Source organism: Bidens hawaiensis, unplaced genomic scaffold, assembly GCF_021521415.1.
Source record: "Bidens hawaiensis isolate Kalapana, Puna unplaced genomic scaffold, B.hawaiensis_p1.1 tig00014658_1, whole genome shotgun sequence".
Taxonomy (NCBI): Eukaryota; Viridiplantae; Streptophyta; class Magnoliopsida; order Asterales; family Asteraceae; genus Bidens; species Bidens hawaiensis.
In genome coordinates this window covers 331855-403943 of record NW_027492282.1, presented here as the reverse complement: position 1 = coordinate 403943, position 72089 = coordinate 331855, and the positions used below count along the sequence as shown (strand labels likewise).

The following is a 72089-nucleotide window of genomic DNA, read 5'->3' as shown; positions in this document are numbered from 1 at the left end:
TGGGGTGGGTTCAATGGAATTTTTTTAATGATTTTTTTCGAGAGGGGATTGCCCCCCTCCCCCACCCCACCCCCCACCAAAAAAGAAAAATTCTAACTAATTTTTTTTATTTATAATTTTAAGTGAGAATTTGTTTTCCCTCAACGCCTATTCCTAAAAAAAAGTATTTTTTTATCTTCAAGCTTTTTGTTTGTGGGGGGGGGGGGGGGGGTAGGACGGGTCAGTCAGTTGAGAGGAGATGCGGAGAATTCAAATTTCATTAAACAACTTACTAAGTTAACATATATATATATATATATATACATATATATATATATATATATATATATTTCAAATATTCCATTCCCACTTCAATTCCAATTTCTTCAAACAAATTCTGCGAATTAAACGCCCCCTAATAATTTTTTTTGAGTCAAACTATTATTTTACAATATCGTATTAATCATACGAAGTTATGTCACAGCGAACATATTATATTTTATCATATCGTATGATATCATATCAAATGCTATCATATGGTATCGTATCAAATGATATCGCATCGTATCGTATCGTATCATATCATATGATGGTATCTTTTTAAAAGATGATTGAATATTAAATCATATCATATTATGCTAAATTATATAGTATCAAATCATTTTACATCTACCATATCATATATTAATGTTTTCCTAAAATTAACCCTTTAGTCCATACTTTTATGTATGGTGCCATCGTATGATATCAAATCAATCAATTTTACATTTGTTAATTCACGTCCCATTTATTTTACACAATAATTCGCACGTTAAATCCACTCTCTTGTTAAAATATCGTTTTCCTTTCTTAAAAGTTTATTTTACATAAATACAAAACTAAATTAAATGTATATTTTAAAAATATTCTAATATATATTTACAAAACTATAATTGTCGTCTTTACATTTTTACTTTTAAATATGTCCATTCAGAGCCATTAAACACTGGCATAAGTACATAACATTAAGTAGATTTTTATTTTTCAAAATTAAAATACACATTAATTGTAACAATATTGTTTTTTTGTTTATAACATAACTTATTAGAAAAGGACAAAAACGTGTGGGTGGTCAACTAGGCCGAGACGGATATTATTAATCATTCAATAATACATCAAAAACGAAACAACCAGAAATGAAACAATAAAAACAATTTTTTATTGATTGATCAAGAATATTCATCATGATAAATGTTTACAGACGGCACAATGTTTCTAATTTACTACATTTTACACACTAACTCTTATGCTACTAATTAACTACATAAAAAGAGTCTAAACCATTCTTCACACTAATTACACTTAGGTTTATATAGTCCTCCAATGAATGAACAATACACTTCTCTTGGATGGTTCGTGTGCTCTGCGTATCATCGATATAATTGGACAAGAGGACCACCTTCTTACCATGAAAAATCTTCCCTCCTTCCTTTGTCTCCTCAGGCCGATAATACCATCGGATTTCAACCATTTCCTCGTTTACCATTAGAGCATTCCGCAGAGCTGAAAAACTTGTCTAGTTGCTTTGCGCGTTTAATTGTCATATTCTTGCATCTTGGATGAAACCTACAAAATACGCGGATTCGTATCAATAACATGTACAGATCCATCAACAACCCCTAATTATAAAGTCATTATCAATGAAAATTCTTCTTTAATCACTAATTAAAGATGTCACTGAAAATGATCATGAATTTGTTCCTTTTTTGTCAGGTAATTAGTTGCAGAAGTATGCAAACGAAATTACATAGTGTGCAGTTATATTAATTTCTTACTGTAGCAATTAGAGGTGTGACCCATAACAGAATTGACCGATATAACCGAGTCGTATGAAAAACCGGTAGGTCGGTTTAATTACTTTTCGAAAACCGACAATAGTGGGTCGATTATACTTAACAAGGTTTTCATACCCGTCAAAGCAGAACTGATTAATTATATATATTTTTAATATCATAGATTATATGTATTTTTTTTAATGTATTGTAAGATACTAATATATATACAAAGTGCATAATAACAATTCATTTCATGGTAAAAAAAACTTAAAAGCCCAAATTTTCAGGCATTTATAATGCCCGACTATATTGTTTTGAGATTTTTAGTTAGGCCTAAATTCATGGTTAACCAATCCATAATGGACCCGCTATAAGCTTTAAAACCAATTAACCGATACCATCGTAACCTATCGGTTATGGTTATCTGTTAACCAACATCTCAATTATGACCGACCCATGCACACCCTAACAATTATATCAAAGTTACACACCTAGTCAGATAATTGTGTATCATCTCTAATAACTAGTTTTTGGTATCCTAAATAATAATAATAAAATATCTCTTTTGTAGCATGAATATTATGCATGTGATTGTAATATTCTTGATGGTATTTGAAGAAGACATACCATGACATGCATCCATCACATTGCACCATGAAATCATCCGGATTGTAGGGCATATTGCACTCGCAATACCTTCATGTATATCATATAAAAATCATCAAATACTAAAACAGTAGTGAATAAGATTATAACATCTAGTTGACCGAATCAAGATACTCACACTCGGACTTTAACCTCAACGACACGTTTTTTAGCAGCATCATATTTAAATCGGCAGAAGTAGTCATCAACACCGGCACGCTCTAGCTTTATATAGTCCTCGTAGGAATGAGCAACACACTTCCCTTGAAAGGTTCGTGTGCTCTGCTTATTACGGTTGCTAGACCTCAACAACACGCAATCATTGGCTACACACACAAACAAATCAAAAACACTTTTAAAATATTTTAGAAGTTATGATTACTATTTTAATAACAAAGTTGTTGTAATCTAGCTTGGACTGTTAAAAAGTTCACGACTCGATCGAACTCGAAGCTAAACAAGCCAACTCAGGTTGGCTTGGCTCGTTAGCTCATTTAGATTAAACCCTAAATTTAATATATAACAATAATAGCCTATCAAAATAAGAAAAACAAATAATAAATATATATATGTTACGCCATGAGCTTTGAAACATTATAAACAAAAATAAAAGATTTAACATTATAAATTTTCTAGTTATAAATTTTATATAAATTGTTCTTAAAAATTATATTTTTGTCGTTTATTGTAAAAGTTATGGTTATTATTTTGATTAATTGTAATCACATTTTACAGATAGCGCATATATACCTGACGGAAACCAATCCCACGTACATCGTGATCTCAACCTACATTCCATTAAAATAATTATAATATTATAATCCATCACCAACTCTTAAAAATACATTTAACAAGGATAATAATTATATCTTAATTTAATTACCAGTGAAGATTACTATAGCTATGAAGAATCAACATGTTATATATGATCTTATCCGATCCAATCGAGCCCTCAAAGACGGTCAACAGCCTTCAAAACACAAATTTATAATATGGTCAGAACCAGTTCAAATCACAAAAATCCTCAAAGCAACAATTAATTACACACAGTAAGATCAGATTGTAAATATACATAAAGATAAAACGAAAAATGCTTACATTGATCAGATATCTCATCAATCTATTCTGGGAGACGTATATAAATTAGAACGGCGATTAGGTCACAGCGGCGATGAAATGATTTATAGATCGATGAAGATAAGCATGTGTATGTACGTCTAATGTCTTCCCATATATAGTGCTGAACTAGGTTTTATCGTAAACCAAAATTTACATTATAACCCCCTGCAAATGTATGTGTTTACTATTATTATTGGATATATGACCATCTTACTTTTTTGAATAATAAAATTAAGAATAACACACAATTATTATTTAGAGATAACTCACTTTATATTAAGCTAAGGAAGATATCTCAAAAACTTAATGTAATACTCTCTCATACCAAGACCCTAAACTCATTATATATGATATATTTATAGTGTTAACCCACCTTGATGATTAACATGAAAACTAATTAACCTTAAAAGCCCCTAATTAATACTAACCGATCCTGGCCTACAACTGGCCTACAACTCGGTAATTAACCTTAAAAGCCCCTAATAATGTTAACCCACGATGTCTCTAGCCGGCTCAAATGGCCTACAACTCGGTAATTTGCCTTTTGGGTTAACCAAAAGCCAACATGGCAACTAAATAATACAATGCGCGCCTAACAACAAACTAATTCTAGTCATCCTATTGAAACATTCGGTAACCTCGAGTTTTAAGCAAGATTTAAAAACATATGCAATTAAAGATAATTTATTTTACTTCAAACTTGAAAAGACCGGTTAACATTGTATATTTTAAGTATTGATAAATCTAGTAAAATAGCGTACGTATTTAGGTTTATAGGTTTATATAGCAGACGCACGTACCAAGGAGAGAATATAAGATTATGGAAACAACAATTCTAAATGAATTAAAGGTAAACGTTCAATATATCCCAATGTGGCTTGTTAAGCTATATTTGCATGGCATATTCACGTTATACGATGACTAATTACCAGAAAATCAGAAATTCCACCTTTTGTTTAGTAAGTGACAATGCACGTAGAGAATATTTGAACGGGGTGGAACATTTCTTACTCGGGATTTATATTATGTGTTTGATTACCACTACTAGAAAATAAAGTATGATTTTGGAAATTATTATTGGATAAAAGTCTATTAATAACAACTGGCAAACTACTTGAGGCCTAGTGATAGAAGGCTTGGGTTCTCCAGGGGAGACCAAAGTTCGATTACCACTTGTATCACTTCAGGGTGGATATTGACTATAAATTATTTGAGTTATGCCTTATGCAAAGGTTATCAGATTGAACCGTGAGCCCACCCGAGTTTTCATCCCACCGTATGTTACGCAGAAAGTTTTGATCTTGTGGAGACACAATGACTGTAAATGGTAGCTGGTGGTATGGTTTCTCGAACGCCCAAACCAATCTCTGAAAGTCATCGTGGGTCGGGTATAATACAACATAGTCTAACTAGAGTGGAACAACGAAACTCTCTAAATTTTAAAAGTACGATGACCTAACAAACAAGAAAGCCGCTCTTTCCATAGAAAGAAAGCATAGATTAATAACACATGCACTAATACTTTAGATATGTTCTTATCATTATTGTGCTACTAATACACAAGAAAATAAAATTAACGTACGTACCCAAAACCCTGACTTAAATACATATCCACCCCCGAAAAGGGGGGGGGGGGGGGGATTATGTGTGCACACACAAATGTTATTTTATCTAAATTTTTTTGCATTATACCCCCGTGAAATTCTATGTCTTTACGATTATTACTGGATATATACCCATCTTAACTGTTTGAATAATTAAATTAAGAATAACACACAATTATTTAGAGATAACTCACTTTATATTAAGCTAAGGAAGATATCTCAAAACCTTAATGTGATACACTCTTATACGAAGACCCTAAACTCGGTTATATATGATATATTTATAGTGTTAACCCAACTTGATGATTAATATGAAACCTAATTAACCTTAAAATCCCCTAATAGTAACCGATCCTAGTCACGATGTCTCTAGCCGGCTCAAATGACCTACAACTCGGTAATTTGCCTTGGGGGTTAACCAAGTCAACATGGCAACTAAACAATACTATGCGCGCCTAACAACAAACTAATTCTAATCAACCTATTGAAACACTCAGTAACCTCGGTTTTTGAACAAGATTTAAAAACATATGCAATTAAAGATAATTTAGTTTACTTCAATTGAAAAGACCGGTTTACATTGTATATCTTAAGTATTGTTAAATCTAGTAAAATGGCGTACATATTTAGGTTTATATAGCAGATGTACGTATTTAGGAGAAAATCTAAGATTATGGAAACAACGATTCTAAATGAATTGAAGGTAAACGTTCAATATATCCCAATGTGGCTTGTTAAGCTATATTTGCTTGGCATAATCACGATATACGATGATTAATTACCAGAAATTCCACCTTTTGTTTACTAGCTAGTAAGCGACAATGCACATAGAGAATATTTGAACGCGGTGGAACATTTTTTATTCGGGATTTATATTATGTGTTTGATTACCATCTACTAGAAAATAAAGTATGATTGCGGAAATTATTGGATAAAGCTCTATTAATAACAATTGGCGAACTGCTTGTGGCCTAGTGATAGGAGGCTTGGGTTCTCTAGTTTAGACCAAAGTTCGATTACCAACTGAGTTTTCGTCCCATCGTGTGTTACGTAGAGAGTTCTGATCTTGTGGAGACACAAAGACTATAAGTGGCAGTTGGTAGTAGGGCTGTCAATTTATACACGAGATACGAATACACGACACGTACCTAAACACCTTTAAAAAGTAACATGTTTCGTGTACTAAACAGACAGACACGAAATTACCTATTAATTTTCGTCTCTAAACATGTTAAGTACATGTTAAGTATCTGATTAGATTTTTATAACTATATATATATATATATATATATATATATATAATTATAAGTTATCATAAACCCTAAATTCCTAAACATTCTCACTCTATGTTTCCCGGTCATCATCATTCACCACTCACGAACATTTCCTCTCCGGCTTTTGTTTCAATAAATCGGTTGTAAAATATGTGTTTCTAAACAGCTCTTATCGTGTATTATCGTGTTTTATCGTGCATACCATGTAGTAACAGGTTCGTGTTCGTGTTTGGGATCAAGGTACACGATAAGTTTTCGTGCCGTGTACATGTATACACATTTCGTGTTCGTGTCTTATCGTGTACGGGTCTATACATGATATGCCAACCCTAGTTGGTAGTATGGTTTCCCGGACGAACATCCAAGCCAAACTATGAAAGTCGGTGTGAGTCAGGTTAATACAACATAGTTAAACTAGAGTGGAACAATTGAACTGTTTAAATTTGAAGAGTGCGGTGAAACACATATTTTACAACAGGTTCGTGTTCGTGTTTGGGATCCAGGTACACGATAAGTTTTCGTGTCGTGTACAAGTATACACATTTCGTGTTCGTGTCTTATCGTGTTCGTGTCTTATCGTGTACGGTCTATACACACGATATGCCAGCCCTAGTTGGTAGTATGGTTTCCCAGACGAACACCCAAGCCAAACTATGAAAGTCAGTGTGGGTTAGGTTAATACAACATAGTTAAGCTAGAGTGGAACAACTGAACTGTTTAGATTTGAAGAGTGTGATGACCTAACACACAAGAAAGTCGTTATTTCAATAAAAAACTATATTAATAGCGCATGCACTAATAACTTTAGATCTAAGCAGTTAATATGGAAAAATATTGGATATCGGTTAAGGACTAATACATGAGATATCGGTTATTGCAGTGAGATATCGGTAATTGTAATATAATGTAAAATTCATATATATATAGAAATGTAACACTAATGTAAGGCCCCGTTCTCGGTAGCCCTACTTTAGCATCGGATTTACTCATAAACACAATTCTACAAATTAGAGTTTATTAAAACTTTCGCGGAAACGTTAACCTAAATCATTCGTTACAAAACATTAAATCTTTTCTTTGATACCATAACACAAAATATCATATTTAAAACATCGTTTCTTCCATCTTCATATGCTAGCCATTCAATCCATGCCATGTGCCATCTTCATGCTAGCTCCTCAGTCTACTTACCTGCGTGCATACTAAAAGTCAGCTACGCTGGGTGAGTTCTAGTTAATCAAGCAACTTATCATACAACCACTACATGCATCATATACGTATCCGAAGACACGTAGTCCACTATCTAACCTGCTCACCTTACCACTTAACCTCTTATTTACCCCTACCACTTTGCCACTTTGCCACTTTAATAACGTATAACGTTATGCCACTTTAATAACGAAGTCACGTATAGGCTTACCCTACCACGTACTATCATCATGCCACTAACACACTTACTAGACCCTTGCCACTTCTAACACGCTCTACCTTTACTTGTCTACAACGCACTTCATATCATTACACCATTTACATAATAAGCAAGTCACACCATAACATTTACACACTTATAACCGCTTAGAGATCGTTTCCCTTGCCGACACGTGCAATATCCGAAGATCGTTCACGTACCGACAAGCAATCATATAATAGCTACCTCGTATATCATCTATAGCATACACTTACCACTTATGGTAAGTGTATTCACACTTCACATCGAGTATGCACACAGCCCCGAAAACATAACACAGAAATGGGGCTAGAAACTCACCTGAACCCGGTTACTTCTTCCGTTAGTGGTTACTTCTTTCTTGAGTAGTGCACGACTAACTGTATAACAATTACACGTATCAATTAACTATCACTACCCATATCGTCTTTCTAGTTCAATTATTACCCACAACTAACGGGGTCCGGGGGCAACGCCCCTGGCAGCGGGGTTCTAGGGGCGGCAGCCCCTAGCGGGGTCCAAGGGGCAGAGCCCCTGGCCGGGTTAAGCTGCCAGGTCAGCTTGGAAAAATTTTATTTTCGTTAAATGTCTTCACACATTTTCTATATGGAATTTAATTTATTATTTTATTCACCTACTCATTCGTTAGCCCGATTCGTGGTCTAGAACTGGATTACTTTTACTTAGCATTTTAAGCGACCTTAACGTTCAGCGAACTTAACTTGGCGAACTTATCAGTAGGCGAACTTGTACACACACAGCTTAGTGTTCGGCGAACTTAGTGTTCAGCGAACTTAGTGTGGCGAACTTGCCTATCAGCGAACTTATACATTAAGCGAACATGTCAATGGGCGAACTTGGCTGGCGAACTTGCGTGCAAGCGAACTTGCGTGCTGGCGAAGTTGGCTTGCAGGCGAAGTTGTTCAGCAGCCGCCGCTGTTCGTCTTTAATCACCAAAATCATCTTCGTTTCATCAAGAAATTCCTAGATATGATGTTAACCGAACCCGTGATCATTCCCATGGTCTTTCTCGGGTAGAACTAGGCCCGGAAAAGTATAAAGTTTGGACCTTTAAGCTTAAAACGTTCAATAACATAACTACGGTTTATCTTAAATGAGCCGTGCATGGCCGTGGGTTTGTTAAGTTCGTTTTAACGTCATGTTTGCAACTTTACATTTCATTTACACCCAATCTAATCTCGTTCTACGTTTCAATACTAAACGTTAATAAAAACGTAAACTTTAAGATCAAAACATACCTTTTCGTGTTTGTTTGGCTTAGTTACGGACTTTAGATCTTGTATTTATCTTGTGTAATGAAGGATCTATCAAGAATCACGTTTTCTTGGCCTTGGATCTCACCCTCTCTCTCGGCCGTGTATAGTGTAGGTGTATGTGTGTGTCTTTGAGTGTGTAGAGAATATGATGGAAAGAAATGAGGGTTTAGGGTTTAAGGGTGGTTTAAGGGAGTATTTATACTCCTAAGGCCCATGGACCCTAAGCCCATCTTATCCATAATCCCATCTTGATTAATCTAAGCCCATGATCTTTTCTCTATTATTATTAACGCGAAAACACTAAACGTAACTTTCTTTATTAAATATGAAAATTTTAGGATGTTACAACTAATAATTCAGTATAGTCTCCTACCATTAACAAATTAACCTTTTGTAAATTGCAAAACACTAACAATCGTAACAAATAAGAATAATTAAAACTTAAAATACTAACATTGAACACTAAAAGTTGATAATTAAGACTTAAAACACTGATATTGGGAATACCGGTGACATATCGGTCATATATTAGTCCAATATCGGGAAAATATCGATCAATATCGTTGATATAATCGGTACCGATATTCTGAACCAATATTTTGACTTATATATCGCCAAGGGATCGAGAACCGATATATCACTTCGACTGCATAGCTTTACATAAGTTCTCATCATTAATGTGCTACTAACACACAAGAAAAAAATCATAACAAACATACATACCCAAAACCCTGACTTAAATATATATTCACCCTTAACTCTCTCCCCACCCACACACCCACCCACAAAAAAAATTACAAAAAATAAAAGGAATTTTTTTTACTTTAAACCAAAATACATATTTTTGTTTGAGGTGTGATACCCACCCACCGCCCTCCCTCCCCCCCACACACAAAGAATGTTATTTATTTATCTTTTTTTAAGAACTAAATTAACTCTTTCTTTGTTTGGGTGGGGTGGGTGGGTGTTGATTTTTTTATTTGTTTTTAAAAGAAAAAAATTGACTCCTTTGTTGGGGTGGGGATAGGTTCACCGGAAAAAAATTTCTTTAATTGTATTTTTTTAAATGACTTTTTTTCGAGAGGGGATGTCTCCCCAGTCCCCGCACGCCAAAAAAGAAAAATTCTAACTATTTTTTTATTTTTTATTTTTTATTTATACTTTTAAGTGCGAATTTGTTTTAACCCCCATTCCTAAAAAAATATCTTTTTATCTTTTAGCTTTTTGTTTGTAGGGTGTTAGGGCGGGTCGGTTAGTTGAGACGAGATGTGGAGAATTCTAATTAATTAAACAACTTACTAAGCGAACATATTTATAGATTTTTCAAATATTCCATTCCAACTTTAATTCCAATTTATTCAAAAAAATTATGCGAATTAAACGCCGCCTAATAATTTTTTTTAGTCAAACTATTATTTTACAATATCATATTAATCATACGAAGTTATGTCACATCATATTATATTGTGTCATATCATATCATATGATGGTATCTTTTTAAAAGATGACTGAATATTAAATCATATTATATTATGCTAAATTATATAGTATCAAATCATTAATACATTTACCATATCATATATTAATGTTTTCCTAAAATTAACCCTTAATCCCATACTTTTATGTATGGTGCCACCGTATAATATCAAATAACTCAATTTTACATTTGTTAACTCACGTCCCATTTATTTTACACAATAACTCGTACGTTAAATCCACTCTCTTGTTAAAATTTCTTTTACCTTTTTTAGAAGTTTATTTTACATAAATACAAAACTAAATTAAATGTATAGTCATTTTTACTTTTAAGCATGTCCATTTAGAGCCATTGAACACCAAAATAAGTATATAACAGTAAGTAGATTTTTATTTTTCAAATTTAAAATAAACATTAATTGTAACAATATTGTTTTTTGTTTATAACATAACTTATTAGAAAAAGACAAAAACGTGTGGGTGGACAACTACGCCGAGACGGAGATTATTAATCATTCAATAAAACATCAAGAACGAAACAAACTAGGAATGAAACAATAAAAACAATTTTTATTGATGGATCAAGAATATATTCATCATGATAAATGTTTACATACCGGCACAATATTTCTAATTTACAACAATTTACACTCTAACTCTTATGCTACTAAAGAGTCTAAATCATTCTTCACACTAATTACACTTAGGTTTATATAGTCCTCCCATGAATGAACGATATACTTCCCTTGGATGGTTCGTGTGCTCTGTGTATCGATATGATTGGACAAGAGGACTGTAAGGCCCCGAACCCGGTAGCCCTACTTTCGCGTCGGATTTACTCATAAACACAGTTCTTACAAATCAGAGTTCATTAAAACTTTCGTGGAATATAAAAACTTTCTTAAAACATCATTTTGCCTTTCAAAATAAACGAAACATTAAACTTAAACATCTTGAGTCTTCCGATGCCAGCCTCTTATTCCGTGCCACGTGTCTCCTCAAGCGAGCTGCCTCATCCTACTCACCTGCGTGCATACTAAAAGTCAGCTACGCTGAGTGAGTTCTAGTTAATCATACACTATACAATACACATAAACTTATATTCTTTCATTCATACTTTCATACTTTCATACTTTCTTTACATACATAATCATACATTTTAAAGAGCCTTTCGCCCTATAACCTCACATATATTATAAGGGTCTGGTCCCTAACATCACATATATTATAAGGGTCTGGTCCCTAACATCACAGATATTATAAGGGTCTGGTCCCTAACATCACAGATATTATAAGGTTCTGGTCCCTAACATCACAAATATTATAAGGGTCTGGTCCCTCTTTCCACGAATATTAGTAGGGTTCGGTTCCCTAGTTCTCGAATATTAGTAGGGTTCGATTCCCTCTTCGTTACCATACAACCATACATCATACCTCGAGTATTATTAGGGCCCGGTACCCTCTTTGTAACCATACAACCATCCTTTCCTTCTTTTATTAACTTTATCACATTCTTACACATAAGCGTACATATCATACTTACCTTATACTTAGCGTTACAACCTGACAGTACGTGCAATATCCGAAGATCGTTCACGTACCGTCAAGCCATCATTCATACATATCACATTATGCATATAAGGCATACACTTATCTCTTAGGATAAGCGTATTAACAAACATATCGAGTATGCACACAGCCCCGAAAACATAACACATAAATGGGGCAAGAAACTCACCTGAACACGGTTACGTTCACCGTTAATCGTAATCCCTTTCTTCAGTTGTGCACGGCTGACTGTATAACAAGTATATGTATCAATTAACTATCACTACTCATATCATCTTTCTAGCCTTAACTAGTACCCACAACGAACGGGGTCCGGGGGCAGTCATCAGGCGAACTTAGCTTTAGGCGAAGTTAAACCTTAGGCGAACTTAGCTTTGCAGGCGAAGTTGTCATCAGGCGAACTTAGCTTTAGGCAAAGTTAAACCTTAGGCGAACTTAGCTTTAGGCGAAGTTAAACCTTAGGCGAACTTAGCTTTGCAGGAGAAGTTGTCATCAGGCGAACTTAGCTTTAGGCGAAGTTAAACCTTAGGCGAACTTTGCTTTAGGCGAAGTTAAACCTTAGGCGAACTTAGCTTTAGGCGAAGTTGTCATCAGGCGAACTTAGCTTTGCAGGCGAAGTTCATCAGGCGAACTTAGCTTGCAGGCGAAGTTGTCGGCTGCAGCTACTGTTCGTCCTTAATCATCTTCGTTTCTTAACCAAATAACTCGATTTAGGTATCCACGGAATCGTCTGACCAGCGCCTACAAACCCCAACCATCAAATCGACCTAACATCGATGTTTAAGGGGTGCGATTTAGGCATATAGGTTACGTGTTCTTTTATCAATCGATTAACCCATCAAATCATATCCATTTTCAGTAAGTTTAGCTTTGTTGGATTCGTTTTTACCATACAAACACAGATCTATCATTTCTATACTAATCCAAACCTAAACGAACAAGTTATCGATATAAACGTACCGTAAATGAGTCGAACTACGAACACGAGCTGGTTTTGTTGCTTTGGTTCGTCACGACGATCTAGCACCAACGAGCTCGGGTCCTCGCATTTGGATCTTGGTTCGAGTTGTGTGTGTTTTGGAGTGTGTAGAGATTAGGATGGATAAATGGATGGAATAGGAAAGGATTGGGGTTTAAGGGGGTATTTATACTCCCTTAAGCCCATGGACCGAAGGCCCATATTTCCTTTTGGTCCATATCTAATCCCATCTAATTATCCTACTAAGTCTTCATATTTTGCTATTATGATTATCATTCCACTAACTCGTTTATTTCACCCGACAAAATAATATATTAAATATTACTTTAGAAATTTCGGGATGTTACAAGTCTTCCCTCCTTAAAGAGGTTTCGTCCCCGAAACCTAGCTTATTTCTTGCAAAAGGAATACCTTTTTCTTTTTAATCGCACACTTTATTGAATCACCTTTGCTTTCTGAGTTATCCTTCTTACTCCCGACTTTGCGGCCATCGAATGGTGGTCATGTGTTTTAGCTGTTTAAGGTAGCTTGTCCATGAGGCCCTCAATGTGCCAAGTCTCATCTCACCTTCCCGAGGAACCTTGTTTTATATAATAACGCTAACTACTAAGGCGACGCTTTACCCTCACACAACTATTTATCATAACCAACACGCATTCAAGATAAATTCATAGGTCGTTCATACAAAAGCACAAGAAGTCACAAGTATTTCATAACATAAAAGGAAATCATTCAAGCTTGCTAAACAAACATAGGTTCAACTGTAACATAAAACACTCTTTAACTACTAAACATAAAACAACTGTGACATGCCACTTATTCTCCTGCAACCTCCTCAGCAGTTAATAGACCATCCTTTCACGCGTTTCTTCTTCCTTCCCCCACTGCCACGGCTTCTCCACACTCCCTAGCTATGTGACCTGACTTACCACACTTGTAACACTTCTGGTCCTCGGTGCATTCACGGGAGATGTGCCCCTTCCTCCCACATCGGTAGCACTGATTTGGACCAGCCTTGCATTCCCCCAAGTGCATCTTCCCGCACACCTTACATGCTTCCTTTCCTGCCATCTTCTGTGTCTTTCTCCTTGCACGCTCCACGACATCCCCAGCTCTTTTAGTTCCTTTCCCTTTTTCCTCATCTTCCACTTCCACATCATCCGCCGCCAGATCAACATAGTCCATCTCCGCCAACTCGACCGCAGACTCAAAGGTAACATGTTTGTTGGCCCTGACTAACATGCGGACCTTCTGGGGAAGTCCTCTAACGTAGCACTTGATCCGTTTCGCCTCGGTGTTCACCATGTCAGGAACCAGCCTAGACATGCGGTTGAATTCAGTGGTGTACTCACGATGTGTCATCATACCGGCCTTTAAATTCAGGAACTTCATCTCCGTCCTTTCAACCTCGGCATCTGCACACAACTTCTTCATCACCAACTCTTTCAGATCGTCCCATCTCAACGCCTTGATCTCATCCCTAGTCTTTCTCTGCTCCACACTTTCCCACCAATACATAGCTTCTTCCTCAAATGACTGAGTAACATAACCCACAGCTTGGTCGGGACGGCATTCGCTAATGCGGATAATCTTGTCCATAGTGGTTATCCATTGGAGAGTAGCGATTGCGTCTCCCAAACCAGTCAGCTTTGGCGGGTCGCATCCTTTGAAGGACTTATAGTTGCACCCATCTTGGCCTCTTTTCCTGTCATCAACCTTCACAGACTTATCCTCACTCGAGGCCTCTCTTTCTCCTTCCCCATCCTTCCTACCATCACCACCCGCCCCTTCAGCAGTTTGTTCACGGCTTCCAGCAGATCTTTCGGGATTCAGGTTCTTCACAGCAACAACTACAGCTCAAACAATGGCTGCTTGAACTGCAGGGCAAAGTTGAACCTCTTCGTTGTTGTTCTGGTCTCCTCCAGCTGCGCTTCCTTCATCTTCGGTGTTAGAAGCTGTCTCAACCGAAAGTTGCTGGACGCGACGAGGCCTGCCGCGTCGTCCAGTGCGACCTCCAGCTCCAGCAATGTCTCCAGCTCCAGCCATCGTATTCTAAAAGGGAAAACACAAACATCATCACTCAAGGAACTATTTAGTACAAGGATAGCAAGCTAACAGGTAATAACAGTGGCCAGCTGTGACTAGCTGATCACGTTGCTTTCCGTGTCCTATACACTTCCCTTTATGAGTCTCTTTGTGCTGGTTCTACTTAAGCAGTTAGTCAAATCAAACAATCAATTATTCCTATCCCTATAGTTCACATATCTTTTCTTTCTCATTAACATATATCATTTAATCATACACTTTACCTTTACTGATCTTGCTTGAGCGACACATGGCATTCTTGAACTGACATCTTCTTTCCTTTCTTACTTAAATCCCATTCTCTATTCGAGTCTAAGCATGTAGGATGCTTAAATCTCTCGAACTTTGCTCTGATACCAACTTGTAAGGCCCCGAACCCGGTAGCCCTACTTTCGCGTCGGATTTACTCATAAACACAGTTCTTACAAATCAGAGTTCATTAAAACTTTCGCGGAATATAAAAACTTTCTTAAAACATCATTTTGCCTTTCAAAATAAACGAAACATTAAACTTAAACATCTTGAGTGTTCCGATGCCAGCCTCTTATTCCGTGCCACGTGTCTCCTCAAGCGAGCTGCCTCATCCTACTCACCTGCGTGCATACTAAAAGTCAGCTACGCTGAGTGAGTTCTAGTTAATCCTACACTATACAACACACATAAACTTATATTCTTTCATTCATACTTTCATACTTTCATACTTTCTTTACATACATAAACATACGTTTTAAAGAGCCTTTCGCCCTATAACCTCACAGATATTATAAGGGTCTGGTTCCTAACATCACAGATATTATAAGGGTCTGGTCCCTAACATCACTGATATTATAAGGGCCTGGTCCCTAACATCACAGATATTATAAGGGTCTGGTCCCTAACATCACAGATATTATAAGGGTCTGGTCCCTAACATCACAGATATTATAAGGGTCTGGTCCCTCTTTCCTCGAATATTAGTAGGGTTCGGTTCCTAGTTCTCGAATATTAGTAGGGTTCGATTCCCTCTTCGTTACCATACAACCATACATCATACCTCGAGTATTATTAGGGCCCGATACCCTCTTCGTAACCATACAACCATCATTTCCTTCTTTTATTAACTTTATCACATTCTTACACATAAGCATACATATCATACTTACCTTATACTTAGCGTTACAACCTGACAGTACGTTCAATATCCGAAGATCGTTCACGTACCGTCAAGCCATCATTCATACATATCACATTATGCACATAAGGCATACACTTATCTCTTAGGATAAGCGTATTAACAAACATATCGAGTATGCACACAGCCCCGAAAACATAACACATAAATGGGGCAAGAAACTCACCTGAACACGGTTACGTTCACCGTTAATCGTAATCCCTTTCTTCAGTTGTGCACGGCTGACTGTATAACAAGTATACGTATCAATTAACTATCACTACTCATATCATCTTTCTAGCCTTAACTAGTACCCACAACGAACGGGGTCCGGGGGCAGTCATCAGGCGAACTTAGCTTTAGGCGAATTTAAACCTTAGGCGAACTTAGCTTTGCAGGCGAAGTTGTCATCAGGCGAACTTAGCTTTAGGCGAAGTTAAACCTTAGGCGAACTTAGCTTTAGGCGAAGTTAAACCTTAGGCGAACTTAGCTTTGCAGGCGAAGTTGTCATCAGGCGAACTTAGCTTTAGGCGAAGTTAAACCTTAGGCGAACTTAACTTTAGGCGAAGTTAAACTTTAGGCGAACTTAGCTTTAGGCGAAGTTGTCATCAGGCGAACTTAGCTTTAGGCGAAGTTAAACCTTAGGCGAACTTAGCTTTAGGCGAAGTTGTCATCAGGCGAACTTAGCTTTGCAGGCGAAGTTCATCAGGCGAACTTAGCTTGCAGGCGAAGTTGTCGGCTGCAGCTACTGTTCGTCCTTAATCATCTTCGTTTCTTAACCAAATAACTCGATTTAGGTATCCACGGAATCGTCTGACCAGCGCCTACAAACCCCAACCATCAAATCGACCTAACATCGATGTTTAAGGGGTGCGATTTAGGCATATAGGTTACGTGTTCTTTTATCAATCGATTAACCCATCAAATCATATCCATTTTCAGTAAGTTTAGCTTTGTTGGATTCGTTTTTACCATACAAACACAGATATATCATTTCTATACTAATCCAAACCTAAACGAACAAGTTCTCGATATAAACGTACCGTAAATGAGTCGAACTACGAACACGAGCTGGTTTTGTTGCTTTGATTCGTCACGACGATCTAGCACCAACGAGCTCGGGTCCTCGCCTTTGGATCTTGGTTCGGGTTGTGTGTGTTTTGGAGTGTGTAGAGATTAGGATGGATAAATGGATGGAATAGGAAAGGATTGGGGTTTAAGGGGGTATTTATACTCCCTTAAGCCCATGGACCGAAGGCCCATATTTCCTTTTGGTCCATATCTAATCCCATCTAATTATCCTACTAAGTCTTCATATTTTGCTATTATGATTATCATTCCACTAACTCGTTTATTTCACCCGACAAAATAATATATTAAATATTACTTTAGAAATTTCGGGATGTTACAAGGACCTCCTTCTTACCATGAAAAATCTTCCTTCCTTCCTTTGTCTCCTCAGGCCGGTAATACCATCGGATTTCAACCATTTCCTCATTTACTTGAACCACGCGAGCAACCTAAGCATCCATATTAGGCTCTTCAGACCTCAACGACACGCAATTAATCACCGACTGCACACATAACAACCAAAAACACGATAATTAAATTTCTAAAAATTGACTTTTAAACAGAAAAAAATAAAGTTTTTCGATCCATGATGGAGTGAAGATTGGAAATTTAATACACAATGGTCAATGTGATTAAAGGCACATTAAATCTTCCAAAATGGTGATAAATGTAATAAAAAACATGTTAACCATTGAATAGCATGTAACACCTCGACCAAAGGCGGATTATACATCGGGGCGCCACGTATTGTTTCATTACTCGTGACACTATTGGGTGTCAATATTTAATAAATACATTCATTCGCGCATGCGCAAAGTAGACATAAGATAACATAAATCATCATAAATCAATATATTATAAATCATAATAATCGAACAGCAATAACTTGTCTTGATACATTTTAATCTAGGTCCAAAATAAAGAAAACTTCCTACGTGTCCACAAGCTCCAAAACAGCTACTGCAAACCTGAACATGTGTTAAAATAAACGTCAAACACTTGCGTGTTGGTGAGAAATCAAGTTTAATACAATACATAGGTAACAATAAATCTGCGCGCAACACGTGTATGTCTGGTGTTTAACAAGGGTGCAATCAGATTGTGATCAAGCCTAGATAGATCATAGCTCATAGTTCATAGTTCAATCCGTGCTCCCAATTGAGCACAAAAACGAGAAAACATCTGTGCAAGTGTAAACAAAGAAAACCGTAAACGATAGGTCTCCCGTGTTCATCTAATGGATCCATGAAAACTTCGGAATAGGCCGAACAAAGCGGTTAATGATACACACATACAAATAAACAGCCAAGTAAACGTCCTCAACACATGGGATACTGCGCGACTAAAGTTCATAAACAAGTTTAAGACTCAAGTTTGTACGAACACATGAACATCCCAAACATTAAAAATAAAAAGGGATTAGGTACGAGATTACTCACATGATAAACGATGCGGTGTAAGATAAAGCAAGAACCAACTTTAAACAAGCACAAGTTAACCTATAAACAAGATTATTGTTTTAATGATTTGTTTTAAGTCTTGATTATAAGTTAGCATAATTAATAAGTAACTTAAACAAATTATTATATATAATAGATTACCGGAAAACAGGGCAGAACAGGGAGGAAGACGGAGGCAGAGAGGGAGGCGACAGAGAGATCAAGGAGGAAGAGAGAATAGGAGAGATTAAGTGTTTGTGTGTGATGTGTTAGGAAAATAACATTATTATTTATAGAGAAACCCTAGGAGACACAATCCCTAGAAAAGGGGAAAAGATCTCCAAAAAGTAAAAGATTCCAAAAGCAAAAGATATCAAAAGATATGGCAGCAGGGAAAAAGAGAAAAAGGCTGACAGGGAACAGTAAAAAGCATGGGCGGATCAGAAAAAGGTACTGGTCAAGCATGGAAAAAGCAGATCTCAAAAGATAATGTCAGTCACTTTTTCTGCCAACCAATGGGGTTGGTGCGCATGCTGCGCCAAAAGTGGCTTTTCAGACATAAAGCAGATTAGGTCAACAGCACAAAAGATAAGACAACACAAAAGCAACGGCTAGATTAAACAGAAGAAAACTCAAAGGGTTTAGCGCGAGAAGGCTCGAGCGCGAAGGCAGACACAGAAGGTCAAGAGAGCGCGAGCGCGAAGGCAGACATAACCAACCTTAACGCGTCGCGGAAAGAACTACATTTCTAAGCGCGCCGCGGGAAGAATCACATTTCTTAGCGCGCCGCGGGAGGAACTAAAATTCCTAGCGCGCCGCGGGAAGAACTATAATTCTTCGCGCGTCGAGGGATGAACTACGATTCTTAGCGCGCTGCGAGAAGAACTACAAATCCTTAGCGCGTCGCGGGAAGAACTACCGTTCTTAGCGCGCTGCGAGAAGAATTACAATTCTTAGCGCGCTGCGAGAAGAGTTCGTCTCGCGTATCGCTGAAACAGGTGGTCTTCACGCAGGATTCCTTGTAAGGGGTCTGGCGCTTGGAGCTGCGCAGACAACCTTAGGCGGGAAGGAACAAAGGACAAGCAAAGAGTTAGAAGAAAAAGAGGGAAACAAGGCGTAAGGGCGGGACGGCGACAAGAGGGAAAAGAAGGCGGAAAGAGAGAAGGAGAGGGACGGGACGACGGAAAGAAAGAGAGAGAAAGAGGCGGGAAGGAAAATATATATTATTATTAAAAGTAAAATATAAGTATAAATAAATATTAAATCATAAAAGAAAGAGATCGGGTCAGAGAAACGGGTACCTGGGTCGGGTCGGATCGGGTCAGATGTCACATAGCAGAGTTGTGATAATTAATACATCACATCTAACATATTAACCATTAAAGAAAAAATATTCAAGATCGCGCAGAGAGTAAGTATAGCATACTTGATCTACGATTAGTAATCTCTGGCCAATCGATGGAAACCACCAACTACATTAATTTCATATAAAATATTAATTCATCATTAAATCTTAAAATTAATACATTTAACAAGAACAGATTGATTTTACAACAACCATACCTCGATCTGCAGCCACACTATAAACAATCAACATGTTATGATTCGATATAGTCCGAATAGACTATCAACACAAACAAGATGATGATCAGAACACAAAACCATCAAAGCAACAGTTACATGATAAATATGTATAGAACAAATTGAAAAGGGAAATAGCTTACATCAATCAGATTTATCATCGGTCGATCTTTGAGGGACATAAAGATATTAGAGTGGAGATTCGGGCACAATGTCAATGGAAGAAAGGATTAGAGATGGATGAAGATAAACATGCGTATGTTGCCTCATATATATAGTAGAGAAGCTAGGTTAAAACTTAATCCAAAATTTTTAATTTAACCCCTGGAATTGTATGTTTGATCATATAGAAAACTATTTTTGGATATATAGACATATTATATGTTTAAAAAATAAAACAAGACAAATATGAAACTGGATTATATCAATCTGGGTTTACCAAGTCATAATGTGTCAACTGTATAGTACCATGAGCGTCTAACTAAAGATAATTGATTTTACTTCGAACTTGAAAATTCGAGTTGGTTAACGTTTTATATTCTGACGTATTGAAAAATCTAGTAAAGAAAGTACGTATTTAGGTTTATATAATAGATACTCGTATTTAGAAGAGAATCTATGGAACAAAGATACTAAATAAAGGTAAACATCTAATTATCCAATGAGGGTTAGCTTGCCACACTAAATTTGCTTGGCATAATCCGATTATGGGATGTTTAACTATGAGTAACTCACCTATTTGTTTTATGCCTAGTAAGTGGCAACACATGTAGAGAAAATTCGAATGCTATGGAACATTGCTTAGTCAGGATTTATAATTTTATATTATGTGTTTTAATATCTACTGCCAAAGAATATAGTGTGATTCATGAGTTATTATTCGATAAATTAAGCTCTATTAAAAACCATCGAAGGATAACCGACATTACATGGATTAGTGTTAATGCAATCTCTCTATTTATGTCCATTGATGGGGCAGTTTTTCATTCTCAAGATTTTGTGGTTGCTTAGTAGAAAAAGTTTGTTTCCCACCTAACTTACAAGACATGAGACTTCTTAAATCAACTATAGATTCCTATTCAATCAACATATGAAGATTTACTCGAGTTTATGGAAGGCCGACGATCGGCAACTAGAGGTGGACCGGTGAAGACGAGTTCATCAAAAGCATCATTTGTGGTTGCATTCAAAGCTGGCTTCCATCACTACTACAAATAGCCTAATGTGACCACAAAAAAACAACCTAAAATAATGTGATGAATCTGATCGTAAATCAAGTTCAACAAAAACGTCGAATTAGATGATCTGATGCAACCTTTTGCTAAAAAGTTAACTGGGCCAAATTGGATATGTATTAAATTGGCCCATTCTCACTCGTTGATTTTACCCATAGCTGAATCAAACACCCGACCTGATCTCACATGTGCCTAAAGAACCCTTACCCAAATAAACCTGTTACCCGAAAACTAAATACGAACGCTTCTGGGTTAACCAAGTCAACATGGCAACTAAATAATATTACGCGCGCCAAACAACAAACTATTTCTATCCGTCCTATTGAAACATTCGGTAACCTCGATTTTTAACAAGATTAAAAAACATATGCAATTAAAGATAATTTATTTTACATCAAACTTGAAAAGACCGGTTAACATTGTATATATATATTAAGTATTGATTAATCTAGTAAAATAGTGTACATGTTTAGGTTTATATTGTGGATGCACGTATTTAGGAGAGAATCTAAAATTATGAAAACAACGAATCTAAATAAATTGAAGGTAAACATTCATTATATCCCAATGCGGCTTGTTAAGCTATATTTTCTTGGCATAATCATGTTATACACGATGATTAATTAACATGAATTCTACCTTTTGTTTACTAGCTCGTAAGTGACAATGCACGTAGAGAATATTTGAACGCGGTGAAACATTTCTTACCCGGGATTTATATTATGTGTTTGATTATCCACTACTAGAAAATAAAGTATGATTTTGGAAACTATTATTGATAAAACTCTATTAATAACAACTGGCGAACTACCTGTGACCTTGTGATAGAAGGCTTGTGTTATCCAGTGGAGACTAAAGTTCGATTACTATTTGTATCACTTTAGGTGGGTATTGGCAATGTAATATTTCAGTTAGGTCTTATGCAAAGATTGTCAGTTTGAACCGCGAGCTCACCCGAGTTTTTGTCACACTGTGTGTTTCGCAGAGAGTTCTGATCTTGTGAAGACAAAAAAAACTGTGGGTGAGTGGAACCCAAATTTTTTTCTTTATTTGTTTTTTTAAGAAACAAATTGATTCTTTTGTTGGGGTGAACGTGGGTTCACCAAATTTTTTTTCTTTAATTTGTTTTTTTTAAGAAAAACAAAAGACCTTTTTTTAAAGGGGTGGCCGCCTCCAATTATATTGTGTTTTGCTTTTAATTAAGCAAAGTAAAATATTAACTAGGTGTGTGGGTCCCACCATCAGTTCTTAAGACATAGCTTACTAAATTTTTATTTTTATTTTTTATACTTTTAAGCGAGAATTTATTTTTTTTCTTCCACCGTCTATCTCAGAAAAAAGTTATTGTTTTATCATTTTTTTGTGTGTGTTTGGGGGGGGGGGGGGGGGGGTTGTTAGGACGGGTCGGTGGGTTGAGAGGAGATATGGAGAATTCCAATTTCATTAAACAACTTACCAAGCCAACACATTTATAGATTTTTCAAATATTCCATTCCAGCTCTAATTCCAATTCATTTAAAAAATTATGCGCATCGCCCCCCCTAATAGTTTTTTTAGTCAAACTATTATTTTACAATATCATATTAATCATATGAAATTATGTTACATCATATTATATCTTATTGTATCGTATGATATCATATCAAATGATATCGTATCAAATGATATCGCATCATATCAAATGATATCACATCATATCATATCATATTGTATATATCATATCACAAGACGATATCTTTTTAAAAGATGATTGAATATTAAATCATATCATATTATGCTAAATTATATATAGTATTAAATCATTTTACATCTACCATATCATATATAAATGTTTTCCATTGCAAACGCGGTATGCGTAAATGTTACAGACGATTAATCAATTTCTTTTTTTAAAGCTGTGACTTTATCCTTGTTAGTGCTGTCTATAATGATATTTGAATCAAAAGCTTACAATTGGTATTTTTGTTATCAACCCTTTAGTCCCTACTTTTATGTATGGTGCCACCGCATATGATATCGAATCAATCAATTTTACATTTGTTAACTCACGTTTACACCCATTTATTTTACACAATCACTCGCACGTTAAATCCACTCTCTTGTTAATATTTATTTTTCGTTTTTTAGAGGTTTATTTTACATAAATACAAAACTAAATTAATTGTATAGTTTAAAAACATTTATTTATATATTTACAAAACTAAAATCTGGATGACTTTATACTATAATTGTCGTCTTTACATTTTTTTACTTTTAAACATGTCCATTAGAGCCATTGAACACCAAAATAAGTATTTAACAGTAAGTAGATTTTTATTTTTCAAATTTAAAATAAACATTAATTGTAACAATATTACTTTTTCTTTATAAACATAACTTATTAGAAAAAGACAAAAACGTGTAGGTGGTCAATTAGACCCGGCCGAGACGGAGATTATTAATATTAATCATTCAATAAAACATCAAGAACGAAACAAACCAGGAATGAAACAATAAAAACAATTTTTTTATGGATCAAGAAAATATTCATCATGATAAGTTTACAGACCGGCACAATGTTTCTAATTTACAACATGTTACAGACTAACTCTTATACTAATAACAAAATACATAAAAGAGTCTAAATCATTCTTCACACTAATTATACTTAGCTTTATATAGTCCTCCCACGAATGAACAATACACTTCCCTTGGATGGTTCGTGTGCTCTGCGTATCGATATGATTAGACAAGAGGACCTCCTTCTTACCATGAAAATTCTTTCTTCCTTCCTTTGTCTCCTCTGGCCGGTAATACCATCGGATATTAACCCTTTTCTGGTTTACATCAAGCACACGAGCAACATAAGGGTCCGCATTAGGCTCTTTAGGCCTCAACAACACGAATTAATCATCGACTGCACGCATAAACAGTCAAAAACACAATAAATCTTCTAAAACTGACTTTTTAACATAAAGAAATTAAGTTTTTCCGATCCTGGTGGAGTGAAGATTGGAAATTTAATACACAATGGTCAATGTGATTAAAGGCACATTAAATCTTCCAAAATGGTGATCAATGTAATCAAAAACATGTCAAATCTTAACCATTGAATATCAGAGTTGTGATAACACATCACATTTAAAATATTAACCATTGAAGAAAAAATATTCAAGACTGCGCAGAGAGTAAGGAGATCATACTTCATCCTGCCGTCCACAGGGATAATGGATTCTGGGCAGAAACCAATCCCACAGGTGGTAATCTCCGGCCAATCGATGGAAACCACCAACTACATTAATTTCATTGATAAATATATATTAATTCATCATTAAATCTTAAAACTAATTAATACATTTAACAAGAACAACTTGATTTTACAACAACAATTAATACCTCGATCTGCAGCCACTCTATAAACAATCAACATGTTATGATTCGATATGATCCGAATAGACTGTCAACGACTCAACACAAACAAGTTGATGATCAGAACACAAAACCATCAAAGCAACAGTTACATGATAAATATATATAGAACGAATTGAAACGGAAATAGCTTACATCATTCAGATTTATCATCGGTCGATCTTTGAGGGACATAAAGATATTAGAGCGGAGATTCGGGCACAATGGCAATGGAAGAAGGATTAGAGATGGATGAGATAAACATGCGTATGTGGCCTCATATATATAGTAGAGAAGCTGGGTTAAACCTAATTAATCCAACATTTTCGATTTAACCCCTGAAATTGCGTGTTTGTTCATATAGAAAACTATTTTGGATATATAGATGATATATTATATGTTTGAAAAATAAAACAAGACATATGAAACTGGGTTATATCAATTTGGGTTTATCAAGTCAACATCTGTCAACTGTATAGTACCACGAGCATCTAAATAAAATAACTTATTTTACTTAGAACTCGAAAATCCAAGTTGGTTAACGTTGTATATTCTGACGTATTGAAAAATATAGTAAAGCAAGTACGTATTTAGGCTGACATAATAGATACTCATGTTTAGAAGAGAATCTATGGAACAACAAATCTAAATGAAGGTAAATATTCAATATATCCATTAAGGGTTAACTTGCCACGCTAAATTTGTTTGGCATAATCCGATTATGGGATGATTAACTATGAGTAACTCCACCTATTTGTTTTATGCCTAGTAAGTGGCAACACATGTAGAAAAAATTCAAATGCTATGAAACATTTCTTAATCAGGATTTATAATTTTATATTATGTGTTTCATTATCTACCACCAAAGAATATGGTGTGATTCATAAGTTATTATTGGATAAATTAAGCTCTGTTAATAACCATCGAAGGATAACCGACAATACATTATTAGCAGTACACTGATGTTGTAGATATGTTCTCATTAATGTGCTACTAATACACACACAATAAAAATACACATACATGCATGCATACTCAAAACTCGGACTTAAATATAACATTTTGCTTCATGACTACTTGATTACCTGTTAATGCAATCTCTCTATTTATGTCTATCGGGGCAATTTTCATTTCTCAAGCTTTTGTGGTTGCTTAGTAGAAAAATTAAGTTTGTTGAGACGTGAGACTTCTTAAATCAACTAAAGATTCCTGTTCAATCAACATATGAAGATTTACTCGAGTTTATGGAAGGCCGACGATCGGCAACTAGAGGTGGACTGGTGAAGACTAGTTCATCAAAAGCACCATTTGTGGCTGCATTCAAAGGCTTTCATCACTTCTACAAATAGCCTAATGTGACCATAAAAGAAAAACCTAAAAGAATATGACGAATCTGATCGTAAATCAAGTTCAACATAAACGTTGAATTAGATGATGAGATGCAACCTTTTGCTAAAAGGTTGACCGGGCCAAAATGGATATGTTTTAAATTGACCCATTCTGAGTAATTGATTTTACCCATAGCTGAATAACACACCCGACCTGATCTCACATGTACCTAAATAACCCTTACCCAAATAAACATGTTACTTGAAAACTAAATAAACCAATTGTTATTTGATCCAATTTTTGTAGCATGTTCATACATCTAAATCCTGAATAACATGAACTCATTAATTCAAGATATCGAGCCCCATCAACATCACTAAGCTATGCACCATTTGTCCATAGTTCATTGCGCAAGTAACTACACGCAGAAAAGACATGGGAGCAAGGTTTTAAGTTGATTTATTTCTTTTACTCGTTAAGATTTTCATTTTTTATAACTAAATTATATTTTCTAAGGTAAAATATTTTGTGCCAATGCGAATGTGTAGGTTTAAGAACAAACACTTCTACTAATTTAAGAATAATAAAATAAGATAGAAGAGAATCAGTGGGTTTGAAAACTCTTAATCGTAAACTTAATATGATCAAAACAAGATAAACTTAATATGGGAATTTCAGAAAATAAAATTGTTAGATGATGTTTTCAATAGATTTATTTTAGAGTCTCAATGGGGTTGAAAACTCTCAATTATAAACTTTAAACGATAACTGTTCTAACAAAATATTTTATTGAGAGTATAAATTGAATTGAAAACTTAACTCGATAGAAATCCATGATTGTTCACAATAAACATAAGGTAACATTGACATATGCAACATATCTAATAGAAAAAATATATTAAACCTCGTAATAGTAAACTCTAGCATTACCTTGTGAAGTCAAATTGCAAGCTATTTATTCTAGAAACAATCAACATGTTACAAACGGTTTATAACTTTCCATCTTTTATTTCGAGCATGATGATGCCAATTATAAGAAAACACGCTATTGCGATAAGAAAATCAAAGAATAAAACCAAAACGGGAATAGGGTTGCCGGATGATATGTGGATGTGTATATCATAAATTGGTAGTAGATCGAAGATGAGTGATGATGGATCGACAATGGAGTAGTGTCTACAATATGTGATGATAATGCATTTGGCTACTATATTTGTAACATATCTATAATCTATAATATATATAAACGAAGACATAAAAATCCTATGTGTCACGATATGGTCGCTCCCCCTTTTTTTGGAGTCACCAGATTTGTTTGATTTTTAAATAAAGGCTTCTTATGCATTTGACCCGAATTCATGGGTATGAGTCTTACCAAACCCAGACATTCCTTAAACGGGTTATAACATCTCATTAAATTAAAAATTAGTCTCACCAAATTATTGATGTAAAAATCCTATAAATTAGGATATAATAAAAATTAATATCTTATTTATTTTAAAAAAGATACGTATATATATTATTTAAATTAAAAAAAACAATTTGATAGTAAAATAAATAAACGGGTCTTGGGTCTTATCAAACCATAAGTATATTATTAACTTTCATAAATATTATTTATAATTAAAAAAAACAATTTTATAGTAAAAAAAATAAACAGGTATCGGGTCTCATCAAAACCATATAGCTTTTAAATCGGGTTATAACATCTCATTTATTTATGAAACAATTTATCATCAAACCATAAGTATATATTATTATGTTTCATACAATAAAAAAATATAAATTCAAAAAATGAATAAATATTAGAACAAACAATATAAAACAACACCCGTAATACGGGGGATAAAAACTAGTGTTTAATAAAATGATAAGAGCGGGCATTAGACTCTACAAGTCCAAATACACATCTCATCCAAGTGTTACTTCCTATTGTAGTCAATAATCCTCTTATACCGATCTAACTTTTATATGTAATTATGCATAAATTATGTCTTCTTCCAAAAGAACGATATACGTACCTAGTTATTAAGATTTGATGCTAGTACATATATTACAGGTACAAGTTTGTTCATGTATATTACTCATACTGTAACATTGACATTTTGTGGATTCTTTTTAAAGAATCACCATAACTTGTAAGCCTAACACTATAATCAACCCTGTGAGCTTTGATTGGAGTAGGTTTTTCAAATACACAAAGAAATTTACGTCTATATAATTTTTTTTTATTTTGTTTTATAATTCACTTTATTATATATCTTCTAGCTTGTGGGATTTTGGGTTGCCCTTCACCTTCGAGAGGGTGTAATTACAGTGTGTATGAACCCAGTTATTCCGAATATCATATTTTCTTTAACGGTATTGTTTTGATTTTTCATGATTTATAATCCTACTATATAAACTTTTGCATGTATTGTTTTGAATTTTCATGGTATATAATCCTACTATATATATAAACTTTTGCATTACAAGAAGAATAACAACACTACATAGTCATGGCACATACTTTTCTTGGGTAAATTCTATGAAATTATAAATATCCTATGCAATTTTTGGTCTGAGGTAACAAAAATATGAATCGTAATAAACTTTCTTCTACGGGTGTGCGTGCTGCGGTTCGGTGCGGTTTTTAATTAAAACCGAACCAAAAACCAAACTTTCGGTTTTATGATTTTTTAAAACCGTTTGGTTTCCGTTTTTTCGGTTTTTGGGTTCGGTTCGGCTTTGGATGCGGTTTGTTCGGTTTTGCTAATCAAGCCAAAAGTTTGGGGGCAATAAAAAAAACTTGACCCAAGATATTGAAATTAGACGTGACATTTTTTTTCTTTAAGGTAATAATTAATAGAATATTGAATATTTGTACCTCAAATATTAAAATCAAATAAAAGATACATTTAAAATAAAAATTCAAAATCAAAACTGAAGGTACCAATATTCTTAGTTATTAAGTATATGTAGAAACAAAATATATTTGTTATAAACCATATGTTAAAACTAAACAAATAGTCATTGAAAGATTTTGTTTTAATGGTTACGGTTAAGATATTGTGATTATTTTGATTTTTGTATTTTGGTTCGGATCGGTTTTTTCGGTTCTTTGCAAATATAAAACCGAACCGAAACCAATATTTCGGTTTTTTCTAAAGTTCAAAACCGAATCACGGTTTCTAATTCAGTTTGGTTTTTTTGGTTCGATTTTTTGGTCTTTTCGGTTTCGACTCGGTCTTTTCAGTTTTGTGCACACCCTTTTTTTTCTAACTACCTAGTTAAATGTTGCATCACACTAGCACCCAAATAAAGTCTTAACCCTATTCCGTTGTGCTAAACAAAAAATTATCAAATTTTCATTTTAGAGAAGGACTTGATCGTTTTTATGTAAAAAAACAAAAAAAGAAAAACATGATGAGAAACAAACTAACATGTAAACGTGAAATTAGTTATTTGATTTTAGTCAAGTCAAAAAGATATTATATAATATTTTATCGTATCATATCAAATTATATTACATCATATAATATCATATTAAGTTATATTGTATCTTATATTAAGATATAATTATGTATATATCAAATTATATCATATTATTTATTATGTTAACTTATATAATATCAAATCATTATACATTTATCAGATATTAGTGATTTACTAACATTTATCATATGTTATTGATTTACTAAAATTAACACTTTAGATCTTACTTTTATGTGGTGTGCTACCACTTATGATATCAAGTCAATCAATTTTACATTCGTTAATTCATGTCACCCCGTTTTTTAACATACCAACTCTCTTGTTTAAAACGTATTTTTTCTTAGAAATTTATTTTACATAAATACAAAACAAAGTGTAGAGTTTAAAAAGTATTTTTAAATATAACTAATATAATGCATATAATCCTTAATTATAATTTTTTCATATGTTTTTTATGCTCAAGTGCTAAACTATTCTCCAAATTTATTGTTACGTTTTCTAAATTTTATATGTTGATTTTGAAATTTATCTTCCCAATTATAACAAGCTGTATTTTTATAATAATTTATTATAACACAACTATTTATTTTTGTATAATTTGGCATTTAATAACTTGTAGATGAGAAGATCATGTTATAATAATTAATAACTTTAAATAATATACTATTTTTGAAAATATGGTAAAGCTAAAAAATTAAATAAGTAAACAAAAACCAGAAAAAAATTAATTGATGTATAATGATGAGATTTCAAAAGGTTAAACCAACTTTGAATAATTCTAAGTGAAACGGTTACAATTAATAATAAGTTATATATTATCTCTTTTTTCTACAAACTTTATATTGTAATAATATATTTTTCAGTTATATTTTTTTAATTATCAGTAATTTAGATTACCAATGGGGTTGAGTCAATTGACAAAGACAAATTCTTTAAACTTAACACTTAGACTTAGTAGGTCTTGAATTCAAATCACACAAATGACAAGGATTAAAAAAATTGTTATTAAAAAATAACTATTACTAATTTTTATATAATTATTCACATGAACAAAGTAGATTGATCTCTTTCATATTTCATTTACTCTATTGTGTTAATGTTTTCAAATAACGAAACTTATGTGCTTAGAAAAATTTAATAAATGTATTATATATATATGTGTGTAGATACAATTTCACATCTAGAAGAATCTATATCATTAAATTGTGTAATAAAATATAATACTATATCATCAATGTTTATGACTCTAGCCTATATAAAGAGCTCTTTAGTTTGTATTCAAGCACAACAATCATCAAATACTCATCATATAAATTCTTCCCTTCTCTACTTACATAATCTTAAAGGTTAGTTTTCTTCAATTATTTGATTTTATATGCATATTAGCTTAATGAATTATAAATGTTTCATGTGCTAAACATCATCATGAGAATTAAGTTCTAAAACACGGTCGAGATAATGAGTAGTCATCAACAAGTGTATGCCAGGGAATGCTATCTGTCATTCTTAATTCCTTCCGGAATGTCTGGTGAATTAAACTTGTTTAATTGGTAATGAACCATTTAAAAAGAATTTTGGAAATACTACAAACTTTGAAATTGTAAACCTCTAATATATTGAACATCATCATTAGAATTGAGTTTTAAAACATGGTTGTGCTAACGAATTGCCATCAAAAAATGTATGCCAGGGAATGCTATCTGTCATTCTTAATTTCTTCCGGAATGTCTGGCGAATTAAACTTGTTTTATGGTAAACCAACCATTTGAAAAAAAAAGGAAATACTTGCTAGTTTTGAAAGTCTAAACCTCTTATGTGTTGAACATCATCATGAAAATTGAGTTTTGAAACATGGTAGTGATAACGAGTTTCCATCAACAAGCGTATGCCAGGGAATGCTATCTGCCATTCTTAATTCCTTCCGGAATGTCTAGTGAATTAAAACTTGTTTAATTGGTAATGAACCATTTAAAAAGAATTTTGGAAATACTACAAACTTTGAAAGTTTAAACCTCTTATATGTTGAACATCATCATTAGAATTGAGTTTTAAAACATGGTTGTGATAATGAGTTGCCATCAAAAAGTGTATGCCAGGGAATGCTATCTGTCATTCTTAATTCATTCCGGAATGTCTGGTGAATTAAACTTGTTTATATGGTAAACCAACCATTTGAAAAAAATTAGGAAATATTTGCTAGCTTTGAAAGTCTAAACCTCTTATGTGTTGAACATCATCATGAAAATTGAGTTTTGAAACATAGTTGTGATAACGAGTTTCCATCAACAAGCGTATGCCAGGGAATGCTATCTGCCATTCTTAATTCCTTCCGGAATGTCTGGTGAATTAAACTTGTTTAATTGGTAACGAACCATTTGAAATAAAAGTTTAGAAAATACTTGCTAGCTTTGAAAGTCTAAACCCCTTATGTGTTGAACATCATCATGAGAATTGAGTTTTGAAGCATGGTTGCGATAACGAATTGCCATCAACAAGCGTATGTCAGGGAATGCTATTTGTCTTTCTTAATTCCTTCCAGGATGTCTGGTGAATTAAACTTGTTTAATTGGTAACGAACCATTTTGAAAAATGTTTAGGAAATACTACCAACTTTGAAAGTCTAATCCTCTTTTGTGTTGATCATAATCATGAGAATTCAGTTTTAAAACACGGTTGTGATAACGAGTTGCCATCAACAAGCGCATGCCAGGGAATGTTATCTGTCATTCTTAATTCCTTCCGGGATGTCTGGTGAATTAAACTTGTTTAATTGGTAATCAACCATTTAAAAAAAAAGTTCAGTAAATACTACCAGCCTTGAAAGGCTAAACCTCTTATGTGTTGAACATCATCATTAGAATTGAGTTTCAAAACATGATTGTGATAACGAGTTTCCATAAACAAGTGTATGCTAGGGAATGCTATCTGTCATTCTTAATTTCTTCCGGAATGTCTGGTGAATTAAACTTGTTTAATTGGTAACCTACCATTTAAAAAAAATAAAAGTTTAGGAAATACTAGCAGTTTTGAACATCTAAACCTCTTATGTGTTGAACAGCATCATGAGAATTGAGTTTTGAAACATGCTTATGATAACGAGTTTCCATCAACAAGCATATGCCAGGGAATGCTATCTGTCATTCTTAATTCCTTTGGGGGTGTCTGGGGAATTAAACTTATTTAATTGGTAATGAACCACTTAAAAATAGTATACGAAATAAATCTAGTTTTGAAAGTCTAAACCTCTTATGTGTTGAATAGTATCACAAGAATTGTGTTTCAAAACATGGGTGTGATAACGATTTGCCATCATCAAGCGTATGCAAGGGAATACTATATGTTATTTTTAATTCCTGATGAATTAAACTTGTTTTATTCGAATGAACCATTTAAAAAAAAGTGTAGGAAGTACTACCCGATTTGAATGTCTAAAGGTGTTAATTATCATCATGAAATTTGAGTTTTAAAACATGGTTGTGATAACATGTTGCCATCAACTACGTATGACAGAAAATGCTATTTGTTATTCTTAATTTCTTTGGAATATTTGATGAATTAAACTTGTTTAATTGGAAATCAACCATTAAAAAAACCCTTATATTTCACGTTGGTTTCAAACTTGTTGGTAGGTTATAGATTTGAACATACTTGATTTTATTATAGTGGTCCACATAAACATTTTCATATTTATTTTTATAAAACATTTTATATAAAATGGTATTAAAGAATAAACAAAAATATATATCAATTAAAGTTTCCTTCATTGTCGATATAGTAAAAATGTTGGTGTGAATAAAATAACCTGATATGGAAAAACACCAGTGTTTTAAAAACCGGCCGGTTGAACCGGATTTCATACAACAAGCCGGTATTTTGAGCCCGGTATTTTTGACCGGTTTGCTAGAACGTCGTACCAGCGGTTTTTTTCTAAAATACCGGTTTTTACCGGCATACCGGTTTTAAGTCTGAGGAATTTTTGATATTTGCGGCTCATATTTTTTCAAAATTACTTTTAACCCAATTATTAACATTCAAATGTGTAAACTTTAGGATTATTAATTTAAAATTGAGTGCTTTTGTGTTATTTTTTTAATATTGATTAACGTTTGGTTTAATTTTTTTTTTTTTTTGTTATGGAGTCATTTACATTTGGGTTATTTTTGGAGCTGGAATTGCATTTATATGAGATTATAAGTTAAACTATTAAACTGGTTGAACCTCCTGGTATAACCCGGTTCAACCGATTATACCATTTTTTAACTCAATCCAGTAGGAGTAAAAAACCGGTTTTTAAAACATTGAAAAAGACTAAATTGAAGTTTCAAAATATTTGTATTCTCATCCCTAAAGAAACAACAATTCTTTACCTCTTCCTTGCTTTAATATATATTGTAGTTTGAAACATATGTGTAGTTTTCATTACTAGTTAAAAGGTTTGATACTGCCATATCATTATATCACACTGTCTAAGGTTCGGCATAAGTCTCTAGATAAGAATTATCTATCCTCTAGTAAGCTTCAGTTCAAGTGCGAAACTGCTAATCCATTTGTATATGTTAGTTTGTGTGTTTTAAGTCACAAAAGACAAAATAAAATAAGTTGAAAATGCACACAAGTATAGTTGAATGTATGGTAATGGTGCATGAAGTGCTTGTGTTAGTATATATATTTTATATATGTTTTGACACGCTTCTTGTTCTGAATTTATAAATAAAATTTATTTTTGTGTTACCCCTACTATACAAGAGTATCGGTAAACCTAAATATCAATCCAATGACACAATAGCTTTCAATACTAGATTCTTGTTGTTTAGTTAGAACAAAAGTTGAGAGTTTTTGTTATAAAGAGACAAGACATAAAAGTAAATGAACGTAAGAGAAATGGGAGAGAATCAATCTTAGATGGGTATTACTTTGTCTTTGAATCCCCTTTAACTGTTAAATGAAGTGGTTAACATGATTGTATTTTTTATTTTTGTAAAGTGTAAATACCGTCAATTATGAGCAGTGAGATTCGACAACTTCTCGGTGACCAACTAGTTGGAGTTAAGGCAATCTTAAAACATGATTATACTCAAGCGTAAATGTTAAGTATATTCCAAGATCCCAAAAGGATTGACATTTAAAACTTACAGTTAGGGTTGAAATATACGAACATTTATCAATCAAAGGTGAAAATGAATGACATTTCAAACTGACAGTCGACACTCAAAATTCAAAATAGCGTCATCTTAAACATCATAAAATTTGTAGACACATGCCTTTCGGTCATAAATTTTTAGACTCCACCTCTTAGTCATAATTAGTTACAAACTTTCTATTTACACACACATATTATATATATAAATATTAAACTAAAAAAGTTCGAGCAAAACAAACTGAACCGAACGCGATGCTTTTCTTATTCTTGGCTTGTTTTTAAATTGAACCAATCGATTGGCTCATTTTCAAACAGAGCCGAACTCAAACGAGCATTTTCAGAGAGATTTTCGAGGGAGCGGCGAGCAGTTTGGAGTTCTGACAACCTTAAGTTTAATGGGCATAGCTGGTTATTTTTTGGCCTACAACAGATTAACTACAGTGGCCCAAATTGGGCCGCCCAATGGTCTATGGAAATTGAATTTTATACTTTTAGTGTATTTATTAATTATGTTCTATCTATTCGTTGTTTTTAATCCAAACTAAAGCCAACATTAAAAGTTCACAAATTAGCAACAAGAAGCAGTTGTTCCTTCATATTGTCTACTAAGTAACATTATATTTGAAATAACACATCTATTTCGTCAAAAAGAGATTACCCCAATCAACACTAGGAACTTTGCTTCTTTGAATCTCGGCTAGACATACCAAAATCTAATTCACTTATTTTCGTTCTTTGAAAATCTCCAACAAAAGCATCAAGATCTTGATTAACCGATCCACTTTCACCAACGCTTTCTTGGCAAATTACTTGCAACTTCTTGGCCCTTGCCATCGTTTTGATCCTCACAACACTCTCTGAATCCATAAACTCTTTTACAATCTCCGTAATATTATCTCTTTTAAATTCTTTAACTTTTTCTCTCATATTCCATCCGATCTTCCAATCTTTAACTATCATCTTACTGTTAAGCGGTTGGTCAATCAGTATAGGAAAAGTCAACATAGGTACACCCGAAAACAAGCTCTCTTTCACCGAATTCCACCCACAATGCGTCAAAAAGCCACCTATAGAAGGGTGTGACAAAACCCTAAGTTGCTCACACCATTCCACCACCATCCCATTCTCCCCACATATTTCTTTTAAATGGGGCGTTTCTCCTCTAGCCACCCACAAAAAGTTGACACCACTTTGTGTTAACCCAAATGCGATTTCGACCATTTCAACACTCGAAACTGAGAGGTAACTACCCAAAGAAACATACAAGACGGTTCGTGGTTGTTTGGAGTCCAACCACTTTAGGTAAATTGGTTTGTTTGATGAGGGCTTAGCTTCGATTTCTATGTTTGCCCCACATATGTAAAGAGGCATTTTTATCCGGTCTCTAAGAGCGTCAATGGCTTTAGATTCTAACTCGTAAATAGTTGATATTAAGACATAATTTGCTTTTACGGTTATATCGAAAAGATTGGGTAGAATGTCTTTAAGCTTATCACCAATACCACTATGAAAGATCATCGGAATGTCTGCTATTGTTAATGAAGATAATCCAGGAATATAGTTGATGATATCCTCTCCTCTTTCTGTTCAAATAAAATAAAGTTATTGCTTTATGAAAAACTTATAGCTAAAAGGATAAATGGATAATGTCTACCATGATTATTTCAAGGAATCAAGCTATTATCATGAACGATACAAAAAATACACAATTTCAAATCTCATGTAATACATTGTCATGCTTTCAATAAACATAACTAGTTATTATCAAATCTTATCAATAATTAATAAAAAAAAGGACTTCATTTAACTTCAATTATCGTTATCAATAGATAATAATTTGGGTGTTACGTAAGTCAATAATCCACAACTCAACTAGTTGATGTGAGACAATCAAAGACTTTATTTTAAAAAAGTTAAAGGGTTTTTGGTGGGGCTATGTGTTTCTTTTGTTTATCACCGATAATGTGTTTCGTCATGAATGTGAAATGAAGGTGATAGGGTAGATCGATGACCCATCAACGATTCAAATGGTCGTTAAATAAAACAAAAAAAATCTAACATTCCAATTAGGATATCATATTTTCATACCATAAGATTTCAAGTTTTAACTTTTCAACGTGTGTAATACAGGACAATTTTAAGACCACTAAGATGTTGACCCAATATATAATATATATTAAAATATAAATAGTGAATAGAAGTTAAAATTGTGACTTGTGTGCCGTCCTTTGGATATTTTCTTTGTCTACCTCTCAAACTTTGATGCACCGGTTTTGTTTAGTTTCAAAGAAACCGAAATTGATATTGATAGGGAAAATTACAAGTATAATTAAGTTTGACCAAATTTATTTTTATTTTTTTAGTTGAAGACACTATAAAATTTAGCCTCCAACTCCAATATTTATTTAAGTCAATCATGATTTGTGACGTATCTAAGACGACTAAAAATATTAAAAGCAGCTAAGCCTTGGCCGTCACTTTTTGGGCTCTAAAAATCATGAAGAGTAACTTCGTACTAATCAGAACCTAGCTTTGGACACGTGACAGTTTCGGATTGGTTCAATGTCACTTTTCATGATTTTCAATGCTGAAAAAGTGTCGGCTAAGACTTAGTCACCTTCCATATATTTATCCATTTTGGGTTACATGGTGAATCCTAATTGGCTCAATTTGAATGAATATTGGAGTTGGAGGCTAAATTTTAGTGTCTATTTTTTAAGAAATAGTAAGTGTTTTTTAATTACAATTAATAAAAATATTTATACCTAGCTTCATTATTTTCGGCCTAAAATTTTCAAGCTCAAATATAAAAAACCTAAAAAATCGAAGGAACCGAAACCTAAATCGAAGGAACCGAACCCAAACATTATAAAAATTCAAAAACCGCAATGAGACGCACTTTTGTAATGAACAAAAAGAAAATCAGACCTGATACGTCAAGGTAAAGGTGATCATGCGATTGCAAGAGATCAACATGATGCATAACCGAAAACATGGAAGCACTCATGGGCGAATACGCCGCCACCGGAATACTCCTCCTGTTCGGCCAGAGCATATTTACATCAGCTATGCTATGATGAGCTTTACCGGACGATCAATTTCACTTTCAATCCGATCAAGCACCTCCACAAAAGGCCGTTCCATTTTAGTTTGAACCGCAGTAAGGAAACTTAACATGTCGGACCCACGGTTGAGCTCGGACGTTAGGGATGGTTGGAAAACCTGATGTTGTTATGATGCTCCTGAAATGGATCAATTAACCCGAGCCACTCCTCGGTTACAACGACGGTGAAGATGGTGAGTGTGTTGGTTTAATCGGGAAGAGAGGGAGTGGCAGAGGTTGAGTAGTGGGGTTATCACGACCATGTGGTTCATGGTTCCGGTTAATTATTATTATTATTATTATTATTATTATGATTATTATTATTATGGTGAGGTGAGAGGTTTTATAGGGAGTAAAAGTAGACTTTGGAAGTTGGTCATATACGAGTGTCTCTCCACTTGATTTGCTTTGTTGGGGGTAAGGGGTACACAGTACCGTAACGGTTTGTTTTCATTAAATTAATCATAACTTATGTCCCTTTTTCTTTTTTAAGTATATCTTGTAAATTTCATTTTTTATTTATAAAGTTAACAAGGCAAGTTAGTAGGGAGTTTTTCATATTTTTTTTATCCTAGTTAAATCTTTAGATATTAAGTGGTTAAAATAGGAGTAGATACACTTTTGATCCCTACGGTTTGTTAAGATACAATTAATGATATTCAACTATTAAAATATTTGTCTTTTATTAAAATGTTGAAGTGAAATTAAATAAGGTTGTTTAGTGCATTTCATTAGTAATCATATCTCCTAGTTTAATTTATATTTCTTAGTTAATACTCTCTCTGTCCTGTTGTAAGTGTTCGGGTTTGAAAAACATAAAATTTAAGATGGATTGAATGATTACTCTTTTTTCTTATCAAATAATAATAATGTCCTTGAAAAGTAGGTCAATCAATATTATTTATTAATATTAGTTTCAAATAATAATAATGTCCTTGAAAAGTAGGTCAATCAATATTATTTATTAATATTAGTTGTGTGTGTTTAAGAGTAAACTTGTAAATTGGCTAATAAATTTTAAAATTGGGCACCTATAATAGGACAAATAAAAAAGAAAATGTGGACACTTATAATTAGGGCTGTCACTTTTACCCGAAAAAACGAGTACCCGACCCGAAAAACCCAAACCCGAGAAAAGACTAACCCGAACCCGACTGAAGTAATTCGGGTTGGTTCTTAGGTTTGATTTATAAGTTTTTGGTCAACCCGAATAAATTAAGTTCTAGTTTTGAAATTAAATATATATTTAGGTGTAATAGGCTAAATCTTAACCACTAAAATTATTAGAATCTAGCTCTAGTCAATTGTTATCCTAACTATTATGGATCGATTATTTATTACTTCCTCTGTCCCATTATAAGTATCATAGTTTGACTTTTCAAGTCTTTCTTTTGCAACATTGACTGTAAATATTTTTGTCCGTGTCATATAATACTCGATGAAAATTATATCAATGTAAAATATATTTAAAACATAATCCATTCATATATTTTACATCAAGTAGTATATAACACAAACAAAAATATTGTTGGTCAAAGTTAAACAAGAAAGACTTGAAAAATCAAACTAGGACACTTATAATTGAACCGGGGGGGTATTAATCTATGTTTTCCATTTATTACTAATAGAAACCAAAATCGAAAAAACACGAACCCGAATTACTTGTACCCGAAAAACTCGTGAGAGATTTGGGTTGGGTTTAGGGTCAAGATTTAAAACTTTGAAACCCGAAGAACCCGATCTGAAAAACTCGAAAAACAAACCCAAAAAACACCCCTATATATAATGGAACGGTGGGGGAAAATTAGGTTGAGTGAAAACACTCCTGCCACTAGCCATCGGGTTTCTCCCAGTAGTTTTTCACCAGGTTTCATAGAGTATTCTCCTGTTTCCCGCGAAATGTATGTGAGGCAAATGTTGAACAAAACGAGGGAAGTTGGGATAAATTTGTTGACTTTTCATCTAGGAAAATGTGGGACCTCCCTTCCCCCGTCCTATGAAAAAGAAGAAAAACATACACCCATATTGAGAAAAAATGAAAGGAAATAGGTACTAAGACCACTCCGTGTGCTCTAGTGGCCCATGAACATGTTGGTTAGAGGTGATTATCGTTTCAGTTTCATATGGGTTCTCATGGTTTCAGTATGTTTTGTCGTTTCTCGGCTCTATATGTTGCTAATTGGGTTTAACTAGCCATTGGGAAGCTAAAACCGACACAAAACCGTTTAGATGTAAAACTCATAACCGAGAACCGAACCTTAAATATATAGCAAGTTCTTCAAAAACGAGCGTTGATAATAATAATAATGGATAGATTGATCATCCATGTGGCGTATGTGGTCAAGTTTAATTCTAATTTGAGGTGGTATGTAACAATGTAAACCACCGAGTTTATTCCATATATAGAAAACCACAGAATTTGAAAAACTAAAACGTACGTACAATATCAAAGTTGAGAGGACTATATATTGAAAGCATGGCAACCATAATTGCTTCACACAATTATTTCCGTCGACTTGTTCCTGGTCGACCAACTTTGTCCCCCAACCACCCTCCTCCACCGCCTACAGAAGGAGCGGAACAACATTCCTTCTAGGAGGCGGAGGGGTGATCTTAATTGGACTCAAATAATTCGAATCAACGGTCGATAATATATTATGGGGAAGAAAAGTGCGTCGTCCGCGAACACGTTGTTTCTTGCATTGCTCCGAAGGCAATCCATGAAGGTGAAGATCTTCTTAGGTTTGACCGCGATTGTTCTATCCCTTGCTGCTCTCAGAAGTTTCGTTACAAACTACAATAATTTCTTCGTTGCCTCCGAATCGGTACACGCTGTTGGGTTAATCGCGCTTATTTGGAAGCTCACTACCCTCAAAACATGTTCCGGTACGGTACATATCCACACCCAACAAAAGAACGTGAACAAAGCATGTTCGTGTCCGTTTGTTTAACTTTAGCCGAATAAAACTATAGAACACGAACATGGTTCCTTTTGTTCATGTTTGTTCATTAACAAAATATATGTGTCCCTCATTTAACAATTTAACCGAACAGTAAATAAATTTGTAAACAATATGTTAGGTCAAAAAAGTTATTACAATCAGAGTAATTGTAATTGACCTATTATAACATTTAAATGGATAAGATAACAAGCGTAAATGAATGAACTCAAACAAGCGTAAATTAACGCACATAAGTGAACGTAAACGAACACGCATAAAAGAATTTGAATGAATGAATTAAATGAACTTTCATGAACATAAATGAACGGACGAGACTTGAGTTCATGTTCACTCATTTAATAATGTCACAAATTTTTGTTCATGTTCGCTTGATTATTAAATAAATGGACATAACACGGTTTTGTTAATTGTAGGGCTATCGTTGCAATCCCAAGAGTTGACAGCATTAGTTTTAGCTGTTAGAATTATCTGTAGATTCGAAATTGGGCATAACATTCACACATTCCTTGACACTGCTTCTTTGTTGTCCACCGCTTGGGTGATCTACATGATGCGAACTAAGTTGTATGTAACATACAACGAGCATCTCGACAAAACGCCCAAAATCTGTTTGTTGATTCCTTGTGCTCTACTCGCCGTATTTGTTCATCCTAATACTCTCCTTCCTCTTTACACCAAGATCATGTGGGCATTTGGCGTGTATTTGGAAGCCGTTGTCGTTCTTCCTCAACTTCATATGATGCAAAGAACGCAAATGATCGAACCATTTACCGCACTTTATGTGTTTGCACTCGGTGTGTCAAGATTTTTCGGGGCTGCTTATTGGATTCTTCGGGTTAGTTATTTCCTGTCACGTTACATTAATATTTTTATAAGTATAACACTAACACATTTTATTATGTTTATAGATATATGAATCAACAGAAGCATACTTGTTTTTACTGGGACGTGGGTACTTGTGGGTTCCGATGGTATTGGTAGCGGAGACTATACAAACGTTCATCTTGTCGGACTTTTGTTATTATTATACTAAGAGGTAAACGAACTCACTTGCCTTGATCAGTCACTGACGGATCTAGAAGAAAAGTTGAGAGGTAGCCTAGCACGGGTTATCTCTTAACCTTTGCTAGATCCGCCTCTTTTGATCACTGGATTAAAACTAAAAGTATTATTTGTTATAATTTTGCAGTATTGTAAATGGAAATCTTCTAGTGAGAGTACCACGGGTTTGACACGTCATTTGCTATGAAGATCATGAGATGGAAATTCTTTAATTAATTTTTAATGTAAATAATTTGGGTACTTGTAAATTTCATTTTGGTATTTACTACGCCAGTCTCGATTATTTATTTTGGCTCATATGTTTTTTTGTAATTCATGTAATTGTTTGCAATTATAACATTAAACATTTTTGTCCCACTAATATCTTCATAATCAACATATATGTTTGCAACAGAAGTAGGATGTCTCTAGCAACATGTTCTAATTAATCTCATGACTAGTTGCGATATGACATTCGCACAGGTGCGAGCAAACACGCTTAAGGTTTGACGAAGGCTGACATGTATGCATGTGTTATATATGTTGTATGATTATTTGTTTGGAGCTAGTCGCCATTAGTCTTGTTTGGGTCATACGGCATATTAGCAAATCTAAGTGAGAAATTAAACATTAAGTCTCCAAGAATTAACCAAGTATAGCTTAGTACTCAAAATTTTATGGACAGTATCCATATTACATTTTATAGTGTTAATTTTGGTTTTAAAAAACAAGAATATAAGCCCCCTTATGTTTTTTTATTCGGCCCATATAACTTTCTTTGAAGTCCTAACCTAACCCAACAAAATGAAAACAAGCTCACTCCTACACTTCATATTTGTTAATGAGTATTAATAGAACTAATTATATGAACCTCTAAAATAATAAGATCCTGATTCTTAAACGAAACAGACGGTTCAAGCTTCAAGCGACCATCAAAGTTCCAATCAAATCAGGTTCGTATATATATTTTTACATAAATGAAAAAAAGGAAATCAAAACGTATTTATTATCTCAACTCGCAAGCCTTCTTGATTTCCTTATCTTATATCTTGATATATTATTGGTTTATTGATATTTTATTTCTTTGTTTTTGGTAATGTTTCGCATGTGTTTGGTGTTAGAACTTTGAAGTTCTAATTCATATTATTAACTTTATTTTTTGTTGCACACTTGTTTGAGTATTGTGAGACAAAGTTCTTTTACATTTTACATCAAATATTGTTTGATTTTTAACCTTTTAATTCTTGAATTTTGTCTTAAGTGTGTTATGGAAAGTCATTTTAAACCAATCCCAATCCCTAGACCTAGTTTATTTAGTTGATCTAGATAATCTTCCTTGGGATCCCGTCGATGGAAAAAGAATTTTGGATTATCACCCAGATCAAAAAGAGATGAGATATGGAGAAGTATAAATTGCTTTAATAACCAATTGCCATATGTATTTTGTTTTGTTATATTTAAAGACGTTTGTTTTTACATTTTTGTGTCGTGTATTTTTATTGATTGTATTTTCCGTCCACCGAGTTAAATGTCTGAATCCGTCACTGGCTTAATGTATACGACTAATTTCCCATAAACTAGCATCTTTGGAGCTCAATATATGGGTCACATTATCCTGATTACGTCCCGTAAATATGTTTTCTAAATATGTTATATTCCTATGTTCACCTATTCATGGTGGAACACATTTCTCGTAATGATCACAAGCTCTCGTGTTATTCAAAGTTTTCCTTTTTGGATAACATACATGGTGTTAGCCTTTAGTCTATATAATTGAGACTTCTAACACTTTTATGCACCAAATTCAACAGTCCACAATATGAACATTATTAACTCAAATCATAATAGAAATTAAATTCACTAAAAAGTAGAAACACATTTTGTAACATCTAGTTATGCCTAACATTTCACTATAAAAGTATGGGTGCAGTTACTGTACGCTAATGCTTAACGTACGGTAGGTACGCGAGACACTCAAAGGCAAAAACCTAAAACGCTCAGAAAACGTTCACAAAACCTTAAATGCTCATTAAACGCTCAAAAACCGTCTTTGTGAAAAAAAGTGAAAATTGATCGATTAAACATCCAAAACTGTTTTTTCGGTGAAGCAATGATTAATTGGATATGTATTGATGATTCCGAGATGTTTGGATGTGATTTCATAGATCGATTCGTGAAAAACGGAATTCGCGTACGTATTTGTACGATAGGGATTAGCGTATTCCATCGTTTCTCATAAAAGTATTATCATGATACCATCATAATCACAATTCTTTAAATATTTAAAACATCACCTATAAATAAATACAAAACTTATTCGTTACATTTACCAAGACGAAAGCTCTTTTAAGTTCTCGAGTACTCTTTCATGCATGTCTTCCAAATACTCAAATAGCATTGTAACCTAATGTAAAAGAAAGGAGCGTACTCCTAACTTAACGTTATGTGAGCGTTAACAACTATAACACATGCATAAACATATATTTATAGCAATACCACCTTAACATGTATAAACATTTTCAAACAAAAACACATAAATTTACATTATTAAGCAAAAATGCCTTGACGAAACCTCCGTACGTGTCGACAGTGACGTACCAGCCCCCATTTTAAGGTTAGAGTAGAATTAGCTCTATTGGTTGTGTGTGTGTGTAGTAGACTAGTAGTAGTAGATACGAAGCAACTAGTACAAGACTAAAAGTAAGATCGATAATAAGTGAATAAGTTCAAATAATAATAATAATAATAATTGGTATTGGGCATTGGCAAGAGATCCGAACCCGGATAACGGAGGGCAGTCGGGTCCTCCGTACGATATATAAATAAATAAATTTCTGCTTCTTCCTCCTTTATTATTTACCCTGTCTGTCTGTACGTACACACACACTCGGCTTCGAGGACCAAGATCCGTCCGTCACTCAGGTACAAACCAAACAAACCCTAAGTTTACAAACAAATAAATATCACAGTTTCAGATTCTATCTTTACTAATTAATTAACAAATCACAGATCCACGTATTATTATTATTATTATTATTAGATTCGTTATTTGATTTTTGGTCTCATTAAATGTTGTTTCCTATTTCGTTAGGGTTTCTATATATTCAACAATGGCGTCTCCGGCATCGCAGCAACCTGTCTCAGCTCAAGTTGTATGTATTCTATTATTATTATTATTATTTTTATTATTTTTATTGTGTATTTCACCTTTATAAAGTTTTCTCTTTTTGTTGTGTGATTGTTTCGGTTTTAGGAATATTCTGAATTGGTCATTAGTTTTGTTTCATTTCTGCCTTTTGTGATTTTTCAGCTTCTTACAAGTATGTAACACACTTATTAGTATCAAAATATGTTGGTTTAAGTTTGTTATAGCATTGCCAAATGCCAATATATGTTTTATTGCTTTATTTAAATACATACATCTAGGGGTGTGTGTGGGTCAGTTTCGGTTTTTTCTGTTTTGGTTTTGCTATTTGGGCTTGAAATTTTTGGGACCGAGAAGCGTTTTATGGCTGGCCCAAATAATGAATTGGATTAAATCATTTTGTTAGTTAATTGATTATTATTATTATTATACATCTGAGGTAAAAGATTTTCTATTAAATTCTTATAAATTTAACATAAAAAATGAGAATTTATTTATTTGGTTTGGTTCGGGTTTATTACGTGTAAAACCAAAAACAAACTGAAATTTTGGTTTTTAAGGAAACTGAAACCAAACCGTCAGTTCTTGTTTCGGTTTCACAACCCTAATGACACATCCACAGCTTGTGAGTTGCTCGCTTCGATGAGGTGGACGCCTTTTTAGCATGTCAACATTAACTTTTTGTGTTAAACCAATTAATTTAGTATTCTTATATTGTTTGCAGTTAGATGATAATATGTTATGTTTTGGTGATCCATAGGTTGGCAATGCTTTTGTTCAGCAATATTATCATATACTACACAAGTCTCCTGGTTTAGTTCACCGCTTTTATCAGGACATCAGCAAACTTGGACACCCTGAGCAGGATGGTTCTATGAGCATAACTACCACCATGGATGTATGACCCTTTTATATCTTTTGTCATTCATATTACTAATAATCATTATGTAAGATATTAAACGTTTGTGCTCTATTTGGCACATTACATTTGTTATCAGTTGATTTGGTTTTAAGTAAATTTGTAACCTTTTGGATGCGCAGGCTATTAATTCTAAAATAGTGTCTCTTAACTATGACGAGTTCAAAGCTGAGATTAAATCTGTAGATGCACAAGAATCATTGAACGGCGGAGTGAATGTTTTAGTCATTGGGTACCTAACTGGAAAGGACAATGTTGTTAGAAAATTTACTCAATCTTTCTTTCTTGCACCACAAGACAAAGGCTACTTTGTGTTGAATGATATGTTTTGTTACATGGAGGATGTTAATCCTAGTGAAGGAAACAATGCTCCCGTTGAGGATGTTGAGGATCACATTGTGTCTGAGAAAGGTAACTGAAAAACCAAACCCATTTAACCTCTTTTGGAATTTTTAAATCCGTTCATCAATCATTCTGTTTTCATATTGTTGATATATGAGTCGACATTAAAAAAAACCTATTATGTTTAATATGAAAATGAGTGTTTTCGAGAACAAAAGCATACATTATATTTATTGAACATGAAGTTGGCGAGTTGACATGGTGAACCCAAATACGAACCATATATTTATTCGTGTCAAAATCATCAACCCTAACCTAGACACATTTGAATTTTTGTAACCTGAACATGACAACTTTTCATCTTTTATGCATAAACAAATCTAATAAGTTATTTATTACCTTACACTCGTAATTTATAATTCACTGGAATAGACATAAAGTTTCATTTAGTTAAAATGAAACGAAAAATGTAGAAATGCTGTAATCCTAAGATATATATAAATATTTTTATATGTGCTCTGTGATTGTAGGGCTGTAAGGTAATAGACATAAAGTTTCATTTAGTTAAAATGAAACGAAAAATGTAGAAATGCTGATGTAAACGAACCAAACGTTCAGCAAACAGTTCGTGAACCGTTTGGCTGGAAGTTCGTTTATGTTCGTTTGTTTGATAAATGAATGAACATGAACAAGAAGTTTCATTCGATTAGTTAAACAAATGAACATGAACAGAGCTCCCGTTCGTTCAATAGTGTTCGTGAACGTTCGGTAACGTGTTCATGAACGTTCGTTCATGTTCGTGTGATAGGGTTTGATAGATTATAGATTTGAATTAAGATGTAGGGATAAAAAGGAAGAACGGTAATTTTATTATAAACGTAAAGAAAGATTACAAGATATTATTGAAGATACTGGATCAATAGATTATATTGTAGATGAATTTGATAATAAGAGAATCGTTATTGTATTCTTTGGTAACTGTCAAATGTATCCAGGGAGGGTTATATATAATCCCTTTGGAGAAGTTAGGGTTATCCGATTAACAATCATTTAATCGGTATAACCTAAGTACAAGAGTTACATAATTACATAAATAAACTATACAAATAATACTAATAATCTAGCTTATAATTATAATCTAATAGATATTCCCGGGCCTAGCCCTCTCTCACCGCATACACTGGAGCCATGGCAATGCCATCTTAAACCTAAAACATACTCTCATCTCCCTATTAGCTATCAATACCTATTTATAGAAATATAAGTTGTACTTAACCCCTCCAAAAATAGACAAATGATATTTAGACTAATACTAGATCATGATTCCTATCATCGTGTGTGTATGTTATGTTGTTCCTGAAGTTTTTTGTACATTTACGTATTTTATATAAACATTTTATATTCTTTAATTTATTACATCTAACATGAAGTAGGAAACCATATTCTCATGTTGTTTTTGCATTGTTCAATAAGCTGAAACATTTTTATCTGCAGTTATTGAAAGTGTTGATGTGGTGGAGGATAACATTCCTGATCAAGTGGCAGAGGAATCTCAAGTGGAAGAAGTTCTAAAAAAATCTCCAGAGAATGTGGCTGTGGAAGTTGAAGCAGTCACTGCTGTGGAAAAGGAAGAGGTGGTGCCTGAAGTAGTTGTTGAAGTGCCATCACCGCCACCGGTTGTTGAACCCAACACCAAAACCGAGGAAACCCCAAAAAAGTCATATGCTTCTATTGTACGCTGTTACTCTGATATAGTATCTTAATGTTATTTGTATAAGTAATTTGTTAAATGTTGTAATATTATTATTGAAGGTAATGGATATGAAGCAGAACGGTGTGCCATTTTCATCTCCCACACCCGCTCCAAGGAAACCTCAACCAAGGAACCAAGAACCGCAAGTGACCAATGCCCCACCAACTGGTGTAGTTCCTGAGCCAGTATCTTCTAATGTTGATGCTGTTGAGAACGGTATTCACGAGGAAGAAGGTATTTGTTTATCTTGATACCCTCAATGCTAGTTTTAGGTATTTCTTTTAAACATGTATTTTTTCTTTAGAAAGTTAATTTGATTCATATTTTTTAGTAGGCTCGTAAGTTGTAAACAAAATGAATGTTCAATGAGCAACTCATGAACCGTTTGGCAGGAAGTTCATTTATGCTCTTTTATTAAATAAACAAACAAACATGAAAAAAAAGTTTTGTTCATTTACCTAAACGGATGAAACTTGAAACATGTCTTGTTCGTTCCTTTATGTTCGTGAACGTCCGTTTGCGTTCATTTATTGAAATTCGTTTATGTTTGTTCTTTTACGCTCATTTATGTTTGTTAGTTTATGTTCGTTAGTATATTGATTTAAAGTTTTTAGGCCCAATACAGCCTAGTCTTGTTTTATAAACTTTTAGGCCCAACACATTGTTCTTCACATTACTTTTAAGTTTTAACTAGTTTTAGCTCTGTTGTGCTCGTTTGTTTATGTTAGTGAACTGTTCATTTATACCATTAACAAATGAACATAAACGAGCACAAACATGTTCATTTTATTAACGAACTAACACGAACAAGAAAATCTCATTCGTTTAATTGTTTGTGTTCGGTCGTTTGTCTTGTTAAAGTTAAACGAACCATCGAACATGTTCGTGCGGTTCGTTTACAAGCCTATCTTTGAGGTAAATTGTTAATTGCTTGTTTTTTTTTGTAGCTGATGGTTATTCAATTTATATTAAGGGTCTTCCAATGAATGCTATACCTGCATTGTTGGAGGAAGAGTTCAAGAAATTTGGGCCTATTAAGTCTAATGGCATTCAAGTTCGAAGCAACAGGGTACATATCCACTTTTTTGAAGCACCTTTTTACACTTTTTATTTATTTATTTTTAAAACTTTAGTGAAACTCTTATAACAGGTTCAAGGGTTTTGTTTTGGGTTTGTTGAATTTGAGGCACCGGATGCAGTTCAAAAGGCGATTGCGGTATGTACCCATTTTTATTAGAAGATTGCATAAATGGTCCCTGTGTTTTGATCATATTGCTACTTTGGCACTCGGATTTTAAAAGTTGCAAACTTAGTCCAAAGTTTGTGAGCTGCACATTTTGTCCTCATTAAACTCCAGAACTGGGATTAACGGTCGGGGACTAAATATGCAAACCCTCTCACAAGTGTTTGTGGACTAAGTTTGCAATTTTTAACATTGGGAACTAAACTTGCAATATCGTCAAACCACAGGTACCATTTCTGCAGTTTTCTCTTCTGTTTACATGTTAAAGAGAATATATTTATTGAATATTTTGATGTAAATATGTGAAGTGTACCTTATGATGTTTTAGGCTTCACCGGTTGCAATCAATGGACGCCTTGCTGCTATTGAGGAGAAACGCTCAACAAACTCCAAAAGTAAGTTTCTGTAAAACATATAGCGAATGGATGAAATTGGATCTTTAAACTTACAAAACACTAAAGAACAGATGCATTATTTATTTATTTATTTAAAACAGGCACACGTGGAAGATTTCCGATAGGAAGGGGCGGGGGATTCAGAAATGAAGGAATGAGGGGGCGTGGAAACTTCAGTGGTGGACGAGGATATAATTGGGAATTCAGCAGCGGTGGTCGTGGCAATGGACGTGGTGGGGATGGATATCAGAGGAACAGGGGGATGGGTGTTACTAAGAATATGGCACCACGAGTTCCGGCCAGCGCTTAATATGAAGGCTTGGATTTGAGTTGATTTAATTGGACTGGGATTGGGGTTTAGTTAGGAAATTTTGGGTTATGTTATGTTGTGTTGTGTAGTATAGCTAAAGCTATTTTGGGATTTTGGTAGAGATGTTGGAAAACCACAAATTTCAAATTTTTGAGCTACTTGTTTTTTTCATGTCTCATCTATTTTGTTGCAAACTCAAATTTTGTTGTCATTCATAACACATATTCCTAAGGTTAACTGGTATTGAATTTATTATCAAATATAATTGCATATACCAACTTCATTTTTGTTTTAAAAATTTTATCAGTTAGTTACAGTCAGTCATATTCAGTTAGATTACCTTAGCTTAGCATCCTAATTGGTCAATCACTTCCCCCAAGGCTCATTTGTTGAGTCGCCATCCCCATCGTCTGTTCAGGTGGACGCGGTTGTCTGAAAATGCAAACACGACCGGATCATAGTGTGGTCTTAGACTCCTAGGGCCCGGTTACTTAATTTTTTTAAACGGAAAATTTCAAGTTTTTGTTGTGTGTGACGACAGTGACGTGAAACTTCAACTCAATGTCTTCCAAATCTTCCCAAGGTGTTTAAAGGATACACGCTTTGTTTTTATTAATGTGCTACCAACCTCATTGGCTGTTGTTTTGCTATAATATATAGGAAAATTGTATTTTAATAATCCAAACTATTAACCATTGATCAACAATAATCCCAACTAACAATCTGACCGTTGGCAATCTCAACTTTCAGTTTTATTACCAATAGCAATCTCATTAACAAACTATTAACTCCGTTAGTTATCGCCATTAAGTTCCCAAGATCACGGTTTTGATCGCTAAGAACGAACACGACTTTGATCGATAATGGGTTTTGTTTTCGACCTTCCCTTCCCTGCCCTGAATTCTTGATTGTTGATTCCTTTCTTGAACTCGGTTTCTCCAAAAATCTATCCCTCCTTATCAATCATAACCCTTGATCGATGGCATTAGTCTCCTTCTTATCGATCAGACTTTGATCGATATACACCAAGAGCTTAACCTAGCTTTGACACCCGTTCAAGAACGAATTGACATAATTTACCAAAATGAAACACATACTCAAAACGCTCACTGAATGACTCCTAATATAATAATTATCTTAAATGAAATATTACTCAAAAGGCTCGATGAAACGTAGCGCGCATATCTCTTGTGATGCTCATATGAAACCTTAACTCGGTTAATTATAATATCTGACCATAACTTGGTTTATATACAACTACCTTAACTTGCTAGCCAAGAGTGACAATTTAGAATGCAGTTAGAAAACTTAACTAACATTGACCGAGTTGTCAACTTTGATCCTCACATATTCATCGACTTATGAATACAGTGTGTAATTACCAACATGAACATAATAAATGAATATTAATAGCCATAAATAAACAGACAAAAACAAACATTCATAAAAATAACATTTGTCCATTTCATTCGCTTAATTAAATATAAAATATATACTTTTATGTTAACTCATTTATTAAAGTAATACTGTTCGTTAAAAGGTTCGGAATAGGGATGAGTTTTTTTTACCGAATACCAAAACCATACCGCTACCGTACCGGTACTGTACCAATACCGTACTGGCCGATCGTAAGCGGTACCGGTATCGGCATTCCTTTTTCTTAAATTCGGTATCGGTATCGGTACTTTGCGGTAAAAATCGGTATTGGTACCGAATTTATATAAAGATAAATCTAGATATATTTTAGGGGATCATTTTTCAACTTTTGAAAATATCACTGATTATGCTTACCTATTTTATGCGAATTTTAAGCAATCTATATTCCATCCACCAAAGAACAATATGAATTTAGTGGTATGAAACTATGAATTACTTAACACCATTTTTTATTTACTTTTTAATGTGTCATTCAAACTGAATATTGCGTCTTCATAACCAATGTTACAAAATATTTCTTTCATGCAGACCAAGAAACAAGCTTATGGTTTTGTAAGTATTTTATAAAAAAAACTTGTCACTTTTTTATTTCCATTTTATCACAAGTTTAAAAAAGTTGAATTTATTTCCAACATAGATTCAACTAAAAACCTTTTTTTTTTGCGTAGATAAAAAAAATAAAAAACTACTTTGGACTAGTTAAATGCTTAAAAAAAGTACAAAAATGATAAAGCGGTATCTAAGCGGTAAATTACCGAAATACCAATAGCGTACCGGTACCGAACCGATGTATGCGGTACGGTATTCGGTTCCTATTTTTTTCAAATGCGGTGTCTGTATTTTTGATATCGGTACAGTACCAATCTTAGTTTAGAACCACTTTAATGAGAGTTCATAGTTTCATATATGGCGGATATTACAATTTTCTATTTAAACCCTACACAATTGACCTCGTCACATGAAAACAAAACATGAAAATTAGAAACATGTACGTGTGCAATAAAATGACATTTTTGTAGGGTTTCAAGGTTAAATAAAGCAAAATATAAAGGGCAGTTGTGACCAAATAGACACAAAATTCAAAAAAAAAATGAGCACCACCACCATCAAGGGTAAGTTGGTAAGTTATCAAAGAAAAAGAAGACCCACAACACACAAAGCTCTCTTTACAGCTTAAAACTTGCTGCAATACACATATATATTTGAGTTGGAATTTAATCACCTTTTATTTATATATTACTTCTATTAAAGGCTTAAATAACTTAGTATTGGAGCCCACGTTTGCGACGGGGTTGTCGATGGGTGTTTACGAGAATGTATTTGTTACCAGGTAATTCAATGAGTTAATATGGATCATCTAGGCTTTAACCTAAATGACAGTGAAATTAAACAAGCCACAATGCCACATGATTAACAAAACATGTCAAGTGTCTAGAACTAAAACTTAGCTTTAGTTATAAAGGAAAAATTAAAATACAAAGGGAGACAAAAATGATAACTATGAGAATGATTTGTGGCAGAAAAAGAACCATAAACAATTCAAAGAAAACAAAAAAAAATCATAAATCAAAATATAAATAAAAAACGAAAAAATAAAAAAAAACTAAAATGTTTTTCCGTATTTCCCATTCCCAAAAAAACGGCGAAAAAATACAATAACGAAACAATAAACACAATGATAAATAAAAAAAGACACAATAGATCGCAAAATATAAGATAATTTTGAGAAATATAACACAACATTAAGAAAAAAAAAGACACAATGTTAAAGAAAAAAACATAATGATAAATTAAAAGACACAATGTTAAAGAAAAAATCATTCTCATCATTTTCATTTTTGTCGTCTTTTATAGTATAACCTGACTCTTAATTTTAAAAGTTAGATAACAACTAACAATAACAAAAAAAGATAAACAAATGTATAAAAAAAACAACATTCCATAGAATGCATACATTAAAAAAATTAAAAATTGATGTAATTTTCATTTTGATGAGATGGAAAGTTGTTAGGACGTGAAATAAAATGTTATGGTTAATCAGTGTAGAATTCAACATTTAGTTGTTAAAAAAATAAAAATTTAGGAAAAGAAAAAAAAATCAATCATGTTCTCTTACTAGAAAACACACACTCTAGAAAACATTGCAATTAAAACATGACCCTCAAACATAAAAACAAAAGGTGGTAGATGCATGAGCAACTACACCCCTTTTCTCTCTCTCTCTGTAAATTAACTCTTTTCTCTGTCTACAATAAAACATTATATCATCACCTCATCTTTCTCTCTCCAACCTCACCACCTTGCCTTTGTAATCCTCCTATTCACTACCATCCAGATCAAATTTCACCACCTTTTCTTTCAGGTATAATAATTATTAATTCACACCAACTGCCTTTTGTTCATCAACAGTTATTAATTTCTAATTAATCTTAATTTGTGGCCTTTTTTTTAATGGTTGATTGCAAGTATAAAAGGTGGTGGTAGGTTGGTGGGTTGACTTGGTTTTTATGAACCCAAATGGGGGTTTCTTCCTTACTTTAACAACTTGACTGAGATGCTGTGTTTGCTTTTTCCTAGGATGTTTGTTCAATTTAGGTTAATATTTGTTGTTGGGTTCTGTGTTTCTGGGCTTGATTTTGCAATTTCTACAATATTAATGGTTTTCCCCATTTGGGTCTTCATAATTACTGGCTTAATTTTGTCACCTTTTGCAACATGTTTAATTTTGTGGTAAGATTGTTAACCAAGTGGCGTTGACTTGATATTATTAGTCTTGTTTTTTGTAACATTTTTTTTAAGTGTTGGATTAAATGCTTCATTCTATTTTTTTAACAACCTGTTTTGGGCCTTTACTTGGCACTGCATCACTAGTTACAATAGTACTTATTCTTGTGACATGATTTAGTGTCTATTGTTAGCATACAAGATTGATTAATGATTAATGTGAAAAGTTGTTGTTGTGACTTTATATTGGATGGTTTAGGTTTGTGGGAGGAGAGTATGGTGAGCATTCGTCGACAACGATTGATCAAGCTTTATGGTATTTATTTTGTTCTCTTGTTATTTGTTAACCTGCATATATAATTTGTTTTTCAACATTTGTATATATCCGTGTAATATTAGGGCGAAGTCCTCCTTTAGATTTTATATCATCAATTGAGAATGGCCAGTCTTCTAGTGGGATCCATAACACCCGACACGCCACCGTGCTTCCAACACCTTCACTTGCCATTCACCTGTCTGCAGAGGTAATAATAGTTTTTATATTCTTGTTAAGTTTAGGCATATGTGAATAGATGACTCATGTGTATGTTCAAACTTTATTAAATTGTCGTTAAGAAGTGATTATGTACTTGTATACCCAACTGCAGTTGTAATTTATTGGTCATATTGAAAGTTTATTGATTTTATTATTATATAATAGTTCACTTTGTGAAGTTGGTTTTTCATATTAAGTTTAAATGTGTACCGTGTAGTCGAATATGAAAATTAACAAAGTTTGTTCTATTACACTTTGAGTATCTTGAATCTCTGATCCACTTTAGTTTTTGATTTTACAATAAACCGTTAAACATATCTATAAACTTCTAGGAAGAACATTTTCTCATACATTATTCTTGTTTTTAGCAGGACAAAGCAAAATCCGAAGAACCTGAATCGTCAAATATCAATGAATCAAGCTCATCTAATAAGCAGCCCATTCAGCATCCAGGTGTGTCCACTCAAATTTTATTCTACATGTCATAAATTGACTATAATCATCTCAATATAATTACAGGCTTCTCATATAACTGACATTTTTAATGCCTGGACCATTTTCATCTGAAATTAATCTAGTGTTCAAAAGGCGTAAACGACACAGAAGAAAACATTTTGAGAATCAAGAACCGTGCATAATGAGAGGGGTATACTACAAAAACATGAAATGGCAAGCTGCCATTAAAGTGGACAAAAAACAAATCCATTTAGGCACTGTCGGCTCCCAAGAAGAAGCTGCTCGTTTGTATGACAGGTAATTTAATCCACGTACTTTTGTAGTAGGCGTGACAAGTTCAAAATATGCACTTATATACGAGTCAGTTTGTATATATATTTTTTCTCTTTTTAATCTTTGGCGGATCAAATGAGTTAAGAGTCGAATGATTTTAACTAAAAGAGGAAACGGGTCAACTGGATCAAGCGGTATTATAAAATGTTCCATTTTTTTGTAATAATATAGTTTTTATTATCTTAAAAATGTGCATTTTAATTATAAAATGTTCTGTTTTGATATAGGGCGGCTTTCATGTGTGGTAGAGAACCAAACTTTGAGCTAACAGAGGAGCAGAAGGAGGAACTCAGTAAACTGAGTTGGGATGATTTCTTAACCATGACTCGGTCAGCAATCAACAGCAAAAGTATCCTCTCACTCTTAATTACTATCTTTTTCCAGTGGCTGACTATTTGACCATCATTCTTGAAAGAATTTTTACTAAGTCAAACATGATGAGTCAAGAAGTCAACTGTTGACTCTTTATTTACCGAATGAATACGTTTTAAAAATGAAAAATGATATTTTGTTAGAACATCAAAGAAGGATTAGTTCCCGGATGAAGTTTGAGCATCCGCCACAGGACAATAGTGACGTAAAAGCCGAGCTGGATTTGGATCAAGGAGGAAATAGCTTATCAGGATCTGAGACGTCGGGCTCTTGATTGTTAAAATCTTTATTATAAGTTTATAATCTTTAGCAAGTCTTAGGTTACAGTGCACGCATACCCCATCAATATTACTCGTTGGGGGACTATTTGTGTACAAGAATGTTGGTTCTTACATTAATTTTTATAAAGATTATTGTCGCTGGCGTTGCTTCTTGGCGTTAGAAATGTTTGAATGTGTTTTGTATCTTGCATTATGATAGTAGTTACTTAATTTGTAATGTTTGGTAAAAGATTTTGCTTAAGGAGTTGTAAATTTGTAATTGCCTCATAGCTTCATATTAGGCACAATAGCCACCAAGTTACTATTTTGGGCTTAAGCCCATTATGTGCATAACCCAATATGACTTAAGTTTTATTTTAGTGGCTTAGCAACCTTGTCCATAAATTAACATACCTCCTAAGATTTGATTTCCAAATCTTGATTCAATAAAGTTTCTAATTACTTGTGTGTGGCTAAGTTAGCTTAACTAATTAAAACTCTAGGATTTGAGTTGCATTAGCTCTTATAGTGATTAGCTTAGAAAATTAAAGTTCATCCCTTGAATCCTTGATAGTATATAAAGAATGAAATGGCTTGGGAGGCAATACAACCCACCTTTGAATTGTGATTGCCACTATGTCCCTCTGCCCTTGTCGACCGTCTCACAAGAATAAACCAAGAGCTATTGTTCTCGGCTTTTGGGGGATCGAGTAACAAACTGAGCCGAAGGTGTTCCGTGATGGTGATTCGCGAGCAATTGGCTAGCACCTCTTTGACCACATTGTATCATATGAACCATCAATCAGGTTTCATTCTGTGATGGCATCTGATTTCTCTACCAAAAGTCTTATGTTTGAATTCAGCTTCGACTCGTCTCTGCCTTGTCCTACGTAAGACACATGTCCCACAAAAACTGCTATTTATCTGGGGGGTAACAAGTTCTCACTGTTACCGAAACAATAATTTGGGCGTATAAGTTGATATCAGGCCAGGAAAGCTTAACCTAATGGTAACTGTCTTAACTGATCATTATACGCATGAAACAAATAATATGAAATTAGGCAGCTTAGGAATGCGAAAGATTCAATGGAAGTTGGCGTTGATTTTGAGCTGACTTGATCAACGGATGTGATCAGGTCAACAATCTCTTTGGGATATGGTCAAATCACAGAAACAGAAAGTGAACGGCTTATAAATCATCAGCATATTGCCACAGTTTAACATAATAAATAAAGAACTGTAATATAATCAAAGTCGAAACAGCCTACGACAGGTAGGTTAGTTTAGAGATAGAATTTATATAGTAAATACAGCAATCTCATTATCATTACACTTCTAATCCTATCACTCTCATTGAGAAAAAAAATTAACCCACTAAATAGACTTGTACCAGTTCAAAACACAAGTTCATGCTTTTGATTCCAATGCCAGAAGAATCTTCTTTCTTGGACCCTACATAATAAGATCCATCGAGTAGCTAGAAAAAATTAGTCGGCATATACATTCAATAGTAGAATACCTAGCATCATATGTATTTAATTTAATATATAAAATCCATGGTTTATAAAAAAACTAAAAAATATATACTGATCTAAACAGACAAGATGGAAACTTACCATTGGAATTCCTATAGCTTTAAGGTCTTCCTCAGTCATGTGTAGAAGTGCAGTCATATCAACCTGCAAAGCAGAAGATGTATAAAACCTCAGTGCAAGTTCGATTATAACTAATAGTAGAAAAGAAAGTAGAATTCATACTTCCTCTGCTTGAAATGTAATTGAATACTTTTCAAGACCTAGTGACTGTAAGAATGTGTCCACTGTTTCAACCTGCACGAGAGACATAATGTTAACAAAAGAATCATGATTATAGTAAATTAAATACAGTTGATAAAGATCCAGTTGATAACATATATAGATCGTCTAGATTGGAGACTTAATTCAGTTGCAAAGAGTTACCAATTTTGACGCATTTACTTATGAAAAGGTCAATTCGGTTTATCTTTTTTAATTCTAATTGTTCATTCCACTAAACTTAGAAAAATTAGTTGAAAAAACGAGTAAGATAGATTGAAATGCACCCATGGTTTATTTTTATTGCATGAAACCTTCTAAACCATTTTATTTTGAAAAAAGGTATTGGATTAAAATAACTTAAACCCACAGTCATATTTAACTCATATACGACCACAAAATATTAAAATACATAAAGAAAATGCTTTGCTTATTTAGTATAACCATAAAGGGGAAACCTTTCTAAATATAAATATATAAAGTAGAGGCGGCACATACAACCATTGATAAATCGTCATAGGTAATGTTTAATCTCTATGAAGTCAAACGAGCGTAAATAAAATAATAGCTTACGAGAAAACTGGTCATATATAAGTTTAAAGTCACAGTATTAGTTCTTTTATTCAATACATTAGATTACTACTGAGATAAAATAACATCTGCAACCATATTTAACACATCATCAAATGAATGGTAGCAAACAACATACCTTTTTTTTCTTAGAAACAGTGCTAGCAACTTTTTTAGTCTCTTTTACAGGGGCTTCAGCTACAATGCTTTTCCTAACAGGTTTACTGCTTTCTGGCACTGCTTTTGGCTTTGCTGGAGCCGATACTGCTGACTGTGCATAGGTTAAACCAGATAGCTTTTCACGCAGATCTCTTACCCCTACATTATTCTTTTTCTGAAGCTTCAAACGAAGGTCATTGGCACCTACTCTGCGATCTGCAAGCCAATAATAATATCATTGTAACAACAACTAGTAGATGTTTAACAAGTATTCATATTCATACTCGATGCTTGTGGATCAGATTGTTCAAAAAGATCATGCTCCCATTTATCATCAGCTGGCCTCTGCCTGAACAAGATACACACTGGTTTTCATCAGAAAAATAACATGGTACATACATGAGTCACTGGAACCCTAATATGTTTTTGCACAAATTTTCAATTAATATCAAACTAAATGCCTCAAAAGTCAAAAGCAAGTGGTAAGTCGTTTATTAATCAATAATACGATACATTGACAGTATTATTTTTCTAAATTACTAGTTTTGTTGTTATGTTGATACAATTCGCTAAGAAAGACTAAGAAAAACTCCCTACAGGCTACAGCATACTTGATATTACTGATGCATTTAAAAGCCACAAGGCTTTTAAAATTTGTAGTTTCCGCTTTCAAATAATCTACTTCATTATACAACTCCCACTACAAACATAAATCGACCATCACAAACCATTCACATTAACTGATCTTTTTTTTGTGATTTGCTGCCCCTAACAATGCCGAACTAACTTTTTAGTTATTTCATATTTAACCCTCAACAAAGTGTTCAGAACATCCTTCTAAAAATCTATGCAGTAGATATCAATATATCAGTGATATATCGGTTATCAGTCCCTTGGTAAAATATGGTTCAAAATATCGGTACCGATAATATCGATGATATTGACAAATATTGGACCAATATATCATCGATATTCCTGATACCATTGTTTTAAGTGTTAATTATCAATTTTTATTATTCAATGTTAGTGTTTAAAGTCTTAATCAGTTCCTACTTGTTACGACTGTTAGTATTTTGCAAGTTGCAAAAGGCTAATTTGTTAATAGTAGGAGAGTATACTGAATTATTAGTGCTAAGTTGTTATATATATAATTATTACACGATACTCAAATTACCGATATCTCACCGCGATAACCGATATCTCAAATATCAGTCTTTGGCCGACGTCCGATGCTTAGCTAAAATTATCTTACAATAAAACAACATTACTTTAAAACCTAAATCTACTCACTTTCACTAGCCAACACAACATACCAGCATGCAGCTTAATAAAAGCAAACACAAATTACAAATCTCTATACTAGCCAAAATGCAAGTTTTACCTTTGTACTAGTTTCAAAAGCAGTGTAAGCCAACTCAAATCAGCTTAAAACATACTCAACTATAACTAAAAACACAATATATCAATATCACAATGAAGCTACTTCCAATTTTCAAATTAAGAATCAAATTAATCAAGCAAACATGTAGGACTTATGCATCCATTCCATACAAAGCGATAATTAAATTTAAATAGAGAGAAGAGAACCTCTTGCCGGTAAGCTGTCTACGGCGGCCGGAATTATTATCTAGGGTTCCGCCGTTAAGACGGTCTTTAACAGAGGTCTTCGGTGCAGCATCGACCCGATCAGCATACATTCTCGATACGATTCACCCTCTATATAATAAGAATAATAAGTTCGCGATAATAAAACCCTAACCCTAAAGCCTCTCTCTGTAAATAAAATTGAATACAAATCCAGAGAGATCGAAAACTGGGGGAGAAAGAGGGACATGAATCGAATACAAAACTTATTATATTCTAATATTTTTATATATATGTTTCGATTCACTTTTTTTAAATTATTATATACTAGTTTTTATCTCCGGTTGTTTCTTTTTCGTATTTAATATTTATATTTTTTTTATTTTTAATTTTATTTATTGTAAAAAAGTAGAATTTGATGATTAAAGAGTTTCATAAATAAATGAAATGTTATAATTCGTTTAAAAGCTATGGATTTGATGAGACTTATGACTCGCTTATTTTATTTACAATAAAATTGTTTCATAAACATAAATAATATCTTTTAAAAAAATGGATATTATTTTTTAGTATATTCATATTTTATAGAATTTTCATATCAAATATTTGATGAGATTAATTTTTAATACAATGAAACATTATAACCCGTTTAAAGGCTATCTGGGTTTGGTGAAACGTATATCTATGAATTTGGGTAAAAAACACAAGAAGTATTCATTTAAAAATAAAGCAATCTTGTGGCTTGAGAAAATTTAAGGAGCTTTCGTTTATATATATTTAAGATATTTTAATTAATATTTTAAAGTATGTTAAAAAAATATCAAAATTAAAAAAACATTAGATATGAACATAACTAAACTAGAATCTCTTTAGTTATAGCTTGGGATTATCTTTGTCTTTCTTAACAATGTAATTATTATATCACACTTGCGTCGGTTATATCATTTCTTTGTGTCGGTTATATCAATTATTTGCTACTATTTTTATCACTTATTGTTAAATTCTACGACATTGCTTTTAGAATTGTTTTAACTTTGTATTGAATTTATCATTTCTTATACTTGTGTTGGTCACGTCCTTTCTTCAATACTACTATATTCCAATTATTGTTAAATTTCTAGACATTGCTTCTAGTACTGCTTAATTCCAATTATTTAATTCCTCAATATTGCTTTTAGAATTGTTTAAACACTTTGTATTGAATTTGAGTATAAAAATAGGTCAATTTTGTAACACCCCAACTCGGAACGGGCTGGCGTGTTACTATTATAGATATCAAATCAATGTCACAATCCAAAATACATCAAAAATCAATGCAACCTATGTCATATTATTAAACAAAAATGAATTAACTTTTAAAAAGCTTGAACTTCATTATTCTCTCTCATCACTGATCTCCCCGATTTCCCAAACTACCTGTTAGCAAATAAGACAGACACAAACAAGAAAATACGGCTGAGCCAAAAATTGCCCAGTAACGGAGAGAACAATAGTACAGGTAAAGGCATACATAAGACAAAACACATACTGAAATAAAACTGAAACTATTGCGGATATAAAACCACGTTTTAGACTGAACTAGAATTAGATGCGAAACATAATCCGATACACGATCGGGACGTAATCTGAATATACTCAAATTTAACCAAATGCGTATACACATATCAAAACGGACCAGAATATAGCGAAACAAAATATAATTACTAAAATACACGACGATGACGTTAAAATAAATAGGTCGTGTAATACGGAAGCACCCAGAGCCTAAACAGAGGGGTACACAGCTAGCTAGTCCATGCACCAAGGAGACGGTGTGGGTGGCGTGCACACATTGTTCCATCTCAACAGAAGTCAGGAGTCAGGAGTCGGAGCTAAGATCGATCTATACGCCTCTAAGTGGCCAAGGTACTACATGAGTACTTTCAGAGATGCCGTGAACTTTGATTACGCACCGTCACGATAAGAGTCATGTCGTTGACGCCCCAACGACAAGTCAGAAATGCTCGGGTAACAGAGTACTGAACTAAAGTCGTATAACTAAAAGATATTTAAACAGGAACATGCAATAATGAATTCAAAATATATATAACCTATTGCATGCTATAAAATTAATATAACCATATCATACGAATAAACCGAACTAGATAACAAAAATCCGCACTACGAAGTGACGGACATCGAATATAAAATGGACTAGAACTAATACTATGAGTGAAGAAAAACAGAATCCGTACCTTAGTAGTCAATAAGTAAGCACGCAAAGTCGAGCCACGTTAAGTTGTACTAACACCTACATTTTTATAGTTTGAATTAAATTTACAAAACTTAATTTAATTTTGCTGGTATCTTTTGCTCTGGCGACATATGCGTTTAAAATCTTTACTTTGTCATGATGGTCGAAAGTTTCAAAATTTATTTCATCTTTACATTAAGTACCACTGATAAAGTATGTTGAGTTTATTTTATCAACTAATGTGAATATGATTTTATAATTTGATATCATATGGTTGGAAACCCAAAATACACAAGTGACACAACTCCATGTCTCCATCCACACACACAACCCAACACTTTTAAACACAATTCAATCACACACCATGCACACACAGTATATATGCACTCATGCAAACACACACGTCAGTCATCAGCATTCTCAATTCTAAAGCAAATGTCATACAACGCTTTGTTATCAAGAACCATACACTCACGCCATACACACACAATAAACAAATATGACATACACATGCTTCACACACCGCACCCATCTACAACACACATATTCTTCGCGGAACCAAAAATAAACGAACCGCGGTCGCCGGAACAAATCGAAACGATACCAAAATTTATATCTTTAAATTCAAATGAGACTAAGGTTTTGATTCGGTACCTCAATATATAGCCGAACACAAACTGAACGTATCAAAGAGCGAGAGCGGTGGAAGTACACGAGCGTGTGATGGTTATGAATCCGGTTATAACATAATGTTAGTTGCGCGGCGTCGGCGACGACTCTCTTCGTCACTTAATTACAACAGAAGGTGATGGTGGAGAATGCGGTAGAGATAAACAGAGGTTTGGGATGGGTGGCCAGAAAACACATAACCGAGATGAAGCTTTGGCGGCAACGCAACGGAACCGGAGAAGGATGGCGAGCAGTGACGTCGCATGGAAGCCCTAGAATGGTTATGTTTTAAGAGTTGAGGATTTGAGAGAATTTAAATTGACAAAAGGAAACTTGATCAACAAGAGATTCATTCCAAAGAATTTGCAGGTTGTTAGTTGTAGCTTACGTAAATAAGTTGGAAGGGATAAGGGTCATTCAAAATATATACATCTAGCAAAAATAGGATTAAGCTTGGTTCCAAAGATTTGGATAATTATTCATACATATTTTTTTTTTATTCATAAATCAAATATCACATTACGTTCAAATACTAGCTATTGACAATATGCACAAATTAAAATTTATTATTACTACTATTATATGAAAAATATATGTTCAGATTAACAAATTTTCAGTTACTCATCATTTATTAAGTTTTTTTTTTTTTTTCTATTTGATCACTCCAAAATTCCGTATATTACAAATTTGATGATGAAAAATAAATGTAAAAATTGGTGATAATGTTGAAATGTAAGAATTTATAGAAAAGTCGATTTAAGATAGAGAGAAACTTGACGTTTTGGATGTATTAGTGGATTTAAAAGAATGTTTGTAGTGATGATTCTCTTCACGAGACTTCCAAAATTTGGTATTTACTTTCAATTAAAGATAATGAGTCAATTTGTGTAGCCACAGACTCATTTTTGTCTAGCTACGTGACTCGACTTAAATGAGCTTAGTAAGAGCTCAAATTCTAGCTCGGTTAGAGATAAGTCGAGCTGCCTACACTCGTATTTGATATTTCTACCGGCTAGAAGCCAAGTTGATGTTTACCCGACGACGGTTTTTTTTTATTATCTGTCAAAAAAAAGGGTAAAGAAAAAGGTGCAAACACTTAAAAGACTACATTCTTGAAATTTTCTAAAATTAAATAACTTGGGTAATCTTGCCAAATAATAGTATATATTGATAAATTCAAACAGGATAATTGATTGTGAGATTCAAACTATATGAATCATCATCACATTGTAACATTACACATTAATCATAAATAATCAAAATTTTGGATCCTAGGGATGGTTGGTAACCAGCAGTTGTCGTTGTTTCTTCAGGTCAGTCTTTTGTTCTCATAATTGTAATACTGCCTTTCCCGCCTTCTGTCCGGATCTTGGTTTTACCAACAATCAGCTTCCCGGAGAAAGCAGACGTCGGGTATGATTTCGGTTTTGATGGTGGCGGGGTGCGGATCCTCTGGTTTATGTCTTTAAGAGTAACCGCACCTTCGCCACATGGTTTTACAAATGCAAATGGAAGAACAACTGTTGATGTCATCTTTGTTGGTGTCTTCATCAAAGACTTTTTCCCTATGCATTGCAAGATTGAATGATCTGATTTCAATTTTCATGAGTCAATCATCAGCTTATTGTTGTAAGAAAATTGATTATTGAGAAAACAATAAGAAGTTTAAATTAAATATAACAATTTAAACTTGCATAATAAAAATAATTATATAACTTGAGTAGACAAACCTTCAGAAATGATGTTTCGACAAATAGGGGTGTGGTGCTCTGGAACCATATTATTACCTCCATACTCGGTTTGTGTATTACTTGAATCTATAACAGCAACTAAACACAAAAATGTTGAATATAATTCATCAAACAAAATAGAGCATTTAAATGTTTAAATGTGCAAATACCTGCATGATGCATCTGGATGTCAGATAATCTAGATACATTCCTATACTCAAAATATTGAATCGAACCAATCATTTATGTGAATAAAGATACCAAATTATAACATAAACGTAGAAACAAAACATACATATCATTAGGAAAGCAATCGGGTAGCCAGTCACATGAAGATTGATCCGAACCAGATGCAGATACGCGCGTATCATCTGAAAACAAAAATTATTACTCACTTTCAAATCAAACAAACATTGCTTCATCACTTAACAATAATTTTCAAGATTCAAGAGTCAAACCAGCAAATCCAGACACCCATTGTGCCATGTCATCAAAAGCCGCATCTAACGAGTCTTCATTCTCCTAAACAAGATAACAAAACGCGTGTGGTTAAACAAGGACTACAAAATATTCATACTTAATATAAACGAACTGAGTTTGAACCTTGGACTTTAAAAAGTCAGATGAAAAATCCTCATCACAAAGTTGAAGAACATCAGCATCCAAAACTTCATCATCAAAATGCAGCACACGGCGTCTCTTTGATCTGGAAGATGGCTCTAGCCCCTTGTCTATGTATTCTAGTTGACCAGTTCGGTTAAATAACAAGAATAATAATGATGATAATAATAATAATAATAATAACAAGAACAATAATGATAATGATAATAATAATAATAATATATGCAAACTACCAGTATACGACAAATCCTCGCAAGACTTCACAGGGGTGGTTGTTTCATCCAACATGTACGAAAGATCATCATCGTTCCAGAGGCTATTAGATGCATCTGTTTGTAATCCATTTAGCAATAGATATGAATTAATGAACAACACACAAACAATATTATAATTAAAATTGCGTGTAACAGATAAAAAGAGTCTCGCCTAGTAGAAGACTGTAATCATCGTCTTTCCAGTCGCACATTCCATTGCTAGAATTCATATCACAGATAATTCAATAACAGCATTAGACGACCAACACATAACCAAATTAGGATCAGGCACTAACTATAAAGAATTGAATACATGATATAGCAATTAATTCCTTGATTTGTGTAATAAATTGGTGGAGTATATGCATTTAGTAATGGATGAACATAATAATAAATCGTAATTTAAAGCTAAGGCAAAAAATCAAGATCTATATATCCATCACAAAATTAAACTAGAAAAATGAGTCGTCATTAATCCAGAAGTTCATATGCACTAGGGCTGTCCAAATAGCTCGTCTCGGTATGTACATATAAATAAACCGACTAACATAGCCGAGTCGGCCAGGCTAGTGAACGTATGCACAAATCAATCGATGAAACATGAAATGAAATGAAACGAAGGTAAAATTGGGACAATCAATCAACTTACATTCGTTTTTAAAATAATAATAATAATAATGAAATAAGAGTAAAAAGGGGGATTAGCAAGCACGTACTTGTAATGGTCCATGGAAGTAAATAATAATAATTATAATAATAATGTAATGAAATCTGGTAGCAGCAAGCAAGCAACTGAATCAAATCAAATGAAATCAAATAAAAGACGAAGCAAATAAGTAAAACTAGCCGTTGAGTTGAGATGGATGGACGGTGGAAAAATTAATAGAAATGAAAGGGTGATGTGGAGATATGTGTAGTGCAGTGCAGTGCAGTGCAGTGGGGGGCTATTTATAAGTAGGAGTCACTCAACAACAATAATAATAATAATAATAATAATAATAAGAAGAAGAAGATTGATCTGTCATTTTAGTACCTATGGTTCGGTCAACTATGCAACTTTAGTGTTTATTTTTTATTTTGTGTAAATGGTTACCCTAATTTCAAAAAACTTGCTTTTTTAGTACTTTTTTTCTAACCCCGTCTATTTTTTTCCGTTAAGTCAGGGATAATTTGGTAAATTCGTTATTTTCTTTGTTTTTTTTCTTTTATTTTAAATGCTTATATATTGTAAAACCTAAATCCCCAAATCATAACATCAAAATCCATATCCTAAATTCCTAAACCCTTTCTCCATATCATCATAGGGTTTGAATTTTTACGATATATGGGGATTTAGGATTTGGATTTTGATGTTATGATTTGGGGATCTAGGGTTTACAAGATATATATATATATATAAGCGTTTAAAATAAAAGAAAAAAACAAAGATAATAACGAAGTTACCAAATTATCCTTGACTTAACGGAAAAAATAGACGGGGTTAGAAAAGAAGTACTAAAATGCAAGTTTACTGAAATTGATGTAGCCATTTGCACAAAATAAAAAATAGTTACTAAAATTGCGTAGTTGGTCAAACCATATGTACTAAAAATAACACTTAACTCTAATAATAATAATAATAATAATAATTTCCAAACCAGACCACATTCACGGAATTATTAATTAATTCATTTCCCCTTTTCTCCTTCAACGAATAATAATAAATTTATATCCTTTCTTTCTATAAAAGAAAAATTCACTTTTCCTCTTAAACGTTCAAAAAAAGATCTCTCAAATGGTGGTTCCTCTTCAAGTGGGTCTGTGGCGGTTCGAACAACTATGATTTATATGAAATGAAAAGAGGTCCAACACGACTTTGAAAAGCCAAATTGTTGCAAAGTGTTGAAAGAAGTAATAACTCAAGCGTCGATGACAAATTATGTAAATTTGTGGGTTTATAGCTTTCACGTGGTTTGGGAGCAAATGATGCATTTCATGGTTCAACAAAAATAAATTTATCCAACATTTATCAAGTATGCTTGGCATTTATCTAGAAAACGTGGTACAATATCAAACATCTTCAAAAAGTTGAAGTAATAGCCGTGAGGCCCGTGATCCTATGCTTAACTTGTATAATACTTTAGTGAATAAAAGTACTAAACGACAATGGGGTAACACTCCAAGTAGCGAATTCATGACTCACAAGGTATGATGGAAGAGACTTTTTATCCGGTACGTATACAATCAAATCCCAGACAATTTGATATGATGGCTTGGTGGAAAGGTAAGAAAGATCAATTTCTGATACTAATATGCTATTGCCCGAAATCTTTTAACCGTACAATCTTCTATGGTAGCTTTGGATCTTAGACATGAACAACAACCCCCATTTGACTTAGAGATCCTCTCCCCATATGCTGTTTGTTTTTACACCAAATAGACTCTTTACTACGCACCTTGTACTTCATAGATGATATACCTTTTTATAAAAACAGTTCAAACGTTTATTATTATGTCATATTGTACCTTATAGATGTTTTTTATTCTTTTAAAGTTCAAACGTTTATTATGTCATAGTCATGGCGCATTGTTTATTGGGACGTTCAAGCTAGTATACCAACATTCAACAATTTAAACATAATATTATTCTTTTTAGTTGATAAAAGTTTTTGAGCTTAAAAAATATACAATACATTTTAACATCTGTTAGCGAAGAAGACTAAAAGCAAGACTAAAATACATATAAAGAATAGTAACCAAAAGTCTAGAGAACCCGTTCCATAATATTGAATATTTCTAAAAGACAAAATTTGTGATTTTGTCAAGTTACTTTGTCATAATAATTAGACTAATAGATATCATGTTAAGACGTCACTGAGCGGAGATTCTATAAAAATAAACATCGAAAATGAGGGTTACCAGTTATCAAAGTATTGATTCTGTGCTGCAGGATGGAAAGACAACAAGAATGTTTATGGACATTATCGTTTTAAGCTAATGAATTCACAATGACCATTGTTCCAGTATGTTTTTACTCATCTACTGATAAAGAAAATTAATTAATGAAAGAAAAAAATGAGTTGACATTGGATCCAAAGTTACTTTACTATAGGTTAATCAACAAAAGCTCATAGTTAATCAATACAAAACAAAATCTTACATTACAAGTAGAGACCATAACCTTGTTCAATACTACAGTAACCATGATTAAGCATACTTGATTCTTTTAGCTGGGCCTTGGTCAAGAATGGGGTCAACCAAAGGCTCTGCTTGCTCGGTTTCAGGGCCCTGTTCTCCTTCTGCGGTTGATGGTGGTGTGTAACCCTCGGGGAATGGCGGTGGTGGTGGCGCAGCCGGAAGCTGTATGCAAAGTTCAGTTTAATAGAACATATTGAAAGCATATGAATATAAACAATTCGACCTGTTTGACATTTAGCTAGTTGACCTATGAAGTATTGAAAGCAGAAATATAAGTATAAAAAAGGCACGGTTTACCTTGCGTTGTAAGGAGGCAAGAATATGGTCAACTCGTTTGACTTCCTTAACGTCAATAGTCTCCTTAGCAGCCTTTGGTTCAATAGACGTGCTCTCATCCTCAGGATCCACTGCATAATACTCATCAATGATATTTAATACATTTACTATTTATTAAAAGTAAAAAAACGGACGAAAATGATTTCTGGATCTGACAAGAATACTTACCATACCCAACTTTCTCCAGCTTTGAGGCTGCAGTTGTAAAAGCCTTTGATATATAATATAATGCGCGTCCCTGTACATGCAACCAGATTAAACCACACAACATATTGCAATGCAATACTTTATATGAACTAACACTACAAACAACGAAATAGTACGTACAACACGAGCTGCAAAGACATTGCAAAGCTGTGGTGCTTGATATATTGAACCATCAAGCACATAATACGTTAGCATTGGGGTCACCTTCTCGGGACCGTCCCTCTTTTGCTTACGCATCACAAACAAGTGAGGCTCCATAACTTCACTCACCATGAACTCTATTCCTGTCATTTTACTATAACATCGGCTGTCATTAATAATCGCAATCTACTTCATATACAATTAATAATATTATAACTTACGAAAGATGGGAAAGATCTAAAGGATGAATGGAACGCATCCTGAGCTGTTCATTGTTGCAAGTGTAATCATAGAAAGGAGAGAGGGCAAAATAATCAAAGACAAGATTGCGGTCGAGTGGATACGTGTTTAACCACAACTGATCTCGGAAGCATATTCCCGTCATGTCGGTCCCAGGTGTCGGTGGGGCCGCTGCTGCTGCAGGATTTCCATCCACCATGTTGGGCGGCAACATGGGTGTACCCGCCATTGCCCTCAACTCTAGAAATTTAGCAACACAATAATAGCCTTTTCACCTGTTTTAAAATTACAACAGTAAAAATTTAAGAAAGAATTTCGATCATGGAATTAACATTTAGACACATAAGTTTTGTTATAGAACAATGTGTTAAAGTTGTATAACAGCATAATCAAGAAATCGATCACCCGAAATCCTAAATCCTTTACCTTTACATTTGTTAATTAAGCCTAATAGAATGAAAATAGAACAGGTAGACAAAACATCAAACACCTTATGGGTAGGGCTGTAAACGAACCGATCGAACACGAACAAGGCTTTGTTCATGTTCGTTCGTTAAGAAAATATTGTGTTCACGAACACTTACCGAACGAGATTTTATGTTCGTGTTCGTTCATTAAGAAAATTAATGTGTTCACGCACGGTTCACGAACACAAACGAACACAAATAAAATCGGCAAAGGCTAGAGAATAAGACCGATGTATTCATCAATGTGAATATTGAAAGCCCGTAAATGAATCAAATGAACACGAACAAGGGCATATTCGTGTTCGTTCATTTAACTTTATAATTAATCGAACAAATATTTATGTTAATGTGCGTTTATTTAAAAATGGACATTTGTGTTCGTTTGTTTAAAATCTAAACAAAGATAAACGAACATAAATAAACATATATGAACCAATGTGAATGAACACAAACAAACATAAATCTGAAAACACATAAATGAACACAAATTAACAAATATAAAACCTTTAAGCAGATGACATATCCAGATAATATTCAATTATTTTCTATTAATACATAAACGAACGTTTATGAACATAAATGAACGAACGAAACATGTGTTCATGTTCGTTCATTTAATTAAACGAACACAAATTTTGTGTTCATGTTCGTTCGTTTATTAAATAAACGAACATAAACGAACTTCCCGTCGAACGTGTTCACCGAACGTTCGGTTTGTTTACAGGCCTACTATGGGCATTACAGCAAAACATCCCAATTACATATAACTGAAGTGAAGTCTAGCTATTAATCTGTATTAATTTTAATAAGATAACACTAATTCTCAATCTTGAAATCAATTGTAAGTAAACCCAATTGAGAATAGCACGCACAACTGAATTCGGATGTCAAAGTAACCCTAATTTATTAATATCAGAATCCAAATAAATTGAATTGAAGACCCTACAAGTAAATTCAAGTAACGAAAAGATATTATTTACCTGGGTTCAATTCAACTTGGCAACCGGATGCAAATTATGCAATTTCAGGCTTCAAATCACTATAGATGCTTGCTTAAAACGTTAAGCTGGATAACCTAATGAACTACAGAAAAACTAGTAATACCATGAGTAATAAAAACATAAAGACGGTTTGGCCGAGTTGTCAGGCGCCAGATTTAGGCTCTGGTCCGAAAGAGCGTGGGTTCAAATCCCACAGCCGGCAGTTCATTTTTTATCTATTATTCATTTCAAGTTCAAAATAAAGCTTCATGTGGTTTGTAATGTTTTAATAATTCTTTTTTGTTGTATTTAACTATTTATAGTGGTTTACCGTTGGACTCACCAAAAGATGTGGTAACAAATTATAACGATTCAGAATGAATAACTTAACTAACTTCTATTAAGGTATGTCTGATCATCGTCTTGGGGTGGGTTGTTGATACACATGTGACTATTCCTTTCACACGTGTGATATTGTATGATGTTTTTAGTATACTTAGCGTGTAATTATAGCTCGAACATC

General features: G+C 33.6%; 6 protein-coding genes and 1 pseudogene across 10 annotated transcripts; 3 read left to right on the top strand and 4 right to left on the bottom strand.

Annotated features, from left to right (window-relative positions):
* Nucleotides 1-35686: 35686 nt before the first annotated feature.
* Nucleotides 35687-38440, bottom strand: LOC143547182 (UDP-glycosyltransferase 87A2 pseudogene; annotated as a pseudogene). The gene is made up of 2 exons (XR_013137730.1): nucleotides 38003-38440; nucleotides 35687-36657 (listed from the first exon to the last, which is right to left on the bottom strand). The product of XR_013137730.1 is annotated as a UDP-glycosyltransferase 87A2 pseudogene (transcript).
* A 2162-nt stretch (nucleotides 38441-40602) lies between these two features.
* Nucleotides 40603-42207, top strand: LOC143547207 (uncharacterized). The gene is made up of 3 exons (XM_077038691.1): nucleotides 40603-41063; nucleotides 41554-41975; nucleotides 42049-42207. The coding sequence occupies exons 1-3, from the start codon at nucleotides 40835-40837 to the stop codon at nucleotides 42178-42180; spliced, it is 783 nt and encodes a 260-aa protein (XP_076894806.1). The 5' UTR covers nucleotides 40603-40834; the 3' UTR covers nucleotides 42181-42207.
* A 3004-nt stretch (nucleotides 42208-45211) lies between these two features.
* On the top strand, nucleotides 45212-50438 carry LOC143547206 (nuclear transport factor 2-like). Its single transcript, XM_077038690.1, has 9 exons — nucleotides 45212-45333; nucleotides 46087-46224; nucleotides 46368-46656; nucleotides 48082-48320; nucleotides 48400-48574; nucleotides 49288-49409; nucleotides 49491-49556; nucleotides 49912-49978; nucleotides 50080-50438. The coding sequence occupies exons 1-9, from the start codon at nucleotides 45292-45294 to the stop codon at nucleotides 50286-50288; spliced, it is 1347 nt and encodes a 448-aa protein (XP_076894805.1). The 5' UTR covers nucleotides 45212-45291; the 3' UTR covers nucleotides 50289-50438.
* A 3633-nt stretch (nucleotides 50439-54071) lies between these two features.
* Nucleotides 54072-56625, top strand: LOC143547205 (ethylene-responsive transcription factor-like protein At4g13040). 3 transcript variants are annotated; one of them, XM_077038689.1, is made up of 7 exons: nucleotides 54072-54087; nucleotides 54709-54765; nucleotides 54849-54973; nucleotides 55353-55437; nucleotides 55563-55737; nucleotides 56001-56122; nucleotides 56289-56624. In XM_077038689.1, the coding sequence occupies exons 2-7, from the start codon at nucleotides 54726-54728 to the stop codon at nucleotides 56417-56419; spliced, it is 678 nt and encodes a 225-aa protein (XP_076894804.1). In that variant the 5' UTR covers nucleotides 54072-54087; nucleotides 54709-54725; the 3' UTR covers nucleotides 56420-56624. The 3 variants fall into 3 exon arrangements, with proteins under 3 accessions (XP_076894804.1, XP_076894802.1, XP_076894803.1); XM_077038687.1 differs by lacking the exon at nucleotides 54072-54087 and having other exon boundaries at nucleotides 54649-54765; nucleotides 56289-56625; XM_077038688.1 differs by lacking the exon at nucleotides 54072-54087 and having other exon boundaries at nucleotides 54649-54765; nucleotides 55356-55437.
* Nucleotides 56626-57698: 1073 nt separating this feature from the next.
* On the bottom strand, nucleotides 57699-60760 carry LOC143547204 (uncharacterized). 2 transcript variants are annotated; one of them, XM_077038686.1, is made up of 7 exons: nucleotides 60515-60760; nucleotides 59212-59276; nucleotides 59063-59143; nucleotides 58908-59032; nucleotides 58163-58234; nucleotides 58022-58084; nucleotides 57699-57857 (listed from the first exon to the last, which is right to left on the bottom strand). In XM_077038686.1, the coding sequence occupies exons 1-7, from the start codon at nucleotides 60622-60624 to the stop codon at nucleotides 57813-57815; spliced, it is 561 nt and encodes a 186-aa protein (XP_076894801.1). In that variant the 5' UTR covers nucleotides 60625-60760; the 3' UTR covers nucleotides 57699-57812. The 2 variants fall into 2 exon arrangements, with proteins under 2 accessions (XP_076894801.1, XP_076894800.1); XM_077038685.1 differs by having other exon boundaries at nucleotides 58908-59143; nucleotides 60515-60757.
* A 3955-nt stretch (nucleotides 60761-64715) lies between these two features.
* Nucleotides 64716-66305, bottom strand: LOC143547202 (protein XRI1-like). Its single transcript, XM_077038684.1, has 8 exons — nucleotides 66191-66305; nucleotides 65998-66093; nucleotides 65747-65883; nucleotides 65602-65665; nucleotides 65439-65514; nucleotides 65314-65354; nucleotides 65144-65230; nucleotides 64716-65002 (listed from the first exon to the last, which is right to left on the bottom strand). The coding sequence occupies exons 1-8, from the start codon at nucleotides 66246-66248 to the stop codon at nucleotides 64728-64730; spliced, it is 834 nt and encodes a 277-aa protein (XP_076894799.1). The 5' UTR covers nucleotides 66249-66305; the 3' UTR covers nucleotides 64716-64727.
* A 2879-nt stretch (nucleotides 66306-69184) lies between these two features.
* Nucleotides 69185-71604, bottom strand: LOC143547224 (mediator of RNA polymerase II transcription subunit 6-like). The gene is made up of 6 exons (XM_077038706.1): nucleotides 71567-71604; nucleotides 70101-70394; nucleotides 69859-70033; nucleotides 69700-69769; nucleotides 69493-69602; nucleotides 69185-69357 (listed from the first exon to the last, which is right to left on the bottom strand). Exons 2-6 carry the CDS (start codon nucleotides 70346-70348, stop codon nucleotides 69205-69207), a joined length of 756 nt encoding a protein of 251 aa, XP_076894821.1. The 5' UTR covers nucleotides 70349-70394; nucleotides 71567-71604; the 3' UTR covers nucleotides 69185-69204.
* Between the last annotated feature and the right edge of the window lie 485 nt (nucleotides 71605-72089).

What these genes read in the sequence shown, in the direction of transcription:
- LOC143547207 (XM_077038691.1), top strand. Translation starts at nt 40,835, where the DNA reads ATGGGGAAGAAAAGTGCGTCGTCCGCGAACACGTTGTTTCTTGCATTG. An exon ending in TACCCTCAAAACATGTTCCG is followed by an intron (nt 41,064 to 41,553) that starts GTACGGTACATA and finishes TGTTAATTGTAG; the next exon opens with GGCTATCGTTGCAATCCCAA. An exon ending in CTGCTTATTGGATTCTTCGG is followed by an intron (nt 41,976 to 42,048) that starts GTTAGTTATTTC and finishes TTATGTTTATAG; the next exon opens with ATATATGAATCAACAGAAGC.
- LOC143547204 (XM_077038685.1), bottom strand. Translation starts at nt 60,624, where the DNA reads ATGTATGCTGATCGGGTCGATGCTGCACCGAAGACCTCTGTTAAAGAC. An exon ending in CTGTTTCTAAGAAAAAAAAG is followed by an intron (nt 58,235 to 58,907) that starts GTATGTTGTTTG and finishes TCTCTCGTGCAG; the next exon opens with GTTGAAACAGTGGACACATT. An exon ending in AAGCTATAGGAATTCCAATG is followed by an intron (nt 57,858 to 58,021) that starts GTAAGTTTCCAT and finishes CTTATTATGTAG; the next exon opens with GGTCCAAGAAAGAAGATTCT.
- LOC143547206 (XM_077038690.1), top strand. Translation starts at nt 45,292, where the DNA reads ATGGCGTCTCCGGCATCGCAGCAACCTGTCTCAGCTCAAGTT. An exon ending in TCACATTGTGTCTGAGAAAG is followed by an intron (nt 46,657 to 48,081) that starts GTAACTGAAAAA and finishes TTTTATCTGCAG; the next exon opens with TTATTGAAAGTGTTGATGTG. An exon ending in AAAAGTCATATGCTTCTATT is followed by an intron (nt 48,321 to 48,399) that starts GTACGCTGTTAC and finishes TTATTATTGAAG; the next exon opens with GTAATGGATATGAAGCAGAA.
- LOC143547202 (XM_077038684.1), bottom strand. Translation starts at nt 66,248, where the DNA reads ATGAATTCTAGCAATGGAATGTGCGACTGGAAAGACGATGATTACAGT. An exon ending in TGATTACAGTCTTCTACTAG is followed by an intron (nt 66,094 to 66,190) that starts GCGAGACTCTTT and finishes GATTACAAACAG; the next exon opens with ATGCATCTAATAGCCTCTGG. An exon ending in TCGAAACATCATTTCTGAAG is followed by an intron (nt 65,003 to 65,143) that starts GTTTGTCTACTC and finishes AATTGAAATCAG; the next exon opens with ATCATTCAATCTTGCAATGC.
- LOC143547224 (XM_077038706.1), bottom strand. Translation starts at nt 70,348, where the DNA reads ATGGCGGGTACACCCATGTTGCCGCCCAACATGGTGGATGGAAATCCT. An exon ending in ATGTCTTTGCAGCTCGTGTT is followed by an intron (nt 69,770 to 69,858) that starts GTACGTACTATT and finishes TTGCATGTACAG; the next exon opens with GGACGCGCATTATATTATAT. An exon ending in GCTGGAGAAAGTTGGGTATG is followed by an intron (nt 69,603 to 69,699) that starts GTAAGTATTCTT and finishes AGTATTATGCAG; the next exon opens with TGGATCCTGAGGATGAGAGC.
- LOC143547205 (XM_077038687.1), top strand. Translation starts at nt 54,660, where the DNA reads ATGATTAATGTGAAAAGTTGTTGTTGTGACTTTATATTGGATGGTTTA. An exon ending in GCAGCCCATTCAGCATCCAG is followed by an intron (nt 55,438 to 55,562) that starts GTGTGTCCACTC and finishes AAATTAATCTAG; the next exon opens with TGTTCAAAAGGCGTAAACGA. An exon ending in GTCAGCAATCAACAGCAAAA is followed by an intron (nt 56,123 to 56,288) that starts GTATCCTCTCAC and finishes ATATTTTGTTAG; the next exon opens with AACATCAAAGAAGGATTAGT.